The following is a 72,089-nucleotide window of genomic DNA, read 5'->3' as shown; positions in this document are numbered from 1 at the left end:
CTAAACACGTTTAGTCCAATTTCTTATCAAAGCATACCATAATTGACCACATTGCAAACATACCAACACTTACCATTTTGGTTATAAACTATGCATCAACTTGACCATATTAACATCCAAACCATAAGGTACCAAAAGTACCATATATTCAAAACAATGTTTACATGCCAAAATCATCAACTAGCCATTAAACATAAATTCACCTATACATGCCATTATAACCTTGACCAAAACATTAAAATCTACTGATATAATCGCTGGATAGTGTGATAGGTCTTCGGTGAGCTTCCAAACTGATCGAGCTTTCGATAATCTTAAAAAAATGGGGAAAGGAAACAACGTAAGCATATAATGCTTAGTAAGTTCGTATAACATGAACATAACTTACCATTTCAATGCATAAATTTTAAAATTAAACATGAACCAATCCAACATAAGCTTAGTACAAGCCTAAGCATCATCAACAACACAAGTTAGTGATTAAACACAAAACTGAAAAAAATCATCACCTCGTAAGATATATTTCATGGACATAGCACATCTAAATTCATACTTTCTATAAACATGATATACATACTTTGATCATCCTCAATTCATATCTTTCCATAAGTTCATAACTTAGCCATTGGAACACTTATTGTTCCTTCCCTTTTCATTCATGTTGAAACATTTAGAATAATATCAGATGTGCGGGAAGATTACACAAAGTGTGCTAAACATATGGTTAAAACCATTCCTTTTCCTTTTCCTTTACATCGATGCTCACTCGAGCCATAAATGGGTTTGTTCATACAAGCTAAAGGTCGGAATGTAGCTACACGATGCCGCTCATATAAGCTGATGAGTGACCATAACAAATGTTGGAACTCAGCAATCGATCAGACATTCATGACCATCACCCGAAATATGGTAACCCTAATGACATGTCATTTGTATCCTATATATTCCTAAGGTTCAAACAAGACTCAATAGTCTTCTAAATGTCGTTGGATTTCTGTCGTAACATGACATGATAAATAGCATAATAACATATAAATCAAATAACATTAACACATTATTTAAACATATGAACTTACTTTGATTTTAAAGATGTTGAAATAGAATCAACTAACCTGAGGCTTTATCTTTCCCTCGATATAGATTCGTACGAGGCTTAACTTGATCTAAATATAAAAATTTAATCCATTAAATATTCATTTTATTCCAAAATTCATACTTTTTGCAAAATTACACTTTTGCCCCTAATATTTAAACTTTTTATAATTTAGTTCTTAAGCTAATAAATGGAAATTTATGCAATTTCATCCACATACCATGATAGCCGATTTACTTAGGGACTCATACAACCTCATATAACTCAAATATTCATAATTTTATCATGATATTTTAATACTTTTACAAATAAGTCCCTAAATGATAATTTCATCAAAAATCACTTTACAAAAGTTTATTTAACAACAAGGACTCATAATCTTTCATCAAACTTCATAAATCATGAAAGATCATTCATGGAAAAACCCTAAACCTTTAACAATTTTGCAAATTAGTCCTTAGGCTAGTTAGATTAAGCTATAACGACTTCAAAAACATAGAAATCATTAAAAATAGGATGAAAACACACTTACATGCAAGAGAGATATAAACAAATGGTCAAGCTGCAAAAATGGAGGGTTTTATTCTTCCTAATTTCGATGGAGAAGATGAACACCAAATTCATGCCTTAATTTTCTTTAATTTGTTTTATGTTAAATTATTAATTTACAAAATTAACCTTGGTTATAAACTTTAAAATTACTTAATACTATGTCCATAATTGTCCACTGACTAATTAAATGGTTTAATTACCATTTAAGTCACTCACATTAAAATCCCATAGCAATTTAACACCTTTAGCTAATAGAGCTGTACTTATGCACCTTTTTCAGTTTAGTCATTTTTACTTAATTAAGAAAGCAAACACCAAAATTTCTTAACGAAATTTTTATGTGACCTTACTAATATACAGTAGACATTAAAATAATAATAAAACAAATTTTTACTCATCAAATTTGTGGTCCCAAAACCACTATTTTGATTTAACTGAAAACGAGCTGTTAAACAGTGCCCTAACTTTTCAAAACCTGCATCCAAAAGAGAACCTCTCTTAAACGAAATAGTCATACCTTTTTCCCTCCTATGACCAAGTAGCATCAGCTCCAAATGAGTTGACTTGACTCTGTAATGGACGAGGGATATTCGGTTTCTCTGATCACTATAGAACCTTCTAGATTCTAAAGATTGTCGGTCTTTTTACCTTTTAACAAAATGAAAGCCCAACAAGATACCTTAATGTCGTTCGACTCAATGTTGATTTTGCAAGCTTTCAAGTCTAAAATACTCAAGGAGATGATATTCTTTCGTAAATCATGTACATACCTGACATTTAAGAATCTCCTAATCGTCCCATCATGCACCCTAATTTTAATAGTACTAATATCAATTACCTTACTGGATGAGTCATTTTCCATGTGCATAACTCCACATTCAACTGAATTGTATATGGAGAACCATTCTCTGATGGGACACATATGGAAGAACATCCTGAATCTAGAATCCACTTGGACATAAGCTCGGGGCTATCGCGCGTTGACACTACGAAGAAATAATCAACGCTTTCATCGGCCAAATTAGCACCAACTACATCTTTCTCATTGCTCTCAGCAACCATTTTATTACAATAGTAACATGACCTAACTTCTTACAATAGTGACACTTTTTGTCTTGCTTCTTTGATGCTACTAAAACGGAAGCTTGCTTATCTGTCCTGCTATCCAAACCAAACTCATTATCGAGTTTTTCTTTTCTTAACAAATGACTCTTCACATCCTCGAATGAGAGATTATCTATCATTTAAATCATGATTTCCCAGACAGACTTGTATGAATGGGGTAAAGAGCACAGCAATAGCATAACCTAATCATCATTGTCAATCTAAACCTCAATGATATTTAAATCATTTAAAAGAGTAATGAATTGAATGATGTGATCTCTAACAATCTCACCTTCATTCATGCAAAACGTAATTAGACGTTGTTTCAACACTAAAGAGTTATCAAGAGACATAGTCGTATAAAGAGTTTCTAACCTTTTCCACAAGGCAGATGAGGTCTTCTCCATAAATACCTCCTGCAATACCCTATTCGGGAGGCACAATTAGATTGCAAACAAGACATTTTCATCAAGTTCTTCTCATTATGATTGATCTAGATTTTCAGGCTTTTTTCTAGTAACGACCTTTTCCAAGCTGGTTTGAACTAGAATTCCCATCATCCAAACTTATCACAAGTTGAAATTTGCAACAGCATAGAACTTCTCAATGTCAAACCTTGTTGCTACCATATCTGAATAGGTTGATCTACGAAAATCGAACTAGCTCTGATACTTTTTGTTTGGGATCGACCTGATTAAGTAATAAAAAGTAAAAATAGCGAAAGAAATTGAGAAATTGAACACACAAATTTAATGTGGAAAAACCCCTCCAAAGAGGATAAAAAACCACGAGAAAACATAATTTTACTATAATGGCAAAAGAACGAAGAGTACAAAAGATGGAGATAAAAACTAAACCCCAATAATAAAGAACCATCAAAACCTAAACTCAAAATTCTTTAAAAGTGTTATGAGTTCTAATCTCTAATGGGTGTATTTTCTAAGGTTTTAAAAGAGCCTATTTATAGTCTAAATTCATAGGTCAAATAATACTTGTAACAGGCTAATTCTGCCCGACCCATTAAACAAAAAAAAACAAAACCAAAATAAATAAAAGTCCAAAAAATTGGCCAGTCTATTTACAAGCCTAATAACCCAATGCCTGACAGGCCTAAAACCTTAACTACTTTCAGAAAGCTAGAAACCCTAGGGTTTCTAGTGTCACACCCCACGTCAGCATGCCGCACTCTACATTAGCACCGTCAACTACCTCTGCCACCGTCACCGTCTACCTCTACCTACAAAAAAGAATGAAATGGAAAAAACAAACACGCAAAAACAACGCAAAAAGTAGTACGAAACAGTAAAAAATAGAAAATAATAATATTGCTATAAAAGCCAAAAAACAAATTGTATTTTGGGGGGATTTTTTTTGAAGAAATAGAAATCGAACAAAAAACCAGAAAAAAGAAATCGAAAAACAGAATACAAAATAAAACAAATGTGGCTCTTTTATATTTTATATCTATTATTCTTCTTTTATTTTTATAAAAAATATAAAAGACAAAAAAGAAAAGGTAAAAAAGTCACTAAACCATTGCATGCTCTACCGTTGCGAGGGGACGAGGACGCCATCTCCGATGAAGGACGATTTGCTTGGTGTGAGACCACTGAATCACTTTCAATTCATCGGAGGCCACGTCAGAGAAGGAGGCTGGAACCAAAGGGTTCCTTTGTGTTTTTTTAATTTTTAGCCGGATTTTAGAAGGCTCTGGCTTAAGATCTGAGATCCCCGTGAAATAGAGATAAAGAAGACCCTTTTTTACAATTTCGACCACCGGAGGATGCAGCCACCGTCACCGATGATCGGTGGCCATCGCGAATTCGCGGAAGCCCCGATGGTCGGTCCCTAAGGTCAATTTTAGTGAAAAGGGAAGGGTTTTAAGGTTTTTATTAAAAACTATTTCGGAAATGAGTTTTTTGGAAATTTTTTCTATATATATAGGGGTGCTAAACGACATTATTTTAGGCTAGTCAGAAATGCCCCAAAACGATGTCTTTTTAGGGCCGGCTCGAGACCCAACTCGGTCCGCCTTAGGACCTGCGTGTTTTTGATACTTGGGTCTATTTACGCCTTTGGTCCCTTCACTTTTTAGGTAATTTACAATGTAATCCTTTTTACCTTTTAATTTTGCCACTTAATTTTATTTTATTTCATTTTGGTCTTTAGGCCTTTTTTGGGAAATAGGCACCCAAAACGGCATCGTTTTGGGGCCGACCTGAAATTCGTCCCGAACATCCCTAGGATCCGCGTGTTTTCGGATAGAGGGGATAATTTCTATTTCGGCCCCTTCGTTTTTTTTGTTCTTTTTAATCTAATCCTATTTCATATTTATTTTTTATATTTTTATCCTTTTATTTTGTCCTTGTGCAATTTATTCCCTAGGCTTACTATTGACCCTCCAGGGGAGGGACACGTATGTTGGGGTTGGGGAAATTATTCACTGATTTGCTATACTTTTCGTTTCATTTCAATCTAGTCATTTACGTTCTAATTTTGTATTGTTATATTTATACCTTAGGTTTCATCATGTTTTCAATTTAGTCCCCTTTAGTCACTGACAATGACGTCGAATGTGACATAGGTGTGCTTGTTGGGATAATTTCACTCTAAGTCCCTGTATTTTATATTTTATTTTTAATTTAATCCTTCATTTTGCGATTCTTTACAATTTAATCTTTAAATTTCATCATAATTTTAATTTAGTCTTTCATTCATTTAACTTAAACTTTTTACAAATTTTATTTATTTATTTATTCATTTATTTAATACTTGTTTATTTTTTTACATATTTAAAAATAAGATTGTTTTTTTTGTACATTTTTGCTCATTTATTATTATTGTTATTGTTATTATTTTATTTTTATCTTATTTTTACTATTTTGTCATTTCTTTTATCATTCTCACATTATTTATGTTTACATTCGTAATTAAGCATCTAGCATTTTTATTTTAAGTTAATTTATTTATTTTATTATTAATGCCATGAATTAATATTCTTATTATTGCTATAATTACATTATTATTATAGTATTTATACATTTATTTGTTATTTATCATTCTAATATAGATGTTCTAGCCACATGGCCGTCTTATATTATTTCGCTATCACTATATTATGCATTATGTTTAAATATATTTGACCGTTTTCGTACTATGCCCAAATAGGTTAAACGCACATCAATTTAAATGTTACATTCATTTTTGCATGATGCATAAGAAAGGAAATTTTTAAATCGAGGTAATGTTCATTATTTTTGGAATTAGAACAGTCGTGTTCCTAACTTATGGGATATGGCTTCTTTTTAAAACCGAAATAATCAAATATCCATTTCAAAAATATAAAAACGAGATTCAAGTAATGACCAAATGGAATTTATTATTGATTTTGAGGATTTAAGGCATTGTGTCCTAACTTATGGGTATGATCCTTCCTTCTCGATTAACTTGAAATGAGCCATTTTCATGAAAATTAATTCAGTAATGCCCTAATACAAAAAGGAATCGTGTTTTAAACTCCCTTCAAATTTTTAATTCTCGACACTAAGACATCAAGTAATCAACTAGTTACTAATTTTTGGCATCAAGAGGGTGCTAATCTTTCCTTGTGTGTAACCGACTCCCGAACTCATTTCCTAAATTTTGTAGACAAAAAATCATTGTTTTAGTAAATGAAACCTTTTATTAAAATGATCAAATTACATGGTGATTCGATCACACCTCATAAAAAGGATTGGTGGAGACTCTATTTTTATTTTTTAAAAAATAAAAAGTTGATTTTAAAAAAAGAGGTTTCGATAGCTTGGCGACTCCACTAGGAAAGTGATAAGAGAGTCAAGCCACGAGTTGATACTTTTGGTATTTTTGTTGAAAATTGATAATTTGGTTTAAATTTACGATCCCTTTATTGCATTTCACCCTTCATGTTTTGTCTTTGATCTCTCGGGTTATATAGCGATCTAATATATCTGTTTTACTAATTTGAAAGTTTCTTTTTGTGTGTTTTTTGCATATTGCATTGCACAATCATTTGATTTTTCCTTTCTTAAGTGGAAGTGAGAAGTTATTCATTCATGAGGTCTTCTCCTCCATATAGGATAGTGGATCACTTTTGAGATTAATCTGTACCTATGTCATTGTGAGACTTCATCACCGTATAGCCATAGGGAAATGTCTTCCCCTGAATCGAACTCAGTCCGTATGAGCCTATAATGGATGAGAATCGAGGAATCTATTGGTTTAGGTACCGTTACTTTAGAACCGAACTGTATATAATAAGCCCTAAGAACCTATCCTAGATAGAAGTATATCGAACCTCTAGTGGTCACCCGAATAGGTACTCTATTTATTATTTCTTGCTTTATATGAATTATACTAACTTGTTTCATTTTGTTTTAGCTGTGATTGCATTGCATTTTCATCATAGAAAAGGGCATTGATTCACGTTCAGTTTCTAAATAGAGAGCTTGTCATGGAAAAGAGATTTTTTGATAAAGTGGAAGAAAATGTGGTTGTCTGGGTATGGTCCGAGAAAACACAATAAGAGAAGGGTGACAACCTAACGGAGGGATATATGTCAGAATTGTGGGATTTCACTCACATCAGTGTGACTCAGAATAATCTCTATGAGTTGAAATAAATATGGAACCAATGGGATGACGAAACCAAGCAGTTATTCTATCAAGACTATGGTGATTTGTCTTATCTACTCAATGATAAAGTAGATAAGCATTTATTCTAAGCTATTTCCCAATATTGGAATCCTGCCTATAGTTGCTTTATTTTTGGGAAGGTAGATTTGGTGCCCACCATAGAAGAGTACACAACTCTGCTCCGTTGCTTGGGGATCCAAGCTGACAAAGCTTATTATAGAGCTGCCAACGTCCTGACTTTCTTGAAGAGGCTAATAAGCATAATGAGAATGAGGGAGCAATGGGTCATGGCTTAGATTAAACAAAAGGGAGATATTAAATACTTCCCTTGGAAACGTTTGCGGGATTTGATCTTGGCACATCCGGATATTAAAAAAAGAGTCAACTTCTTCACCTTGAGTATTTACGTGTTGGTCATCTTTCCCAAAGTGCTAGGGCACATATATGATGTTGTTTCAGATCTACTCGACTGGCTTAACAAAAGGTTCAGGCTCGTCCCGACAATTTTGGTCAAAACTTTTAGATATTTGAATGCATACCAGAAAGTGGGTGAAGGAAGATTTATCAGGTGTGCATAACTCTTGCTAGCTTGGTTTCGCGACCAATTTTGGAAGGTAGAAAAGGTCTCTTATTGAGTATTCTCTGAGAGCTACTCTCCATTGAAAGAATTCATGGCTACGCCAAGACGAGACAACATTTCTGAAGAAAAATGGATGACAATTCTCCAGAGTTTCCAATATAAAGATGTCGAATGGAGGGCCCCTGGGATAATCCCTGATGAGATTTTATACCAATGTAGAGACTTTGACTGGGCCCCTCTACTAGAGATATGGGGAGCTATTGGGTATTCCCCTTTACTTGTATTGAGACAGTATAGGTCAAGGCAATTTATACCAATAATGCAAGGGTTGGCTCAGTGTGAGTTTGCGTATAAAGGTGATAATTACAAGAAGAAGGTTCGTGAAATATCGAATGCTTGGAACCAAATCCACAGAATGAAAAGATTTGCTGCAAATCCCATGACATCCCCTGAGTATGATTGGTGGGCGGGTAAAAGAGTCAATGACAATGTCGTTATTTCAGGTTAGAAAAACACTCGGCCAATAGAAGAACACTTACAAGTGATCTCGTCTGAGCTAAATATTGTAAAGCAAGACTTTAAAAAGAAGAGTCCGGAGCTAGAAAAAAGATAAAACAGTTGGAAGAGGAAAAGATGTAATTAGGATAAAATTTTGACGTCCAGAAGTTAGAGGCCGAGAAAATGAAAAAAGGAAAGAACAAGGCTAAAGTAGACTTAGACAGTTTAAAAATAGATTATAAAAGTTACAGTTGTCGATGAGGACTGTCGGATTGGGTAAAACATCAGAACAATGGAGGCAGGAAATAAAAAAAAGATTAGAGTCGATTAGTAGGAAAAGGAATTCTAAGATACTCGAGTTCGAGAAGATGCTCTAAAAAGGGATTAATTAATAAAAACTCCTGAACAAAATCATATTCACATTTAATGATTTTCTCATGAAACTCGAGTTTTGTGCTACAAGCATCAATAATATCAAATAATTTATATCAGCTGAATACAAATTCACTAGACGTAAATAAATAACTTTATTTGGTGTTTGCATCCACCAAAAATTAATCAATTTTCATACCAAAAAACCAAGTGTCTTGTGAACGTTCTTGTTACAAGTCAATTCTATATATTATGACTCATTTTTTTCGTTATTATGCTAACATGTACTCCCCTTGACTTTACATCTTCCAGGTGTTTGGACTTTAAGTCCGAGATACATTTCATAAGTTATAATAGAAGTGTCTCTTTATTTTGATGAGTTGTTCCCATATCAATGCTTTCAAATATATTTTCATTCAAGATTATCACTTTTCCATAATATTGAAGTGTTCTACGTATGTTATCATTGTCAACAACAATTTCCTTTTGTCAGCTCCATCATATTTAGTTATGACATAACTAATTGAGATATCTTATTATATTCATAATTTTTGGTACCTGAACCTCTTCTGGGGTGTTAAGTATAATTCCTATTTCAGTTAAATTTGAGAAATAATCTTCTAATTAAACTCTGTTTATTTGTTTCAATCAAACTCTGATTAATCTAGATTATTTTGTTATTATTTGACCTATGAATTTAGCCTATAAATAGGCTCTTTTATAACCTTAGAAAATACACCCGTTAGAGATTAGAACTCATAACACATTTTGAGAATTTTGTGTTTACATTTTGAGGGTTCTTTATTTTTGATTTTTCAGGGTTTAATTTTTATTTCCATATTTTGTACTCTTCATTCTTTTGCCATTATAGTAAAATTATCTTTGCCTATGATTTTGTATCCTCTTTAGAGGGGTTTTTCCACGTTAAATTTGTGTGTTCAATTTCTTAATTCTTTTGTTATTTTTACTTGTTCGTTGCTTAATCGGGTTGATCCTCAACAAGTGATATCAGAGCTAGTTTAATTTTCATAGATCAGCCCGTTCAGAGATGGCAGCAACAAGGTTTGAAATTGAGAAGTTCGATGGTGAGACAAATTTCAATCTGTTGCGAGTTCAGATGATCACAATTCTAGTTCAAACCAGCTTGAAAAAGGTTGTTACTAGGAAAAAGCCAGAGAATCTAAATCAAACAGAATTGGAAGAGCTTGATGGGAAGGCCTTGTCTACAATCTAGTTGTGCCTCGCGAATATGGTATTGCAGGAGGTATTGATGGAGAATACCTCATCCACCTTCTGGAAAAGGTTAGAAACTCTTTATGCGACTAAGTCTCTAGCTACCCGTTTAGTTTTGAAACAACGTTTATTTATGATTCGCATGAACGAAGGCGAGCTTCTTAGAGATCACATAGTCAATTCATTACTCTTTTAAATGATTTAAAGAACGTTGAGGTTCAAATTGACGATGAAGATCAGGCTATGTTATTATTGTGCTTTTCACCCCCTTCATACAATTCTTTTAGGGAGACCTTGATCTATGGCAGAGACAAACTCAAAAATGAGTTTGGTTTGGATAGCAAGGTAGATAGACAAGTTTCCATTTTGGTAGCATCAAAGAAATGAGACAAAAGGTGTCGCTATTGTAAAAAGTTAGGTCACGTCAAAGCAGATTGTTATAAACTGTGAAAAAAAAGAACTACTGAGAGTAACGAGAAAGATGTAGTTGGTGCAAATTTGGCTGATGAAAGCGGTGATGATTTCTTGTTAGTGTCAACGAGCGATAACTCCAAGCTTACATCTGAGTGGATCCTAGATTCAAGATGTTCTTTCCACATATAGTTCGGTTGAAGGTGGAGTTGTGTGCATAGGAAACTATTCATCTAGTAAGGTAATTGGTATTGGTACTGTTAAAATTAGGATGTACGATGGGATGATTAGGACACTCACAGATGTCAGGTATGTACTTGATTTATGAAATAATCTCATCTCCTTGATTATTTTAGACTTGAAAGGATACAGAATCAATTTCGAGTTGAGCAGCATTAAAGTATCTCATGGAGCTCTCATTTTGTTAAAAGGTAAAAGAACCGTCAGTCTTCATATTCTGGAAGGTTCTACAGTGACCGGTGAAATCAGACATCCCTCGTCCGTTACGGAGTCAAAGTCAACTCATTTGGAGCGGTGGCAACTTGGTCATAGGAGGGAAAAAGGAATGACTATTTCGTTGAAGAGAGGTTCTCTTTTGGATGCAAGTTTTGAAAATTTGGCGCACTGTGTTCGTGAAAATCAAACCCGAGTTAATTTTGATTTGTCAGTGTACAAGTTGAAGGCTAGAAGACTTCCAGTTTCTAAGCACAGACTCAACTTAGTTAATTCCCTGTATAGTTCAAGATAGGCCTGTGGTAGGCTTTGGCAAAGATGGCGTTGAGGAAATATGAGTCAAGGTGGAGATTTGTTAAGTATAACTCCTATTTTAGTCAAATTTGAGAAATGATCTTCTAGTTAAACTCTGTTTATTTTTTTCAATCAAGCTCTGATTAGTCTAGATTATTTTATTATTATTTGACCTATGAATTTAGCCTATAAATAGACTCTTTTACAACCTTAGAAAACATACCCATTAGAGATTAGAACTCATAACACATTTTGAGGATTTTGTGTTTACGTTTTGAGGGTTCTTTATTTTCGGGTTTAGTTTTTATCTCCATCTTTTGTACTCTTCGTTATTTTGCCATTATAGTAAAATTATCTTTGCCCATGGTTTTTTTATCCTCTTTAGAGGGGTATTTCCATGTTAAATTTGTGTATTCAATTTCTCAATATCTTTCGCTATTTTTACTTGTTCGTTGCTTAATCGGGTTGATCCCCAAAATGGGTTTTATCAAAAGTTATGTCCTGGGTCTCTTCATAAGTACCCACCTCCTTCAACATGTGACCATCTTCACTTCTTTCTCTTTTCTTTTAAGAATTTTTCATTTTATGGAATCAAGTGGTTTACCATGCTTCTAGCATGCCTAAGACTTATTTTTATCACATTATCCTTTTAGGACATATAATTATTTGGAGCATTTTAGCTGGTATATGTATCAACTAGTATATACAATTTTTAAATGTCATCACTAAACATACCTGGCAAATAATTTTACACTTCAAACTTTGTGAATATAATATTAGTGAGGATCACAAAAAGTGATGACATAATTATTTAACCAACTTGTCTCTCCTTAATACTAAGAAAATTTCCATCAGACAATACTTTTTTAAAATTATAAATATATCTCCTTTCAACTTTTAACATCTAATGAAAATTCTATTTCTTTTCTCAACTTGATGATTCATTGTAGTGCATTATGGTGGATCATAAAATAGAATATTTCACATCCAAATATTCTTAGATGAAACCTTTCGGCTTATAAATGAAGTCAATTCTCATTAGACAAATATTTCTTACATGTTGGCTTGATGCAAATAAAATTACATGCTTATTACAAAGCTATTATTATATTAATGGTTAAGCAATTAAATGGAGGCATAGTTTTGCTAACCATTAAGTATAACATATATAGCCATAGACAACTTAATATTATCCCAGCTAAAGCTACAAAAAATCAAGTTTGGGATATAATGCACGAGCGTTGTTAGTACAAATTACATACTATAAAAGTTGTGCACAATCAAATTATTTCAAGAAATAATATCGCAAACTTCGGGTTGCACACATATGGTACATGAGCTCATATATCATTTGATTATCATCTAAAAATGCAAACGACCTCTAACTTTAGCTAGTGTTAGATCAATTATGTTGTCCAAATAACTACTATTGATGACAATTATTAAAATATAACTTCTAATTCTTCAATAAAATCTTATAAATTTTCATCAAATTATTTTGCATGAACATTGACTTGGGATGGTCTAACTGGTCATACCAACACTATGAATTTCTTTTCACTATCTCATATGCCAATCGTATACGTGTAATGTATTTCTTCGGAGAGTATATATAATACAAATACATAAGGGTAAACCTTAATGAATGCTTAATTTATTTTAAATGATATGCACTTTTGCACTTCTTTACAACATGAATGATAAAAATTTATGATATTCAAAAACTTTATTACTCATATAAAAATAAAATGAATAGGTATAAATAAAACATATATTAAACATGACAACTAATAAATTCATATTACTAATAAATCACTATGGTTAAATAATATTTTTATATATATACTATAACACAATAAAATGCAAAATATTATAAGCTCATATTAAAATAACTTTACAGTTATAAAGGTTTAAACATAAACATTTTCTAACCTCCATCTTAATCATGAAACTATCTAGACAGGGTGAATATCCCAAAATTCATGATAAGTATGTACTTTTACTCCTATTTTGCAATAACCATATATTTTAATCAAAATTAAAATTAAACCAATCAATTATATTAAAAACAAACTAATAAAAAAATTATCTCCACATAAAAATCTCAATAACTAAATGCGTAAATAGTTTTATAAATTCATAGAGTTATGGATAGAGAATTATATAAATTAAACTTCTTAATAGAAATCAAATCAAATTTCAAAACAAGTTGATTAGACTTACCTAGGTTACCATGGATGAGAAGTAGTGATTGTAAGCATCCTTTGTAATGAAAAGAAAAAGATCATCCCCAAGAAAATATCAAGTAGCCATTGATTCTAATGATCTTAAACCAAACAATTAAATTTTAATGCGTGGATCCCAACAAAATTTTGGCACAAACTAAGAACATATTAATCATCCTTGTATGCATGGCCTGTTGGAAAATATGGACATCATATATATAATAAGGACAATTACATGTTATTATTTACTATCGTAATAGGTTAGCCCAAACTTAAAAGTGATCTAATTTTGTTAAATTTTATTGGGCTTTAATTATTAAATAAAGTATGAGTCGAATATGTGTAGATACTCTAGTAACTAATTTTTAATTGGGGCTAATGTGCCAAAGTTATATATATTAGGGTTATGGTCCCCAAATTACACGACAATATAACTTTTCTAATATCTCATCTTTAGAAAAGAGAGCCAACTTCTCTAGATTACCTGTGTGCTAATTTGGAATATCAAAACCCCAAGATCCGTAGATTTCAAGAAATCGATGAATTCAGGTACGCTTCCGTATCTAGTTTTGTTCTTGATTTATTTTTAATGATTTGACATGATAGATCTTAGTTTATAGTTCTAATTTTATATTAGATATTATTTACGGTTCTAACAAGTGGTATCAGAGCCTCATCATGTCGAATCGTTGGGAATTAATTAAATTTCTATTCTTTTTTAAATGACTGGTTCATGAAATTTCATGGGTTTGATATTTTGATTATATAAATGTTGATATTTGAGATTCATGTTAATATGTTTAAGCATTGATTATTTATAAATTGAAGTTTTATGATTAAGGTAAATTATTAACTTCTTAATAAGGATTTTGTTTTTTTTTTCTTATTTTTATATTTCTAATTTGTATGATCGAAACATCAGAATTAATGTGTTAAAAAAATTGCTTTTGGTTGTCATCATTGATTTATATTGATTTATATGGTATCTCAAATTTTTGTTTAGGCGTTGATGATGCATAAAAGAGTTTTTTTTTTTTGTTTTTAACGAAAAAATAAATTCAAGGCAAGGTTTTGGTTAAGATTTCATCATGAAAACCACGACTAAAGATTAAAATTAGAAGATTTGGATCAATGAATTTTTTTTAATATTTAAAATTGAGTATAGGTTACAGAGAAAACACAAATGAAATCCAAGTCTCATATATATATATATTATTTGCTTTAGTCTCTCGTTCGATGGTGAAATCAAAGTATAGTGTTTTGAATTATTTTTATTTTTTTCAATTTTTTTTCGTTTGTGTTATATATTCTTTGTAATTAAAGAAGGAAGAATCAAATCTGGTTTTGAAGTGCATTGAATGCAGGCTATTTTTTTAGTAGATTATAATATATTTTTAAAAAATTACAGGTATGTGAATTTTGAGTATTTATACAGTTTCGGTTATTATTTGTTGACTTTCTAAATTTATTTATGCTTCAGTCTTCATTTATTGTTAATCGATAATAAGGAATTAAGTGAGTTAATTATTTTTTAATTTTGTAACTTCCAAAATCTGTGCAGTCTTAATTTCATGAAAGTTTGTAATTTTGGTTCAACTATTACCTTTCAATTGTGACAATATGTGTTGAATAATTAGAATCATTTTTTTTTCATTTTGATTATCTATGGTAATATCTTTGAAATCTATGTTTCGGGTGTTAAGATTTAAACTGTCAGAATCTGTTGCTTGGAATTGGCTCAGTTTAGCACATGCCTAGTTTCTAAGTTAAATGAGTTTTGCTCAAGCAACTATATGTGATCTTGCTAAAATCTTTGTTGTATTGAGTTTGTGTTGTCTTTTTGTAGTGTACCAATGCTACATTTGACTAGGCCTAAGTTGCTTATTGTTTAAAAGCCTTGACATTTTATAGCAAGTTAAGAGAATTGTCCAGCAAATACTTAGAGGAGCTCGACGGGTTCCAGTCATGTTTGGCTCACAAAAAATTTTGTTGAAATTAACCACCTCAATTATTTTAAGTTCCGCGGCTGCCAATTACCTCAAAGGTTATAAATTTTTTGTTCGTTGGCTGCATAAATATATGTTTAAATTGGTTTTTATTGAATCTATGAAATATTTATGGTTATAAGTTTTGTGTGTAATTATATTAAGATTGTTGATAATTATTTTTTTTATGGTTTCAATTATGATTTTATGTTAAATTGGTTTGATGGACATTCATTGAAGTTGTTATTTGTTTGGTAAGGATATATATTCAAATTTTAGGTGCTTTGAAGTAAACTCATGTTAATAATATATGTTTAAAGAATTTGGTTTTAAGGTTGGTTCAATAAAATTTTGTTTTGAATTTTATTGATAAAATAATAATAATAATATTAGTCAAAATTTAAGGTTTATTTATTTATTTATTTTTGATCGTGTGATTTAGACAACCTTACGTTGGGTTATTTCAGAAACTGTAGTGCAATCAGAAATTTTAGTTCTGACTTTTGACTATTATGAACATTTTACATTGAGTATTGGTATAATTATATATATATTAAAATAACTTAATTGAAGCAATAAGTTGCCAAAGTGATATTTTTGTATAAATTATTTTGTTTTAAAATGTAAAAGGTTGTGCGCATGTAACTTAAGTTATGTTAATATTGATCGGCCCAAATGAAGGTTAATAATATTACATGTGCAACTATGATAATAAACATGTGGCAGTTATTCAGTTTTACACGTGAGTAATAAATTGGCCCAAAGGAAGATTTATGGTTCGACATGTTCTTATTGTCAATGTTTGATTATTACACCAATATATCACTTACAAGTTAATATTTTGTCCAAATATGAAATATTAATGGAGTGCTTGATATTTAAGATGAGTTTTTACCTTTATTCAAATTATTTTGGTTTAAATTTGAAGTCTTATGTGAGGTTGTATATTATTTATTCAACTATTATTAAATTTGCCAACATCATTGTATGTTGTTTTGGGATAAATATATATACATATATATACTATTATCTTTTAATTAGATTGAAAGATGAAATGAAGAGATAATTTGAAACAAATAAATTCAGATTTTAGTTTTGGGATTTAATTAAGGATGCCCAATATTCTAAATAGATTAGTTGAAACAAAATGCTGCCAAAGTGACCTCTTTTATGTAGATTAGTTTATTTAAAATAATAAGATGATTATATGTTTTTTGTTATTCATGCGTTTATTAATTGACCCAAAGGTAAGTTAATATTTGGCAGAATTTCAACGACATCTGTGGTGATAAATGTGTAACAATTATAAGTAATTTATGTTAGCAATAAGTGTAACACCCCTAACCCGTATCCGTCATCGGAAAGGGGTTACGAGGCATTACAGAACATAACACGGTTCAATACATACATTTATCGACAATTATCACATTATAATTAATTTCATAAAATACTCTCATAACATACTTAAAACGAGCATACCGCTATTAAACACTCTAAAACTACAGCTAAATAAACATAATTAATTTAACACCACACAAGGCATTCAGTCATACATCTGCAACATTTAAACATCAATGACCATGACACATATAATACCATTTCAACATCACATTTTGATACCATTTATCTCATTCAAATAAACAACCAAAACTAATTTTATATATGCTCAGTTCGTAACATAATCATGCAACCATTTTTAAATACATTTAGCCTAAACAGAACATACCAAATTCGCATGTTAATCTCACCAAATTAGCAACTACCAATACTAAACACAAATGCCAAATCAAATCATACCAAAACCTCAACTATATCTTATACTAATTATACCAATTTCATTTTTCGCAATATCTATCATATAAACAACAAGACATCTCTAATAATTTGGCCAAATGCATATAGCATCACAAAACATATATATATTCATGCCATATACCAAAATCACATACTAGCATTAACATCTAACTGAATAATTAACCACATGACTATACCAACTTTGCCGAATCTCAAGATAGATTATAAACATCACCTACCATTTGTCAATTCACAAAATATGCTCATTTACTTAGCCAAATTAACTTCCAACAACTACACCATTTACAAACCAACTTGCATGGCTAAAACCATAACCCAAAAACATACCACATGATTACTAGCCTATATATGTCATATACTATAATTACAAGCTTCAAAAATACCAAAATGACAATCGATAGTGTGACAATGATTCTTGACGATCCCCGAGCTCGAGCTAGCTTCGATTATCTTAAAGAAAATAGGAAAAGAACACACACAAAGTAAGCTTTCAAAAACTTAGAAAGTCATAAGCAAATAAATTGTCATAAAAACATACATAGTCTATTTCAATTAAGCCGAATATAACTAGTCTCAAACACATATAGAAACATTTTTCTCATGTATTTCACTTTGTCTTATTAAACAACATCACTTACCTTTTTCCATAACACCCCAAAATTTTAATTTTGGGTATTGTGAATGTGTGACACAAAATATTTGTTTGCTTTAGTGGTTATGTGTTCTGGGTGTGTATGGGAGGTCCCAAGTTCAAGTCAGGACTTGGGCAAATTTTGGTATTTTTATGAATAAGCCCTATCTTTGGTTAGTAGGCTCTTAAGTAAAAGCTGGCAAATAATTAATAGAATGGGCCTACTGATTTGGTGGATAAGTGGAGGGTTGGTGTGAAGGATGTCCTATGTTTGAATCTTGGCGTGGACATTATTTTTGCTCGTGCGTCTAGGAGAGTTTGAGATGGACTAAAAATCTAAGTAGTGGATTGAGTGGGGAGTTTGATGGAGAGAAATAAGGTATTGGGAAGGTTATCAAATATTCTATTCATCTTTTTTTTTTCTTTTTTTTTACTTTACCCAAAATCCCTCCACCCTTTTGCCATTATTCTCTTCATTGCTGCTGAATTTCTGCTCTCTTTCACCCTTTATATTCTTGATTTTTCTTTTCCCACTTTGCCTTGTGTTGCTCCACGTTTGTCTGGGATCATTTGGTAAGTTTAAGATAAGTGATTTGTCTCCATTTGTTAACTTTCTTCTAAAATGTTTTGTTTATGCCAATTAGGGGAGGATTCAAGGGCTCATAATCAGCAATCAGAATCTTAGTTTGTGTTGGAGTTACTGTTCATCGATTCAAGGTAAGGTTTAGTCGTTTATAGGTTAAAACCTCGATACGAATTCAATTTGAGATCACGTTATGTGAGATTAAATTAGTGTTATTTGTTCAATTATAGATTTTGGAGTGCTCGGGGACTGTTTTGGCATCAAACAAAACCAGGTGTGTTCCTGAAACACAGAAAATGGGATTCAACAAAAAGCCAAAATTGCTTGCTGTTTGGACAGCAGCAGTAGGCTAAATTTGAAAAATCACCATAAATTGTGGAAATCGAATTAGAGAATGAAAAAAATATGGAATTAAAGATTATTGAGTCTAGTTTCTCATAGAAGAAACGGTGTAAGTAATGGAATTGTAAATTGTGATATATGATAAGTTTTGTGGGACAATGTCAGAATAAATTTTGGTCCCCTTGTTCTGACTTTGGAAAATCATCAAAAATTGGAGAAAAATAATTAAGGGTTAAAATTTACATTTTTAAATTATTAATGTGTCTATTTTCAATAGAAATAAATGGTAAAATTATCCAAATTTTTTACTAAGAGATAATTAATTTTTTGCAAAGAAAGGTCGAAGTTGTTAGACAGCAGAACAGGGGTAAGATTGAAGATTTTACTGTACTTATTGGCTAAACCAAAAATTTTAAAAATTTTATGGTAGAAAGGTATTTGAGCCTAGTTTCAAAGACGTCAAACGGACCATAATTTGGAATTCTGTAGCTCAAGATATAAATAATTTAGTAATATTGACTCAAGTAGACAACTTTGAAGGAACATATAAATAAATAGTGAAAACATATATGAATATTTAGTTACATTAAAAATGGACCACGCGGCCAAGGCTAATTTGGCCTGAGTGGGTCACACGAGCATGTGGGCCCATAGGGCCAGACCACGTGGGCGTGTGAGCCCATTTTCACTGAATTGATTGCTAAGGTTGCACGAGTTGCACAAGTCGACTGTGAACCTACTATAGGGTCGGTAAGTATCACTTAGACCCCTAATTGTACGAACTAACTGTTTGATTTATATATGTGTAGAGCATGATGATAGTATGCTTGTATACTGAACTAGTTATATGTATTGATGTCCTGAGATAACATGTTATGACTTGTATGTTGCATTGCATGGGGTTGGGTTAATTATATTTGGAGGAAGTGTACTGAGAGGCTCTTAAGCCTAACATAGTGGCAGCTCAGCTGTAAATTACTATTTTGTGACACATTCGGTACTACCTGATTTGATCCCCACATGAAGTGTAGGGTTGGACGGAGATGGTGTGTAGAGGCTAGTTGGGTAGGACTTTCTTACTGAATAATGCATGACCGCTACTGATACTATGATGGGCTAAGGCCCTACTGCATATTTGATATTGTACTAAGATGGGCTAAGGCCTAAACTGTTACTGATACTAAAAAAGGGCTTAGGCCCAGAACTGCTTTAACTGTGCACTGTGATTTGCTATTGTATTTTTTCTGTGGGATTACACACTAAGTTTTCGAAAACTCACCCCTTTTGTTTAAATGTGCATAGGTAATCCCCAGATCTAGACAGATCAGTGCGGCGAAGGACTCAGCGGTGACCACGATTTCGGACTTTCATGGTTTTTAACCCATATTTACGATAATTGATTTTATTTCTATTCTATTTTTACTATCTAAGTTTTGGGGTTGTAATTGGACTATCGGACTTTGGTTTTGGGTTTTAATTATCTTTACCTTATCGATTACAACTGCTAATATTAGGAAACCTCGATTTTCAAAAGAAACAAATGCTTTTCCTAAACGCACGATTGTTTAATCTGTTTTAAAAGCTTCTGCAAACGAATAACGTTTTGAAACTATCAATTAAATGAGAAACACAATTTTGAAACTAATAAGATATTAATATAAGGAATTCAATAGAAATGGTTTTAACGTGACAACGTGGTTTTCAAACACCCTATCATGTGACATCGCTAGATCCAGCCATAACGTCTGGGCCAGGTTTGGGGTGTTACATTTAGTGGTGCAGAGCCATGTTGCAAAACTCGGCTGTGGATTATGAGTTTTATAAAAATTGGGCTTTCAAAAAATTGATTAATTTCCGAATGATTTGAAATGTTTTTACTGAGTAAGTTGTACATCGAGTCTCCGGCGCTGATCCTGTAAGTATTCTGAACTGTGATTTGTTTTAAACTGAAATTGTTATGGATAGTATATTTTGAAACTACTATAGGTAGTAAACTATACTGAAAACACTTTAGTTAGTGTATACTAAAAATTGTAGAGAAATTGGAAACTATAGTGAGACTGCGATTTACGAAAACAAACTCTGAATAACCATTATTGTTTTACATAAAAAATTTGTTAATAAACATTGAAACTATAACTGATTCATAAAACTTATAATACCAGATAAATCTGATTAGATATGAGCACACGAGGCATCCGCGAAGGGGGTACTAGAGGCCAAGGTAAAGGCCGTAGAAAGGCTTGAGCTGAGTGCTCGTCATCGGGCAGCCTGCCAAATTTGGATTTGAGTGAGATGCCAGTGTCACCCGCTACTGAGACTGGGTCTCAAAATTGCATGGCTGGGGACGATGCATTGTCTTAGGCTATGCTAAAGTGTAACACTCCAAGCCCGGCCTAGAAGTTAGGCCGAAATCTGGCATGCCACATTGAAGTGTCTTTCGAAAACCATGTTTTCATTGAAAACCCTTCTTAATTAAAAACTTGAGTAAAATCCTAGTTGCGTTAGTTTATTCCCAAAATTTCTTTTCAGTTACGGAAGCTAAGCTTAAAAGTAACCAGTTTACGAAAACGTGATGTTTGAAGATTAAGTTGTGAAAGCGTAGTGTTTTGAAAACAGTTATTAACTTGGAAAACCACGATATACTTTTAAGACAGATAGAAAACGTAATAAACAGACGATCCCAATTCAAAATCCAGAAATTAAAGGAGGCCTTATTACATAAAAATCATCCCAAAGAAAAATTTAAAAGAAAACTGGTCTAGAATAGAAATACTAGCGATTGTGTGGCTACCTCCGAGTCCCTCACAGCACCGATCCTCCTAATACTGGGGATTACCTAATAAGAATATGGAGTTAACCCGTGCTCCGAACACTCTTATGCCCAAACGCCAACCAAGGTATGCTTACTCTCTTCATAGATCGCTCTATTTAAAGCCAGCTTCTCGCCTACTCTCATGCTAGCTTCCCGATATGGGATCCCTCCATCAATCCTCCAAAACCGTCCCAATTTAGCAAAATAGTCACATTTTGCATGTAAGGGGTTTCAAACTCAGGCTCCCCTGTAATTTAATCCACACCACTAGCCACCTTACAAACTAGCTTCTTGTGTAACAAAACAAGCACAACTAAGTATAAGCCTATGAGACAAAGTCTAAGTTCATTTAAAAGAAAATCAAAATGAATTGTAAGTGCTAAGGCTTGAACCCATGCTCCCTTGTAACCTTAATGACACCTTGCCACTAGACCACTCACTTCCTTGTGTCATATTTTAACCAAACAAATTTATAAGGCCTTCCAGCTAACGCCAGCTCCCCTTTAAGGAAAAACTAAAATTTTTGCTAGAGCTCTGGTTTGAACCCAGGACTTCTCCAACACTCCCAGCTCTTCCCAAATCACTTAGCCACTAGACTAAACATGCAATTAGTGAAATTTCCTCGCACAACTAAACTCTAATTGCTCCGATACTCGAAGCCCATTTCTCCTAGGCCCAAAATTCAGGGCGTTACATAAGGATTTTGGATAGGGTCGCTGGGCCCAATACTGGATTCAGGGGCCGAGGGTCAGTTACAGAACGACTCCGGTCCAATGGAGCAGAGCTCTTTAGGGGTGTCACCCCTAATGTAGCTGAGTATTGGATTAAGGCCACGGAGAGGATCATGGATGATCTAGATTGCACCCCTAAGCAAAAATTAAAGGGTGCAGTCTCACTGCTGCGGGACGAGGCTTATTAGTGGAGGCTGACCGTTAAGGAGGGCACCCAGCCCGAACGTCTGACCTGAAAGTTCTTTAAGACTGTCTTCCAGGGGAAATATGTTAGAGCTAGTTATGTGGATGCACGTAGGAGGGAGTTTTTGAATCTTACACAGATGGATCGATCAGTGGTCGAGAATGAAGCTGAGTTTCTGAGACTGAGCCACTATGTACAAGGTATGGTGGCATCTGAGTATGAGCGATGTGTCCGCTTTGAGGATGGCCTCAAGGATAATTTGAGTGTTCTGATAGCCCCGTAGAGGGAGTGAGATCTTTCTGCCCTGGTCGAGAAGGTGAAAATCACCAAGGAGGATATAGAGGTAGTCATGATTGGAGAACATCGGAACTACTTACCCAATGTGATCTCTGCACTGGTGCCGAAGAAGTTGGTTCGTAAGGGATGTGAGGCATTCTTGGCCTATGTAAGTGTTTCAGATTATAGGGACTCTATAGTTAAGGATATCAGAACGGTAAAGGATGTTCCAGACGTCTTTCCTAAAGAGCTACTAGGTTTACCTCTGAATCATGAAGTGGAGTTTGGGATAGAGCTCCTTTTTGGTATAGATCCAGTGTCTGTCGCCCCATACTGAATGGCACCGAAGGAGCTTACGAAGATTAAGGCTCAGATTTAGGAGTTATTAGATTGTGGGTTCATCCTCCCTAGTCTGTCTCCGTGGGGAGCACTGGTACTATTTGTAAAGAAGAAGGATGAATCCATGCAGATGTGCATCAACTACCAACAACTGAACAAGATGACCATTAAGAACAAGTAGCCCCTACCAAAGATAGATTATCTGTTTGACTAGTTTCGAGGAGCTTCGATTTTCTCCAAGGTTGACCTCTGATCTGGATATCATCAATTAAGGGTTAAGGAGGTTGGTGTTCATAAGATGGCATTTAAGGCTCGTTATGGTCACTACGAGTTCCTAATGATACCATTCAGATTGACTAATGCACTGGCAGCTTTCATAGATTTAATGAATTGAGTGTTCCAGCCTTATCTGGATCAGTTTGTGGTGGTATTCGTCGATGATATACTGGTTTACTCGAGGACTGAGGATGAGCATGATGAGCACCTTTGAGTCATTCTTTAGACTTTGAGGGAAAAACAACTCTATGCTAAGTTTAGTAAGTGCGAGTTTTGGCTGCATGAGGAGACATTTATTGCTCATGTAGTTTCAGATGAGGGGATTCAATTTTACCCTCGAAAGATTAAGGCTGTGTTGGAATGGAAGTAGCCTAGGAACGTGTCTGAGATCTGCAGTTTTCTGGGACTAGCGGGATATTATCAACGATTTGTAGAGGGTTTTTCATTGATTGCAGCCCCCTTGACTAAGCTGCTACGTAAGGGTGTGCCATTTAACTAGACTGATGCACATCAAGAGAGCTTTGAGAAACTTAAGACTGTACTGACTGAGGCCCCTGTTCTGGTACAGCTGAAGCCTGGAAAGGAGTTTAATGTTTATAGTGATACATCACATGTCGGTTTGGGATGTGTGTTGATACAGGATGGTAAGGTGGTAGCCTATGCGTCTCGTCAGCTTAAGACCCATGAGGCGAATTATCCAACGCATGACTTAGAGTTGACTGCTGTGATATTCGCACTGAAAATCTAGAGGCATTATTTGTATGGTGAGAAGTGTATCATTTACACTGATCATAAGAGTTTCAAGTATCTCCTCACTCAGAAGGAACTTAATATTAGGCAGCGCAGATGGATTGAGCTACTTAAAGACTATGACTACACCATTGTGTACCACCCTGGTAAGGCCAATGTGGTGGCTGATGCACTGAGCCATAGGGCTATGACTAATTTGTGGGTGATATTCACTCGCCTAAGTTTATTTGATGATGGTAGTTTATTAGCCGAGCTTCAGGTTAAGCCGTCATGGATTGAGTAGATTAAGGGTAAGCGGTTGGAGGATAAGTCTTGGGTCTTCGATTCCGGCAGATTGAGGGTGATAGTACTACAGATTTTGGACGGAACAGTTATGAGGTACTTTATTTTCGTGGGAGAATCTGTGTTCCGAATGATACTGATTTGAGATAGGCCATACTGAGAGAGACGTATAGTAGCCCTTATGCTATGCATCCTGGTAGAAATAAGATGTACTGAGACCTTCGTGAGTTATATTGGTGGCCAGGGTTGAAAGGTGAGGTTACTGATTTTGTGGGTAGATGTCTGACTTGCCAGCAAGTTAAGGCTGAGCATCAGTTACCTTCGGGTTTGCTGCAGCCGGTTAAGATTCCTCTTTGGAAATGGGAGCGCATAACTATGGATTTCGTTAATGGGTTGCCTCTAACACCCACTAAGAAGGATTTAATATGGGTCATCGTGGATCGATTGACCAAGTCTGCCTACTTCATACTGGTTCGTACTGATTATTCTCTGTAGAAGCAAGCGAAGCTTTATATTTCTGAGATAGTGAGACTGCATGGAGTATCGATTTCGATCACCTCTGATAGGGATCTTTGTTTCGCATCTTAGTTTTGGAGAAAGTTACATGAGGCTCTAGGTTAAAGGTTGGACTTCAGTACTGCATTCCATCTTCAGACCGATGGTCAGTCCGAGAAGGTGCTTCAGATACTAGAGGACATGTCGAGGCGCTATCGCTCTGATCCTACTCATATTGTCCCTGTTGAAGAGATCGAGGTTAGGCCAGATTTGACCTTTGAGGAAGAGCCAGTTTAGATTCTAGATCACGACATTAGGTTCTGAGAAAGAAATCCATTCCACTGGAAAAGGTTCTATGTCATGACATTTGTATCCTATACTACTCCTAAAGTTCGTATACGACTTTCAGACATCGTAGCTCTATCAATTGTGGCTCGTTTTCATCTTTTCAACATTTGATGCAATACAATGATAGTCAAACATAATTAACACAATTTAAACGCATTTATTTGCATATGAACTTACCTCGGATACGAAACGAACGGATCGGATTGACTACTCGTCAACTTTTGATTTCCCCCAATCTAAATTTGATTTCTTTCTTTCTTGATCAATTAAGCATTCAAAGTTGCCAAACCCTAGCTTCCAAAAATGGTTTTTCTTTCTTCGATTTTCGGTTGAAAAAGAACGGAAGAAGATGACAATTTGTTTGGTTTTATTTATTGTAACTTTAATTACTTAATTACCTAATTAACCTTTAAAATTAAACCAAATTTTAAAATTACCAAGCCAATATCTTCCACTAACTCATTTATGGAAGAATTAACGCATAAGGACTTTCACTTTAAAACCCTATAGCTATGTAATACCTTTAGCTATTAGAACTCAACTTTTACACTTTACACTAATTAGTTTTTTTTACCGAATTAAGCATCCAAACAGTAAAATTTCTTTACGAAACTTTCACCTAATAATTCTATCATGCTGTAAACTTTAATATAATAATAAAATTAATATTTTAACTTCAAATTTGTGGTCCCGAAACTACTGTTCCAATTTGACCCAAAAGCGGCTTGTTACAATAAGTTAGTCCAAAGATTAATTTATTGTTTGACATAATTTATTGTTAATGTTTGATTACTACAACAAGAGTACCGTTTACTGTTAATATTATTGTCCAAGACTTAATAATAATATTGTGTTTGGTATCTTGAGATGGGATTAGTCATTATCTTGAATTTATTGTTTACTTATGAATATTGATGTGAGCTTGTTTTTATTTATTTTTTGTTCTATATTCAGCTAGTTCATCTTCTATTGCCACAATATCTGCTAATATAAATTTTATACCCATGTTTAATGAGACTAATTTTAAGGAATGGAAAAGACATTTATAATGCTTGGTTGTATGGACATAGACCTTATAACACCGTTAACCTGTATCCATCGCCATAACTGACTTACGAAGCATTACCGGAGTTTACAGATCAAACAGACAGAAATTTCAAACATTGCATATCATATAATATTCAGGTCAAAAACCAGTCAAAACTCATATATATTGTCCCTTATTCGAGCCCTTGAAGCCAAAAATAAGTGTTTGAAATAAGTCGGGACTAATTTGGAAACTCAGAGAATTTTTTGAAATACATTAAAAATTTTCAAAGCTACAGGGGTCACACGGCCGTGTGGCCAAGCCGTATGACTCACACGGCCAAGAGACACGCCCGTGACTTAGGCCGTGTGGGCATTTGAAATAGGGACACACGGTCGTGTCCCAGCCCGTGTCTATGCCTATGTAACTCTCTGACTTGGGTCACACGGCCAAGCCACACGCCCGTGTGCCAAGTCGTGTACCCTTTCGAAATGGCCTCGCACGCCCGTGTGTTAGCCATGTGGACCTAAAATGTGCCTTAAACAACAATTTACAATTTCCTACATGCTCGGGCATTAAACAACTCAAAAACCATTCGTATAACCAGTTCAAAACACGATCAAATACATTCAAAACATGCCAATACAATCATCCTAGGTGCCTAACCTATGTGCCCTCATTGGTACCACATTTATATCATCAAAACATCATTCAAATCCAAATTATAAACATACCAATTTCAATCCATTTTTCCTAGTTCATAAGCACTTAAACACCAATTTAAATTCACATGCACATACCTAGATTTGATTCAACTTATCATGCCATAATATGGCTTCAAACACAAACACATGTTTATATATATATACCAAACCAATATTAAACTTATAACCTCATTTACAATCAATCCAAAAAATAACTATTATTTAGACAACCTAGGTACATGCCGAAACAAAAGATAGACATCACCATATTTGAGTTCGGGATCGTTGTTGGATGCTGAATCAGCGATTAAAATTAAGTACCTAACCTGGGCACAAAAAACAAAACCGTAAGCTGAGTTAAACTTAGTTGATTTCTATAATCCGAATATTAAAGACAAGATAATATAATATGCACATATTAATTATAAGCACAATTGAATATTTAAAACCACATTTATTCATACAATGGCATTAGTCATTCAATACTCAAATCATAAATACATCATTTTATACCATATTCAATTCCCATCACTTGCTATATAATAGCTTTTCACAATTTGATCCACATATCATTTAAACAATAAAATTATCCATTCAATATCCAATTCATGAATACATAATTCATGTATCTCATTTTCATGTTTCAATTCACTATCCCATTTTCAATTCACATACAATATCATTCAATATCAATCACAGTACTGTTTTATTTAATTACCCTTATTAACACAACTCAGACTTGGACGGATACACATATCTAACCAACACACCAGTTTGCACCCAGTGCCTCATCGGATAAATACAAAGTAGTATCTGCACCTAGCGCTATATACATTTGACACCTAGTGTCTCATCGGTTAAACCAAAGTAAATTGGCACCTAGTGCATCACCGACTCGAAGCCGAAGAAATCCCTGAACCCTTCCTATCTTATGACATTTCATCTATATCTGACTCAGTCCAATACAGTTAATAGGGTTTAATTTCACATTTCAGACATAACTAATATCCAATTTTCATATTAACACATATATTCATTTCAATTCAATAATCAATACATTCAATATGTATCTACCAATTCAATCCATTTCAATCAATAATCAAAATGTCAATTACTCACCTCAACACTTACCACATGCACTAAATTGAATTATAACAATTAACAACTAAGTTCAGGTAATAGAAATACAAACTAGGAATTTCGAGCTATTTGACGTCGATTTTATCTTTCCCCTTTTTAGTCGAGGATTCCGGTATGACGTTAGCTACGAAATTAAAACAATTAAAATTCACCAATATAATACAATTCAATTTCATATTGAATATTTTAAATTTTAACTCAATATTTGCCTAAATTTCAATTTAGTCCCTAAACTGGGACTAATTTCTATTCTTCACAATTAATCGTATACTTTTACTCAAATTTCACTTTAAACTAAAATTAACTCCCTATTTTCACTTAAATCCATAAATTTTAAAATTTCTACAATTTAGTCCCTATTATTCAAAATTTACAATTTATTCTACAATTTAATCCTTTTTCACTTCTAGCTTAAAAATCTATCAATTTAATCCCTAATACTAAAAGTATTCAACATTAACAGCATTTAAAAACTCAATCAATGCTAAAATTTCAACATGGGTCGAGTAATACTTAACATTGGGATTCTAAAAACAGAAAAAGTACAAGAAAATGACTAAATTGACTAACCAATTGAACTTGGAAACTTTTGAAACCCTTAGACGTGGGTTCTCTTTGTTTTTCTTCTTTCTCTTTTTCTTTCTTTATTTTCATTTTAATTTGTTTAGCTTTTGTCTTTCTTTATTTCTTTTATTACTTATTTTGTTTTATTATATAATATATATTTACTTAAATATTAAGTAAACATATTATAATATATATTTTTAATTTAGTTATTATCATATATATAATAAATTTACACCTAGGTTACCTAATGTCGTCCTACTAAAGAAGCAATGGTATAATTGCTTCTTTAGGCCCTTTAATTATTGTTTAATCTATAATCCAGCTTTCACCCTATATGTAATTTAGTATTTTAAGAGGTGGGATCGTTCAAATCGCGTGAGTCTAATTATCATGAAGCACAACATTCCAAAAGCCTTTAGGGGCACAGGATCTGAAGAGATCATCAGGGATGGATTTAGTTACGATATATGTAACGGAAGTCCTATGTTAACATAATTAATGGACGAGATTTTTCGGAACACCTTTTGGATATGATAGTAAAGTTTTGAGCTCATAAGGTTATATAATGACATGTAATTATAAAGTAGTTAGTATATATATGTGGTCCAAGTGGGAGATTGTTGGAAAATATGGACATCATATATATAATAAGGATAATTACATGTTATTATTTACTATCATAATAGGTTAGCCCAAAATTAAAAGTGATCTAATTTGGTTAAAATTTATTGGGCTTTAATTATTAAATAAAGTATGGGTCGAATATGTGTAGATACTCTAGTAGCTAATTTCTAATTGATGATGGGTTGATTAGAAATTAGGGCTAATGTGTCAAAGTTATATATATTAGGGTTATGGTCACCAAATTACACGATAAGATAACTTTTCTAATATCCCATTTTTAGAAAAGAGAGAGCCAACTTCTCTAGATTACTTGTGTGCTAATTTGGAAGATCAAAACCCCAAGATCCATAGATTTCAAGAAATGGATGAATTCAGGTACGCTTCTGCATCTAGTTTTGCTCTTGATTTATTTTTGATGATTTGACATAATAGATCCTGGTTTACAGTTCTAATTTTATATTAGATATTATTTACGATTCTAACATGGTCAGCTTTAGCATCATATTGAAAATTTTCATCTTTTTTCAAAAAATTATACTCCATTTCATTATTTTGGGATAACAAAATTTGTCTCAATACTGTTTTCCTTTTTTTTAGTGGATGCTTTGATAAAGTTTTACTAAATGCTTAAACATACGATACGTGACCTATGCATTTTCATACCACATTTTGGGATAACAAAATTTGTCTCAATATTGTTTCCCTTTTGTTTTAGTGGATGCTTTGATAAAGTTTTACTAAATGCTTAAACATACGACAGGTACGTGACCAATGCATTTTCATACCACATTGGTAGCATGATTTTTCAATAACCTTCGAATATTTTATCCATAATTTTCTTGTTTTTCTTTATTATTCTTTTTCTAATGGTTAGAAGTACCACTATTATAACCACAATGATAAGAATTATTAGTACATCTCTAACCACATCCTCAATAACAACGACAACCACGATATCTATATTTTGATTTTTCATAATTGTTATATATTGCTACATTCACTTAAGGGAATAGAGTCTTTTTCACTAGAAGGCATGAGATCTTTTCAAAATACTTTTTAAAGCCTTTCTCACAATATTGATATTGTAGGAGCACATAAGATATTTCAATTATACAAGCTTTAGAGAGTATTATCGTTTTCTAATGGTCAAATCAATTTTTCAAAATTATTACACAATTCAAGAGTCAAGAGGATCTTTTACAATTAGATATTCCAATTTTAATCCTTCATGTAGATGATAACCATTGAACTTGCACAATGGTAACTTCCTAATAATTATTTCTGTCAAGTTATATATTCTTAGCTAACAACTAAAACAAGAAAGCACTATTATTCATGTCTATTCAAACTTAAGTATAGAAATATGATCCTCTAAATCTATTAAAACTCAAGGAATAAAAATAATGCTATTAAAATCTTATGATAGCTAAGGTCAACCTTACAATTTAATCAACATAACAATAAAATACCCCAGAAATGTTTTATGGAACATTATCTATAGACATCGCATTATCTTATTTACTATAATCAAGGTTTCCATAGAAACAAATAGCCATCAGCTATGTCATATGCATTTGGATATATATTCGGTACAAGTATATATAACTTTTTCTAAGTTTTGCATAAGACATAACCAAACATTGAACAGTAGCCTCTAGTGTCAAACAATAATCTAATAATCTAATAGGCAACGTAGTATATTTGGTAAAGGTCACCAAATAAAAATAAATATTTTGAAAATTATTACTATTTTTTTAATCATATCAATGACATATGTTATGAAAGATATACATATTTAAGTAAAAATATTCAAGTTGTTGATACTTCAATCTTATTAAAATCTTAGATCATAAACAAGCATACCGTGAAATATATAAAACATAAATTCATACTTAAATACGAAAAAAAAAACTAGCAACATTTTTAACTTTTTTTTCATTAAGAATATTGAAATCTCAAAATCTTTCAAGGACACATAGAACATCACATACCTTAAGAGTGTTGCTTCAACAAGGACGTTGTATGTCTAGATTATTTGCTCTCCAATAAAATATTGAATACTATCGAGTAAGCTCGTGCTTATAACGTGTTATAAAATAATAATAATGCAAAGAACACAAGAATAATAGATGTGAATAAACAGAGATTTCTATTGCGTTTCTCTTTTCTTTTTTTTATTATCATTACAAGTAGTATACTCCTATATATATATATATATATATGGAGATTAGACTCCTCATTTTCTGATACATGAATACGAAAGAAGTTACAAGAAGATGAAAGGTGAAGAGTTGAGGAACATAAAAAGTGAAAGGTTGATTATAATGAACATCCACTTGATGGCATACATATAAAAAAATACTTTATTTGCATATTTTTACTTAATTGAGTGACAACAAATATTTTCTATTTTAAATTAAAATTCTTAATTTTGTTAAATTAAATATTGGCTTTTTAAAAAAATATTTCTGTGATTCAAATAAACCGTTTTAAATTCTTAATCAATTATCTTTTGTTAAATTAATTAATTAATTATCAAATAATTTATTACTTTCCTTATCTTCTCATAGTTGTTATTAAACTATGCTTCCATTAATTAATATTTTTATTAAATTGAATATTAAAATTTTTTTATTACACTTAACTTCTTTATCCAATAAAATATTTTTCATAATAATTATAAACATTCATTTAAATATTTTAGTTCTTATTAAGTTCTTAACTCCCATTACAGGCGAACTAACTAAATATATATTAATTTAAATAAAAAATTGATGGAAAAATTTGTCAATATTTAATGTAATAAAATAGACAAAAGTAGTCAATATTTAATGTAATAAAAATTACCAATTAAAGAAGTTTACTTTAATAAACACTTAAATAAGCAATTGATTTTAGAAATTACCAAAAGGTTATATATGTTATTCACAAATTTAGTCAATATTTAAATTAACAAAAATTAAATTATTTACTTTTAAATAAAAATTAGTCCATATTCAATTTAATAAAAATAGTCAGCTAAAGAATTATGATTTTAATAAAAAATATAATATAATAGTTAATTAAAAATTATCAACAACCATTACAACAAAGCAGGTCAACAGTGACGCGCCAAGAACTCTAAGGAGACGTGAAATGGTGTTGTCATAGAGTTTGGCGACGTGAGTGGCGACACATCTACATGTATCACCACTGGGTATGTCTTCTTAGGGTTGTCGATGCAAAAACTCACACGTCTCCATAGCTCAATTAATGGAGATGCATCCATTGTGTTTCTACCTCTAGTTAGTGGAGAAGCATGTGCGCGATGCTATAGCTCAATCTATGGAGACACGAGGCATGCATCTCCATAAGCGTGTCAGTAGAGACGCATCTATTGTGTCTCTACCTGTAGTTTGTGGAGACGTATGTGCGTGACACTATAGCATTGTCAAATGAGAGACATTATTCGTGTCTCTACTTCTAGTCAATAGAGACACAGATGTGCGTCTCTATAATTCAGTCTGTAGAGACGTGTCATTTGCAAAGAGACATGGTTTGCATTTCTATTGCCTCTAATACAATGTTTGGTGGGGCTCGAGTCCATATTACTAATAAATTTTTAATAAGGCAAATAAATTACTAAAAAAACTATAAGAACCAAATAACTAAACTAAGTTGATATATCAAGTTTCCAAATGTAGCTTGCTTACAAGTCGAGCACCAAAATCTAACATTACATGTTCACAAAATGTCAATCATAACAACAAAAGGAACAAAAAGAAAGTAGGCAATTGTTTTTTTTTTAGCTCCATTCCAACTCAAGCATATCCAAAAGCACTAGGAAGTTTATGTTGTCTTCACCAACATATAGTAGTCGTCAAGTGTCACATCTTATCTCCACGATCTATTCCAATATCATCCGAGCATTACATCAAAGGATCATCAAATGGGAGAAAATATGTGATCAAATAGAAATAATCACAATCCAATGTGTCTAGTTCACTTATACATACATAAAGTTTCTCAGCATGCTCATTTATGAATATGCAATCATCCTTGCAGTGTTGATAGTGAAAGTGTTCAAGTCAAGAAAGTCATTTATACTTCTCTTCCTCCTCCTAGCAAATTATTACCAAAAAAATAATGTATAAATAGAAGTTTATCATATAGAGAATTTCTGATTAAGAAGTAAGAAAGATTTACACATATTACGTTTCGTTCAGCAAAAGTCACTGGCCTTGTAGTATGAACAAATTTCAGATGGGCACTTGATGATGCTCCAATCTTCAACAATCTCTGTCAACATTCAAAGTAGGAAATAATATATATATATATATGTATGCATTATGCTTAAGTACACAAATATGCATTCAATGTACAAACATGTCACTAACCAGGTAGTGAACATTTCAACAAAATTCAGTAGATCAACATTCAGTCTATACTTAATCTATGTCATTTAATCTCTCTCACATTCAAACTATACTTGCAAATCATTCCAAATATTCAACCAGACATTTAATCATTGTCTCCAGCCTATACTTACCAGTCATTCTCATTTAATATACAAATAGGTGGTGAACATCTCAACGAATAATCTTAATCATTTAATTAATTACATCATGTCGCCAACCCCTCTACTTTTCAACTAACCATTTTGTTGATCTTCGTAAACACCTTTCGGAACTTATTGTTTGATAATTTTAGATTTAAAACATACCAAATTTTGAAGAGAAAGTAAAATCAGAAATCTCATATGGAAAGTGCCACTCATTCCACCAATGACAGTGTTGCATTTGCACAAACATACAATTTTCATCATTTTTCTTTCTTAAGATAAATAGATAATATTGAAATTAAGTTGTTATTAGTAAAATAAAGTAAAAAATAAAAAATTACTTAAAAATTAGAGAAATTTCACATATAGTGAAAAATGCATACATACAACATGGCAACAGATTCAAACTGCCCATCTACTTCTTCTCTTCATAAAAAAATTCCCTTAAAATCATAACCAGCTCTAAAAAATATTTGGAATATGGTTTTAATTTTAAAACCAAAAAATGGCATCAGAATATCAATAAGCGAATATCTGAATCTATATGGTTTAATCAAAGTGTATGATAAGATAAATATTCATCCCTTGCCATCCAATAAACTCTAAAAATAAAAATACTAACAATTTAAAAAAATAAACAAAAAATGGGAAAATTTGTAGGTAAGTCCATTTGAAACCAAGGCAAAGAAATAGAATGCAATAGGCGAGTAAGCTTACCCCCCTTTTATCTGCATCTGTTGTATATCTTTCATTAGTAAAATCATTTGATATTTTTGCTGAGAAGAGAAGAGGATAAATATATGCAATGCAAAAAAAAAAGAGATAAAAAACCCTAAAAAGAATTTGAGTTTTTAATTTGATTTGATATACGAAAATTATATTGAATCGGGAATTGAAAGAAGGGAAAGTTAATGAGAATAGAGGAGGGAAAAATTCTTTGAAGGTGGCAACTTGATGAATAGAAGATGTAACGGCCCAACTTTCTTAATTTTTGTTTGTTTAAGTATGCTAAATAATTTCATTTGGTAGGGTGATTAAGTGCTTTGAATGTTTGTTTTAGGTCTTGAGTTTGATTCCCTTATTTTGGAATTTTTCCATTAATTTTGGTATTATGTAAAACTTGAGTCTTAGGGCTTATCTTTTTGTTTTTGTGAGTTGTTGTTAAGGATGAGCTTATTGGTTCAATCGTAAGGTTTCAGCTTACCCCTAGGTCTTGTGTTTGAATCTTGTTGTGCACAAATATGGAAAACTTTTTATTTCTTGCTATGTGTTAGAAGTTGTGGTCAATTTGAATTTTACAGAAATCTGATGGGTTAGGATATTTTGAGAATATCTTGTTTATTTTTATTTTATTTTATTTTTATCAATTTCCCTTAGTTTTTCTCCTTCACAAAACCGTCCACCTCCTCTCACTTGTTAGGTTTCTTTTGTTTTTCCCCTTCTTTCTTTTCTTTCCTCTTAAGTTTTCATTCTTTCATTCTCTTTGTTTTACTTTTATTTTGTAGCTATTAAGTCATTGTGGGGCTATCTTTTTTACTCTCCATTTCCGATCATAGTCCAAGAATAGTGTAAGTAACGTCGTTTTATTTTTTGCTATTAAGTTTTAACTCATTCGTTGAGCAAGATTTGAGATGTTAGTGTTTATTTCTTGTTCTTCACTGTGTTAAGCGTTTCTCGTGGTTTTTTATTAGAAGGGTGCGAGAATCAGAATCCTCTGGTGGAGTAGTCTTTGTTATGATGCTATTATCTTGTGAAGTAAGTGCTCGTATGTTTATTTTAGGGACTATTTTCTTTTAAAAAGGGTGTAATCTACTGGAATTAGGTTAATTTGTGTTTGTTAATCATTACGATTTGGTGTTGTATGTAGGATTTGGAGTGCGTTGTTGTGTGGTTTATCAGAACTATCATCAGGTGTGTGAATCTAACCCAAAAACTCAATTAGAACTCAAAAAAACCTGAAAAATAGTGGTTGTTTCAAAATTGCACTGCATCACACGGCTGTGTGGTTAGGCGTGTGACAGGCTATGTACACCACATGAGTGTTTGGTGGGTCATGTAGGGCACACAGGTTGAACAGGTAGGCCGTATGAGCCACACGAGCTTGAGAGCCCTTTTTGGTCAATTTGAAGGCCCAATTTGGGGCCGATTAGAAGACTCTTGAATTGGATCCATGGTTATTTTAGAGGCTTATAAAAGTATAAATTCGATATGTTATGTTTTAGTATGCTTAGGAAGCATGATTAATAGGATTAATTCTATGTGAATAATATGATATGATCTGTGAAAATATGTTTAGGTATGCATGCCATACATTTTATGTAGTGTGATTAGATGTTAGTTTCTTCATGCATATGCATTGGGTGGGTTCTGATATGTGATGGAGGAAGTGTATTCTGGCAGTTTTACTGCAATTTTGGCAATTAAACCGCAATATTTGTTTGGCAGCTCAGCTGCACATTTTTTAGTGGTATACCATCACGTATTGGTGTGATTGGATGGATGGACTCTTCTAGTCCTATTTTGTGTAGTTGGTTGGACAGATTTGGTGTGTAACGAATGGGGGTAGGATTTGTTCTGATATGATATATGTTTCTAAAAATATGAAATCCTATTATGATATCTGCATATGTGTATGTTCTAAGTAAATTTGTGTATATGGATCAAGTCACACATTGGGCTTCCAACTCACTGGTCTATTTGATTCATTTTAGGTGATCCTCAAACTTAGGATTTGGCAGCAATTCTGGAGTTCGGTTCTAACATTTTAATTTTAACTATGTTTTGGATTTTATTTGGGCTTTACAGACTATTGGACATTTTAAAATTTTTTTGGGACATTATTTTTGTATTTGTTTTTATTTGCAAACATAATATTTTTAAATGGTATTTTAAAAAAAGACGACATAACTATTGAAACATTATGATTTTCAAAATTAAAAACTCTATAAAGTATTTTTTTGCTGTAAATGTTTTTAAATCAAGTAAAAATGTTGTTTTGCAATGTTGGATAATTTAAGCAAATGGGTTTCTTTAAAAATAATCGACAAGACAAGTTTTCTTCAAAACATGCTCTCACACGAATTTCTGGACACTTATGTTTTTCATTAAATTAAATAAATTTAATTACTTTTGATTTAAACTTAAGTATTCACAAAAATAAACAGACAATATTTTATGTCTCGGTGTAACCTTCATAAATATCTAGACCGAGTTTGGGGTGTTACATTCGATAGTATTAAAGACAGGTTGCAAAACTCGGGTTATGCATTTTGGATTCAAATTTTTTTAAAAAAAATAAAAAATATAGTTTTGCATTATTTGGAATTTTTATTAAATTTGACCTTTTGATTTTCAAAAAGTGAAACCAAAACTCCAATGCCGATCCAAGTAAGAAACGTTAAAACTTTAGCTATACTTTAGATGCTTTTATATTTGCTACTTTGGTACAATTGTTAGCCTCTAAAGATTGTGGTAGATTCAAGCATTCTCTAAACTCTGATAAGCACTTCTGATAAAGCTTTAGATTTAAGATTTTTAAAACCTAAATTAATTAACTGTAGATAAGATATTGAGTGCACGTAGATCTCGAGGAAGTGGTACATGTGGGCGCAGTGGTCACCGTTGGAGGGCTCAAGTTGAGCCATCTTCGATGGGCAATATGCCCAATTTAAACACAAGTGAGACTATTGGAACTCATACCACTGAGACTGAGTCTAGGGCTCAGACTATTGGGGATGACGCACTGTCCCAAGCTATGTTAAGGGTGTTAGAAAGGGTCGCTGGGATCCACACTAGATTTGGGAGCCGAGGTTCAGTAACTGAATGACTCTAATCTAATGAGGTAGAATTGTTTAGGGGTGTCACTGGGATCGCCTCGACTGTGACCGAGTATTAGTTGCAAGCCACAGAGAGAATTATGAACCATTTGGATTCCACCCCTAAGTAGAATCTAAAAGGTGCGATATCCTTGCTTCGTGATGAACATATCAGTAGTGGTTGACTATTGTGGAGGGCACCTAGCCTGAGCGTGTGACTTGGGCCTATTTACGGAGTGCCTTCTAAAATAAATATATGGGTAGAGTTATGTTGAGGCCTGTAGACGCAAGTTTATAGGGCTAACTCAGGGAGAGAGATCAATGCTCGAGTGTGAGGCTGAATTTCGGTGGCACAACAAGTATGCTCGAAGTTTGGTTTCGACTGATTATGATAAAAGTATCCAGTTTGAGGAAGAGCTGAGGTATGACATTAAGGTATTAGTAGCCCCTCAGCGGGAGTGAGTCTCCGAAACATTAGTGGAGAAGGCTAAAATCACTGAGGAGATTAAACGTGTGGAGCATGAGAAAAGAGATAAGGAAAAGAATCGGAATAAGAATAAGAGGGATTCAGGTCCTTCTAGTTTTTCTCAATGACCTATGAAACGAGCCAGGATTGAGAGGCCTCTACAAGTTGAGTTGACTGTAGATCTATCGTAATTCAGTGTAGCAGATTAAATTAGTTTTCGCACTTGAGGAGCTTGAATATAAGCATTTTCATTACGTTTTAGTTAAGTTTTTATAGTTTAGTTTAAATCAAATAAAAAGTGTATTTTGAGTCTTTTATTGACCTTAGGGGTCGAATGAGGCCTAAAGGTGAGCTAATGTACTTAGTGAGTGTGCAAGAGACCATCAGAAGGCGTACAAACTTAATATTGGTCGTTTTGTTGCAACACGGGAAGTTTGATGTCACAACATAGGGACCAGAATGCAAGAATCTTGAGATTCCCTTCAGTGTCGCGACACATCCTTAAAGCTACCCTAAACCTGAGCATATTGCCTTCGATGTCACGACATCCTAGTGCCTGTGTCGCGACATCGATCTTGTACGGGAAACACTTACAAGTCAAGGGTATTTTGGTCCAGACAATCAAAAGTGAAATACGATAGTGTCGACTGACCTAGGGTTAAGAACGACGACAACCCTAACTCTATAAATAGGCTCTTAAACACTTGTTAAAGGACAACTTTTGATATTCTAAGTTTTTCTTTATAATTTAGTTTTTAGTTTTTTTCTTGCTCTTAGGGTTTAGATTTATTTTCAGTTCTTTTCATTCATGTTCTTCAGAGAACTTAATTTGTAAACACAATCAAACTATTGTGGATTTCTACGCTTTCACCAATCAAATACAATCATGATTTTTTTAAACTTTATCCTTGATTTATTCTTTATGCATATCTTATTTATCAAATTTTATCGTGTTTATGGATTCCATGAGGAACTAATCCTTTTATGGGGGATTAGCGAGTGAAGGTATGAATAATTAACTTTTTTGTAGGGATTTCTTAACAAATCAGTTGTTTAGGAAATGAAGAATCTAAACCCTAGTCCTAACAACCGTAGGAAGTCATCAAGGTGGGAATTAACCTAATTTTGGTATGGCCTATTCATGAACACCTTAACCCTGAACCAGTCTGGACTGTGAGGTCAAAAGATAAGTAGTTCTTATCGACTCAATATTTTAGTGGATGAATCAAAAGATCCTGTTGAGGTATTAACTAGTTGATTGAACAAGAAAGCTTGAGACGATAGTTGATTATGACTACCGAAGCAAGCTAATCACTCATGTTTGGATTTGATTAAGTTTAGATTTTAGTTATTCGAAGTTCACTTTATTTATGCAATTCTTATTCTTTCGTTCATAAAAACCCAAAAATATCTTCTTTACATTTTATCGTAATATGATTTATCTAGATTACTAACTAATTGTATTTGTGTTTAGGATAATTTTAATCTAGTACTCGCCTCTCTTGGGTACTATCCTCAGAGTACTCACCTACTTCGTTGTAACTATATTACAATTTGACCCGTATACTGTAACAGGATTTGTGCAAGTGTACACATTCGTTTAAGTAATAATTAAGTAAAATGAGTTATCGTCTCCATAGGGACTATATAAGCTTAACTGATTAATTGCAAAATTATAATTAACAATTTGATGTAAAAACTCAATAATTTTGATGATGATGATTAAACTAAGTAAATTTAATTAGATGCAAAGATTGATTCCTATGCAATTCTAATCTAGATGCAATTTACCTAAATGTATGAATGAATAGCTTTAGCAACAAAATAATCAACAATAAATGGGTTAGGATAATTATATTAATCAACTCAATTTACTTTATCATGCTTAACAATGTTCAGAATTACTTCCACGGTAACTCGACCTTTCATGAGTTTGGAAACAAAATTAAGTCCTTACGGAGTCTTTTACTTAGTTAAATATGCATGTTACTGATCATATTAACTAAGGGTTTCTTAGCATTTATGTAAGGTCACAGGGACATTTACGTTTGTAACAGTTTAATTACACAAACTTAAAAACTATGCAAGGCAATAGAGCTAACTAAAGATATCATGAACCTCAACTTCGTCAGGTTTAAGTATCCCTTAGCTAATCTGAGTGCACCTGATCACGTATGAATGAAATTTATCATGATATTAATTGAAAACATGATCAACTGAGGCTTAAACATGTTAAACATGAATAAAATAGATCTTACTGAATTAATATAATCAGCCTAACAAATAGGATTTAAAATATCATTTTTATGTAAAAAATAATAAACTCAAAGCAAACATAATTAAAATATATAACAAGAGGAAACAGTAAACTCTCTTCAATTCAGTAACCTTTCAAATCTATTCTGACTGATTCAGTTCAGCAGCCTTTCGGATCTATTCTGACTGATAAGCTCCTCCGTTTTGCTCGATGCATCTTTTTCTAAGGAGTTCCTGAGGTGGCCGACCAAAGAATGCTTTTGACACAACTTTTGTGGCTAAAGGATGGAAAAGAGATTGGTGGCTATTCAAAGGAAGGAAAAGGGAAATAAAATATGGAGAAAATGTTAATGAGAGAAGAGGAATAAGTTGTGAGGGATGTTTTGAGAAGTGATTGGTGTATGGTATTTATAGGTGAAGGTTAGAGGTAGAGTTAGCTAAAAATACATTCAAAATTCCTTCTTTTTCTACCATACATGACCGGCAATATTTCAAGGAGAAGGGGATGACTTAGTCTCCTCAATTTGAATTCAAACCAAGGCTATTAATAGCCATAGGGTGGACGGTTTCAACAGCAAAGTAGTTGGGTTGATTTCTAATTATTTTCCAACTGTAAGGACTTTCAATTAAATATTCCAAAGCTTGTTTTTGGGCTGCCATCTACTTGTGCCAAAATTGGGCTCCAGTTCCCCTTTGTTGGACAGTTTCTCAGTCCAATAACTTAGCAGACATGTCCATCTTTTAGTACATTTTTTACTAGATCAAATTATCAACCTCATGACCCAAATTGCATGGTCTTGCCATCCATATGAATTTATTTGTACATGTCCACGTTTATTCACATTAATCACATCTTCAATGGTCCTCTTACATATTGAAAAATCACATATTAATAAATTAACACGAAATAATATAAAATGTGTACAAAAATCATGTAATTAAGCACAATTTCACATACTTTATAAATTCATACCCAATATTATTAATTAAGTAAAATTCACTTATTTTAATAACAATTACTCAAGATTAACATATTTATTAAGTAAAAAATATGGTAAAAATATATAGAAAAACCTTATATAATTTTTATTTTACATATACTTGAGGACACCGCCTCAATTCCACATATTTAGTTATGGTATTCACACTCTAAATGTTAGTACGTTTGGAGGAAGTCAACCGTCAAGGTTGAATGAGTTCCAGTTTGTGAGTATTGTAATAGACGCCATTTGGGTGAGTGTTGGAGAAGGATTAGGGCATACTTCGAATGTGGGCCTACTGAGCATAGAATCAGTGAGTGTCCTTGTATGGTTAAGCCAGTACGAGCTCTGGTTTAGGATCAGATTCAGCCTTAGAGGCCTATTCAGTAATCCACTAGGGGTCGTGGTCAGTTTAGGCGAGGTAATGAAGGTAATGAAGGTGCAATTTAGACTGAGGCGAGACAACTAGCTTTATTTTACGTGGCGAGGCGTCGTGAGGCTAGAGATATGGCCAATGTGATAGCCAGTATGTTTACTATGTATTCGCATCCTTATTTTGCTTTGATTGACTATGGTTCCACGCATTCTTATATTGCTAGTAGTGTATTGGGTAATCTGGGGATTTTGGTTAAGGATGCTAGTAGTGTGGTTTCTGTGATTAGTCCGTTATGGCAATTAGTTTGAGTTAGTAAAGTATTTAGGAGGTGTCTGCTTGAGGTTCAGGGATTTGTATTTCCAACTGATTTGATGAGGTTGTCATTTGAAGAGTTTAATTTGATATTGAGTACGGATTGGTTAGTGGAGCATCGGGTTGGATTAGATTGTAATTCTAAGAGGGTAACTCTTAAGGTTGGAGATGGTGAGGAAGTGGTGATGGTCGACGAGCGTCGAGATTACCTCTTTAATGTAATCTCTGCTATGGTAGCCGAAAAGTTGGTCTAAAAGGGGTGTGATGCATATTTGGCTTATGTGCATAACACCAGTAATGTGGTATCAGCTGTGGAAGGGATTCGAACTGTAAGGGATTTTTCAAACATCTTTCTGAGAAATTGTTGGGGTTAACACCGAATAGGGAGGTTGAGTTCAGAATTGAGGTTTTTCCTAGAATAGCTTCAATGTCCATCGCTCATTACCTTATGGCACCAAAGGAGCTAAAAGAGATAAAGTTTCAACTTCAGGAACTTCTAGATAAGGGTTTATTTGACCTAGTGTGTCTCGTGGGGAACACCGATTCTTTTTGTCAAAAAGAAGGACGGTTCAATGAGGATGTGTGAGGATTATCGCCAGTTAAACAAATTGACAGTAAAGAATAAGTACCCACTTTCGAGGATTGATGATCTGTTTGATCAGTTTCGTGGGGCATCAGTGTTCTCGAAGATTGGTCTTAATTCTAGATATCATCAATTGAAAGTAAATGAGGCTAATGTGCATAAGACTGCCTTTAGGACTCGTTATGGCATTACGAGTTCCTTGTCATGCCATTCAGTTTGACTAATGCTTTGACTGCTTTCATGGATCTCAAGAACCAAGTTTTTCAGTCGTATCTGGATAAGTTCGTCGTAGTATTTATCAATGATATCTTGGTATATTCTAAGATCGATGATGAGCATGATGAACACCTTAGAGTGGTTTTTCAGACTCTTCGTGAGAAGGAGCTCTACGCTAAGTTAAGTAACTATGAATTTTGTTTAAGTGAGATCATGTTTCTGGGGCATATGGTTTCTACTGAGGGTACCCTAAAAAGATAAAGGCTATTCTGGATTGAAAGTAGCCTAGAAATGTGACCGAGCTTCAGAGTTTTCTTGGTTTGATGGGATATTATTGGAGGTTAGTCGAGGGTTCTCACTTATAGTAGCTCCCTTGACTAAGTTATTGTGTAAGAACACTCTGTTTGTGTGGGTCAATGAGTCGCAATCGAACTTTGAGGGGCTCAAATCTGTTTTGACACAGGCATCCATTCTAATTCAGGCTAAACCTAGGAAAGAGTTTATTGTGTATAGTGGTACACCCCATACTAGTTTGGGTTGTGTTCTAATGAAAGAAGGAAAGGTAGTGGCTTATGCATCGAGACAGCTAAAATAGCATGAGGGTACTTATTCGACGTATGATCTCAAGCTTACTACGGTTGTCTTTGCTCTTTAGATTTGGAGGTATTATCTGTACGGTGAGAGGTGTAGCATTTATACTGATCACAAGAGCCTCAAGTACCTCTTCACTCAAAAGGAGTTGAATCTTAGGTAGCATCATTGGATTGAGTTACTTAAGGACTATGATTGCCCGATAAACTATAATCTTGGCAAGGCTAATGTGGTGGTCGATGCTCTTATTCAAAGATCTATATTTGAGTTAATAGCGATGTTTGCTCGTCTAATTTTGTTTGATGATGGTAGGATTCTGGTCGAGTTGCAAGTTAATCCAACTTGGTTGAATGAGATTAAAAATAAGCAGCTTCTGAATGAGTCTCTGATCATTCAGGTTTAGCAAATTAATAAGGGTAAGATTTTGAATTTTGGGCTTAATAGCAATGATATTCTATGTTTTTGAGGTCAGATTTATGTGCCGAGTGATATAGATTTGAGACAATCCATTCTGCAAGAAGCACATAGTAGCCCCTATGCTATGCATCCCAGTGGTAATAAGATGTACCGTGACCTTCGAGAGTTATATTGGTGGCCTGGGTTGAAACATGAGGTAACCGAATTTGTGTCTCATTGTCTAATGTGCCAAAAGATTAAGGCTGAGCACCAACTTCCTTCTGGTTTGCTTCAACTCGTTAAGATCCCATTGCAAAAGTGGGAACGAGTAACTATGGACTTCCTTAGTTGGTTACATTTGACACCTATTAAGAAGGATTATGTTTGAGTTATTATGGATCGCTCAACTAAGTCTCCTCACTTTATTCTAATCAGAACCAATTATTCTTTGCAGAAGTTTGCGAAGCTTACATTTTAGATATAGTTAGGCTTCATAGGGTTCCAATATCGATTATTTTAGATTAAGATTCTCGATTTACTTCTCAATTTTGGAAGAAATTACATGAGGCTCTAGGTACTCGATTGGACTTCAGTACAACGTTTCATCCTCAAACTGATGGTCAGTCTGAGAGGGTAATTTAGATTTTAGAGAATATGCTTTAGAGTTGTGCTATTGACTTTCAGGATAGTTGAAAAGAGTTTCTATAGCTAGCTGAATTCGCTTATAATAATAGTTTTCAGTCTAGCATTCATATGGCTCCTTATGAAGCCTTATATGATCGTAAGTGTCGCACTCCACTTTGTTGGACCGAATTGGGTGAAAGGAAGGTGTTGGGTCCTGAGTTAGTTATCAAGACTAAGGATAAGGTTTATTTGATTTGAGATTGACTTAAAGTCGCTTCTGATAGACGGAAGTCTTATGCGGATCTTAAGAGGAAGGATATTGAGTTCAGGGTGAGGGATCGTGTATTCCTTAAGGTTTCTCCGTGGAAAAAGGTTCCTAAATTTGGTCGTAAGAGCAAGTTAAGCCCTAGGTTTATCAAGCCGTATCAGGTTTTGAGGCATGTTGGGCCAATTGCTTATCAGTTAAAGCTGCTTTTGGAGTTGGAACATATTCATGACGTCTTTCACATGTCCATGTTGTCATTCTCATGTTATTCCTGTGGAGGAGATTGAGTTGAGGCCAAATTTTTCCTTTGAGGAGGAGTTGGTACAGATTATGGATTATAAAGTTAAGGTCTTAAGGAGAAAGACCATTCCATTAGTTAAGGTTCTATGGCGGAATCATGATTCAGAATAGCCACTTGGGAGCCTAAGGACTCGATCCCTCAACAGTATCCCTATATTTTTTAGTCAGGTAAATTTAGACGCTAAAATTTCTTTAAAGAGGGGAGAGTTGTAATGCCCCAACATTCTTAAGTTTGGATTGTTTAAATATGTCAAATAATTTGATTTGGTATGTTGGTCAAGTGCTTTGAATGTTTACTTTAGGTCATGAGTTTGATTCCCTTATTTTGAAAATTTTCCATTAATTTTGGTATTATGTAAGACTTGAGTCTTAGGGCTTATCTTTTGTTTTTGTGAGTTACTTTCAAGGATGATCCTACTGGTTTAATGGTAAGGCTTTAGCTTACCCTTAGGTCTTCTATTCAAATCTTGTTCTGCACAAATATGGAAAACTTTTTTTTCTTGTTATGTGTTAGAAGTTGTGGTCAATTTGAATTCTAAAGAAATCTAGTGGGTTAGAATATTTTGAGAATATCTTGTTTATTTTTATTTTTATCAATTCCCCCTAGTTTTTCTCCTCCCTAAAACCGTCCACTCTCATCTCACTTGTCACGTTTCTTTTGTTTTTCCCCTTCTTTCTTTCTTTCCTATTGAGTTTTCATTATTTCCTTCTTTTTGTTTTACTTTTGTTTGCAGCCATTAAGTCATTATAGGACTATCTTTTTTACTGTCTATTTTTTTACTGTAATCCAAGAATAGTATAAGTAATGTCGTTTATTTTTCGTTCGTTAAGAAAGGTTTGAGATGTTTAACTCGTTCCTTGAGCAAGTTTGAGATGTTAGTGTTTATTTCTCGTTCTTCTTTATGTTAAGCATTTCTCTTGGCTTTTGATTAGGCGAAGGGTGCGAGAATCAGAATCTTCTGATGGAGTAGTCACTGTTTCGATGCTGTTATTCTGTGAAGTAAGTGCTCTTGTGTTGATTTTAAGGATTTTTTCTTTTACAAATAGGTGCAATCTAGTGGAATTTTGGGCTAATTCGTGTTTGTTAATCATTGCGATTTGGTGCTATATGCAGGATTCAGAATACATTGTTATGTAGTTTATCAGAACTATCATCAGGTGTGTGAGTCTAACCCAAAAACTTGATTGGAACTCAAAAAAATTGGAAAACAACAGTTGTTTCAAAACTACACTGCGTCACACGACCGTGTGGTTGGTTGTGTTCACCACACGAGCATGTGGTCAGTCATATATACCATACGAGCGTGTGGTTGGTCATGTGCATCACACGAGCGTATGGTCGATCTTATGCACCACACGGGTGTGTGGTCGCCTATGTGGGGCACAAGGGCATGTGTGATTACACGGGCTAAATAGGTAAGTTGTGTGGGCCACATGGGCTAGCTTGTTGGACTGTGTGGGATACACGGACATGTGAGCCCTTTTTGGTCAATTTGAAGGCCTAATTTAGGGCCAATTAGGAGACTCTAAAATCGGATTCGTGGTTATTTTATAAGCTTATAAAAGCATAAATTCGATATGTTATGTGTTAGTATGCTTAGAAAGTATGATTAGTAAGATTAATTCTGTGTGACCAATATGATATGATATGATCTGTGAAAAGATGTTTAGGTATGAATGTCATACATTTTATGTGATATGATTATATGTTAGTTTGTTCATGCATGTTCATCGAGGTGGGTTCTGATATGTGATGGAGGAAGTGTATTTTGGTACTTTTACAGTAATTTTGGCAGTTAAACCGCAATATCTGTCTGGCAGCTCAACCACACCCTTTCTAGTGGTATAACACCACGTATAGATGTGATTGGATGGATAGACTATTGTAGTCTTAGTTGGTGTAATTGGTTGGACGAAGTTGATGTGTAGAGAATGGGGGTAGGTTTTGTTCTAATATGATGTATGTTTCTGAAAATATGAAATCCTGTTATGATATTTGCATATGTGTATGTTATAAGTAAAATTATGTTTATGGATCAAGTCACACACTGGGCATCCAGCTCACTTTTTATTTGATTCGTTTCAGGTGATCCTTAAACTTAAGATTTGGCAGAGATTCCAAAGCTCGATTCTGACATTTTGATTTGAAGTGTGTTTTGGATTTGATTTGGGCTTTACGGACTTTCGGACATTTTAAAATGTTTTTGAGACATTTATTTTTGTATTTTTTTTATTTCCAAGCATAATATTTTTAAATGTTATTTTTAACAAAGACAACATAACTGTTGAAACACTAAGAATTTCAAAATTGAGAACTCCAAAGTATTTTTCCGTTGCAAATGTTTTAAGATCAAGTAAAAATGTTGTTTTGCAATTATTTGGTTGTTTAAGCAATGGGTTTGTTTAAAAATAATCGAAAAGACAAGTTTTTTTTCAAAACGCACTCTCACACGAATTTTTAGACACTTATGTTTTTTGTCAAATTAAATAAATTTAATTACTTTCGATTTAAACTTAAGTTTTCACAAAAATAAACAGACAATATTTTATGTATCAATGTAACCTTCATAATTCGATCGTAACGTCTAGGTCGGGTTTGGGGTGTTATAGGAGAGAAGGGTTAGTGGGTTTTTATAAAAGAATTTATTGGAAAGAGACTTACAGAGATGATGAGTAATGTCTCTACAATCAACAACTTAGGAGACACGAGAAAGCGTCTCCATAGGTAATCCAGAGATATGCAGCCTAGTGTCTCCATTAGTTAGTTCCACATGGGTTGCGCCTTCCCACACAGGCTGGACATACAGCAGTGTGAGCCATATGGGCTGGACAGACGACCATGCACCAGCCCATGTCGATTTCACAACCTGCTTCCCAAACACGTGGAAAAATGCAATTTTTAGGTTTTCTGAGTATTCTAAAGTCTATAAATACTAAATAGAAGAAGAAATATAGAAGGATCAAAGAATATTAAAGAAAACAACTCAAAGAACACCATTAGAGCCAACTCTAAAGCAGATTTCCATCAAGATCGAAAACCTCCTTCTAATTTCTTTTGAAGTTTTTATGAGTTTCTTTTTTTCTTGTAGTTTTTTTTGACTTTGAGATGTTTTTATTCAGAATTATGAACTGATTCTCTAGATACCTAGGGAAGATGAAAACCATGATGAATTTTATTATTTAATTTTTGTTTACGCGATAAATACTTTTATTCTTGTTCTCAGTTATGTGTGTTGATTTCTTGTTTTAATATTTTTGGAATATTAATTCATGTTTAATGTGCTTAAGTCAGAGGAGCAAAAGTTCCTATTTAAGAGTAGATCTAGCACAATTGAGTGGAGTTGTATGCAATCCTAGAAATAAGACGACATAAATCCACCGGATTAGAGTCAAATCTAATAAGGGAATCCATAAATCAAGTTAATGCGATAATAGGGTTTTAATTATAAAGAAATTTTAATTAATCAACCTAGAGTCAGTTGCTCTTACTCTCAAAAGAGATATTAGCATAATTTAGGGATTTCTATAGATCAAGTTACCAAGTGAATAAATCATTTAATTCAGATTCATAATAATAGATGAAGTCTAGGTGGATTCTTTCCTGAGTATTGTCTCTCTCATTGGTTATTATTCAATTATTTTCCTGATTTTTTCTCTATTGAGTTCTCAGTTAAATTAGTTTAGTAATTTTAGTTTAAAACTTATCACTCCAAATTGTCGGCTAAATAATAGAAAAACGGTAATTACTAATACTTTTAGTCCTTGTGGATATGATATCTGTACTCACCATAGCTATACTATTTATACTTTCCTTTATCGTATTTTTATTTAGTCACATGAGACACATCTGGTGTATTTAAGTATTTTTCTCTTAATAGAATATTGAGGGAACCTCCCTTTGCTTGACACGTCCAACAAGAGGTTTGAGGGAAAAAGAACTTATTTACACCAATATAAGTTAATCTTGATAAGGGACAAATGTTGTGCAAGTCTTGATAAGGGACCAAATGAATATCAGCAGTGAATTTATGTTGGAGTATGAATCAAGCTAAACAACAAAGAATCGATTCAAACAATAATAAATCGATTTAAAACAACAAAAAATCAATTTAAAGAAGCAAAGAATCGATTTAAAACAACAATCATGGATCTATTTAAAACAACAATCATGAATCGCTTCAAAAAAGTAAAGAATCAATTTAAAACAACAAACAATTGATTCAAAGAAGAAAAGAATCGATTTAAAACAACAAATTCAATAACAAACTTATTCATTATTTGCATACGTACAAATGAAATACTTATATCACAAATTCATTCATGCAATGGATATTTGGGATAATATACATAAAAGTAAACAAAAAGGCCCATTAAACATGATATAAGAGAATTTGAAATCATACGAATTGATAAATTTTCAAGGTAGTAAATATGGACATATTGTTGTCTCTACTCCAAGATCGTGAATTCATAAGGAAGCAAAAATTAAGGAGAATGAAATATTGGCGTTGGAAGAAAGAAAGCAAGATTCAAGAGACCTACAAAAAAACCAAGAACAGAACATCTCGGTGTTTAAGTTGTGCAAAACAATTTAGAGACCTATGGAGATGATGACTGACGTCTCTACAATCAACAGCTTAGTAGATGCGAGAAAGCGCCTCCATAGGTAATCTAGAGAGATGTAGCCTAGTGTCTCCATTGGTTAGTTCTAAGGAGACGTGACAAAAGCGTCTCCTTAAGTTAGGCCTAAAAAAGACACGCCACTGTGATATCTCTTCAGTACCTACCTAAGGAGACACTACTTATGTGCATCCCTACATATTGATGTGAGTCAATTTAAGAAGATGCAATCCCGAAGTGTCTCAAGTCATCTTCACCTTTGACATGTTTTATTGTAGTGAACATATATGTTTGTGAAAGATATGGTACAAGTAATCAATTTTCATGAAGAGAAAGATTTCTAAAAGTTGTAAACCTAACATTGTTGGATTCTCTAACATGAGGGAGGCAAGAAATTGAATGGTTTTTGGCTTTATTTCTTATATTGAAAGAGATAAAATGAGACTTGAAACCAACATGAACATAGTGATATCAAAATTCAAAAGATAGTAATACACCATTTTTGGAAGCGAAGTCAAGAAAACTTATAAGAAGACTTTAACATGATCTAATATGGTTGGAAACATCCTTAAGAAGATGGTAGAGACAACATGACTAGCAAATTTACACTCATGAAATGTGATAGATATATTAAAGATAATCTAATATTGGGGTCAAAGAAGTTGGACATTGGTTCTGTTGATTGTGAAGTTATACATAGACTACAAAAATGTTTAATTGGCAATACAATAAAATTTTCTAAAGTTAACAGTGATAAGTTCAAAATGGATAGAAGGCATCAATATAAAGTGAATCTTAGGCAAGTGATTTCTTCTTTAGTTTTGACTGGATGGGATGGAAGAAATATTTCTTAAGTAAAGATAAGTTGGGTTATCAAGTTGGTTTTAAGAGGTTAAACATGAACACATTTCCACTATATGAAATTTAGGTTTACCAAACAATTTTGATGGAAGCCCCTTTTCACAATGATCACTTTTCAAAATATTATTGATCCATAAGAGAGTTTCAATGAAAAGAACTCATGGAAGGTTACAATTACTTTAAAATGGCTATGAAGGTTTTAACTAATTAATCAATTTCAATTCTTGATTAGAGTTTTAGGATGCAGAGATGTCTTCGTTGTTGAGTATTTTTATATAAAATTGATTTTAACTAATCCATTTCTTCAATTCCATCGAACACTAAATCAAGTGTCTATTGATTAGACAAAGAAGTTGGAAAAGGTTAAACAAGAAGTTCATGTTAGAGGTGGAGATAATGAAAGAGAAAATGGGGCATATTTGGTAGCTAACCTTAGGAATTTTAAATGTCGAATATAATAATTAAAGAATGAGCATGTAGAGTGTGAAAAGGTATACATTAATAAAGGTGTAGATGTTAATATTCGTATGAAGGCAGCTTTTAAGAAACAATAATAAGTGAAATGATTAATAAAGATGAGAAGATTTTAGTCCACCAATACTAGATGGTAGTACTTCATGGACTTCTTTAATTAATGCAACCCAAATTATTTAAAACCCAATGCAACATATGAGGTAATGAGTGAACCCTTAGAGAATAAAAATAGAAATAATTGTTCCAAAATTAATGAAAAAGGTAGGGATAGGTGAACTTAAAGACTAATTGAAGAAGATAAGGATCTATAGTTAAAATTAAAGAAACTTAAGAGTCTTGAATAGATCGATGATGCATTTTGGCTAAAAGTGAATGTAAAAAGAATGTAAAGGAAAAAGAAGAGCAAATGAAGGAAAAAGTTATGATCACCGATTACCAGAAGTGGAAATGCAAGAATGAATCATATGAGAATTTCATGCAAATGAAAAAAAAGGAGGCGCGGATGAGTGGTTATAGAGGTGTTCATGGGTTGGGCCTAGTCAGGCCCAACAAAAAATTTAGGCTTGTTTGTTGTGCTTGTGCTCGGTCTGAAAATAGACTTAAAATTTTGTTTAAACTCTACCCGAATAAAAATGTTAAATTTCAGGCCCAGTTTGGCCCGTATTAAATGTTTTATATTATTTTTATATACTTTTTAAATATATATAATACATAAAAAATACTAAAAACTTTAAAATAAATGTTTTCCAACAAATTAAAAATAAATTTTAAAAAATATGTATACTTAAATAACACTAAAATAGATACAACTTAACAAGCAAATGCCTCTAAAAGAATAACAAAATTAACAATAAAACAAGTGTTATACAATATTCAAACAATAACAACAAAATAGCAGTAATATAATAGTAAAATAGTAGCAAAATAAAGAGAAAACAACAAGATAATAACATTAAAACAACAAAAAGTAGCAATTTTTTGTCCTTTTGTGAATTCGGGCAGGACTCAGGCCAAAAATATCTTTTTTTTTTTACCCAAACTCATTTTTCGAGTCTATATTTTTATCCAAACCCTCTCAATTTTCGGGTGAGCCTTCGGGTTGAGCTGGGTACCCGACCCATGAGCAAGTCTAATTGGTTAATATATCAACATTGGATCATGATAATTATAATAAAATAAACACGTAATCCTTGAATCAATGACAAGCAAGAATCATGAAGAACCCCGGCTTCCCTGTATATATAGAAAACCTGGAATTTAAGCCCTCACCTTAACCATCTGCTTTATCCAATCTCTTCCCCGTTATATCATATGCTTTCATATTTGAGTAATTAAGTACTTTGATACAGATAGATTTAATTTTGAAGTTTTTCAAATATTTGGAAGTTTCATCCTTGAAGGGTCATAGTCGTGTATTCATGTTCGAATTTATGTTGAATAAAAATATGGACTACGCGAATAAATGAACAGTAGAGCAACCTAGCTCATAAGATTCTTTCTGTACTTTTCATTTTTCTTGAAGCATCCGTAACTAGTGTTAGGCACCATTTTAGATACGGACGATCACCAATCTAGGTAATAAGTCAACTGTGGTGCCATGAGGACTATCTATTTTAAAAATATCACTGCCAATTTTGCTCCAACATCTCAGTTTTCTTTAAGCACCCATATCTAGTATTCGTGTTAGATTTCCAGATACGGGTATGAGAATATGATCCTCCAAATACATTAAAAGCCATTCATCATACCTGTACTCAACACACGCTCTAGTCCAAAAACCATACATCAACACCACTGCAAAAATGAGAAACTAGCTGATAACGATTCATGATAGTATAAGCTGCCCCAAGTTGCATAGGCAAGCAACTGGGAATGGAAATTATAAAAAAAGTGGGAGAAAACACACAGACAAGCAATCTGTATTCAGTGGATTCCTAGAAAACAAAATTATTTGAGCTAATTACACTGTTTCATTTGGATCTAAAAGTACAGACAATAAGTCATGATCATCATCATAATAGTTCCTATTGTTCAACATCAAATTACATTCATCGATTCGAGACATCTAGCTCTCTAAACAACTATTCGTGTATGAAAAGCACACCATATCCAGCATGTATATGCACTTGCAGATCGTATGTGCAGGTTATTAGATCTGCAGATAAGAGTTAACAACTAATTGATTCTCTAGGCAGAAATCTAGCAAATTCACTGAAACAACCAAAAAAACATACAGACAAGGCAGAGGCTAACATCTTTAGCTTGCGTATAGAACGAACAAAAACAGAATTTTTGGAGAAAGACAATATAGTCGCCATAAATTGCATATCAAGAGAGAAAATCCCATGAAATCTTACCTCTTTTGTTGTAGTCTCCTTCCATTTTCATATTCAATATCAATCCGATGCGTCTCCAGCCGGCCGACGTATTATAAGTTCCTCGCGCTCTGATCTTCCATTGATTGGAACCAAGCTCTCAACATAAGCAATAATCTGCATCGTTTCCTGATAAGCATGGATACCAAGACTTTTAAGCTCTCGTGTGGAGGGGTCAAACAACACAAGTTCATGATCCGAGCTCTCGAGAAACAACTCACCATTTTTCCAAAACCCCAAAGGCCTCTCAACTCTAGGAAGAGATTCAATACTGAATTGTTTAGTCCATGATCCATTCATAACCCATAAATCAAAAGATTTGTCAGTCCCTTCCCTTGGGTAAACAATAGCACCAAGCAGTCCATTGAATTCCAAAAGTTCCAAATAGTATTCAGCTAAAGACCCACCAAATTCAGGCAATGGTAAAGCAGAAAACTTTTCATTGACCATATCAAATGAGAGAATAAGGTACTCAGAGTCCCCAATTGCCTGCCAATAATAAAACCCGTTTACGTAATTATTAAACAAAGGAGATCCATAAGGTTGAACCCCGGGAACTGAAATCTCCTTCCATGAATCGCTTTTAAGTGAATATAACTCAACTTGGTGGTTCCAATCACCCATTAACCCTTCATCTTCATTCTCTTCAAAATAATTAGTAACAAATCTTACCACTTTGTAGTCACCACTTTGAGAATCAAACCCAATACCAACGCAACCAAAACTAGTGGAATCTACTGAAGGAGGGCGTTGGACTGTGGATTGAGGGAGAGTTTTAAACTCTCTAGTTGATGGGTTCCAAAGGGCAACCTTATCAGCATCATGTAAACACAACAATCCATTACAAGGACCTGAAACCACAGGGGCATACCAACAATCCTCGAAAAAGGGTAAGTGAATGTTGTGTTGTACCGAAAAGTTTTGGCCTTTCTCAGTTGAAAGTTGAGAGAAATAGTAGATGTCATCACGGGTGTTACCCAGACAACGTTTGAGGAGGAGATTAAGGTTGTTGTTGTGGAGGTTGTTTTGCTGATGTTTGGTAATGAAATGAGGGGTTTGAAAAGATGAACACCAAGGCTTACAAACGCACCTGAAACGTGTCAAGGACTTAACTGGAAGCTTTGACAGAATCTCCAACATCACCATTTCTGGTACCTCAACTCTAGTTTCGGGCATCTTCCCTCTCTATCTTATCTATTTCCTCTGTCTTTTGATGAATGATTTCATTTGGGGTAAGAGAATGTGAACTAAGAAAAAAGAAGACAAAACTGTAACAAGTAACATTACACGTTTTCTTATTTGGTATACAACAATAACAAAACAACGTTGAAGATGTGAAACAAAGTGAAGGTTAAATTATGCTATTATAGTCCCTGTAATTTATGAAAGTTATGGATTCAGTCATTAAAATTTAATTTGATCAATTTTAATTTTTGTATTCTTTAAATTGATCAAGTCTACTCCTTTTACTTTTTAAATTTTAAAGTTTTAGTCTTGACCCCAAAAAGTAGCAATTAAATTTGTTTAGTTAAATTCAATTACTAGTCATTTAGAGTTGTAAATTTAGTTCATATTCTCAAATATAATCATTCTAAGTCTTTATACTATTAAAATTTTGAAATTTCAATCTTTATGCAAAATACAATCGTTAATCCATTAATTATATTTTTAGTGAATAATATGTGGAAATAACTAGCTTACATAACATTACGCATATGATAATATGTTTGTCGCATCATATTTTGAAAATAGCATAACTTAATGAATTTAACAATTATCATTTGATGAGTTTTGAAATTTTAAAATTTGAACAGTAGAAGGGTTAAAATGACCAAATTAAAGTATATAGACTAAATCCACAACCTTTGTAAAGTACAGGGACTAATAACTAAATTTAACTTAAAGTTGAACTACGGCCAATGTGTTTGATGGGCCTGGCCGAGCCCTCTGGTAATTCTCAAAACCCAAGAGCTTATCCTGGGTAGGATTAGCACAATAATGGCCATATCCGTATAAAAATGCATATACTAAATTCGGAGTAAATTGAAAAGGTTAAAGTATTTTGTTAGTCCTATACTTATATATAATTTGAGATTTGGCGCATCTACTTTAAAAGTTAAAAATTCAATCCTCATACTTTTTTAATTTAAAAATCCTAATTTAATCATTATCGTTATTGTAGTTTCTGTCAAAATTTATTAATTTAACATGTTTATTTAAAATCAATCATATGTCATGTTATATAATGACAACCTAATCAAAATTCTAAGTTGACAAATTTTAACAGAAAATACTTAAAATTTTAATGATTGGACTGTGATTTTTTAAATAAAAAATATGAGGACTTAATTTTTAATTTTTTAAGTACATGGATTAAATCTCAAATTTTGACAAAATTCAGAGACTAACATCATATTTTAACCAATTAAAAATATCTAATATACTAGGAATATAACCCCCAGTCTTTTATTTTTTACTAAACAAAAAAAATCAAGAATAGGGATAGCATACATTACATAGTAATCCTGGAAGAGCAAACAACTAAATCAAAATTGGTCAAAAAATAGTTGAAAATACAAAAACAACACTAAACTTGATAGCATTGATAAATAGAAAATAGAAGCATGACAAAAAGTATAAATCTGATACAAACATATCAACCTCCCATATGAAACAATCCATAATTCATGAAAAACTCTCATCATCTCATAAAAATCCCTTCCAATCACTATACTCCACAATTCATGATAATCTCTTAACAAAATTAATTATTGAAAGGATACGGGAGACAGTAGATAATATTACAAATTTACAACATAAAACTAGTAGAAAGGAAAAAAAATTTTACAAAGAAAGAGAGGTTGGTGGATAAAAGTAGATATGAAGAGATGTTGGTGGATCAGAAGTGGATAGAGAGAGGTTTTCTAAACTTTTTTTCGATGTCCCCTTAGGCTTCCTTCATTTCCCTTTTATAAGAGAAATTTTTGAACTCTATTTAACTTTCTTTGAATCTCACACAGTTTTTCTGATAAGGATAATGTCTTATTATTGACTTGGCATGGTTGCTTCCACGTTGCTTCCTTTTTTGTCTACATATGGATGTCGTTTTCCCAAGTTGCTCTATTGAATGTCATTTTCCCACGTAGCTTCCTTTTTTATTTTTACTTGGATGTTGTTTTCCCAAGTTGCTTCCTTAATTGGTTTTTTCCACTTGGCTTTTATCTTGTCTGGATATTAACTAGATTCATTTCCTCCATTTCATCTAGTTGTAATGAATCTATTGACAATCTTGGTAAGTTCCAATTTTCCCACGTATTCTTGATTTCTCCTATTATGTGTGATGGAAAATCATCAATCTCCATGTCAGCTATCTTTTTTAATAGTTGCATGGATTCTTCGTCTCTATCATCCTGAGTGTTTCTAGGATCATATGTCAATATTCTTTTTCCATCAGTCCATAGACTATAAGTTTTTTGTTGAAGTAAATATTGGGCTTTGGTCATTAAATCTATTCCTGTTTGGATCAAATAATAATTGGGATTATTATAATACTTGTCAATATTTTTTTATCAAGTGTCTTTTTTCTTAACTACTGAAAGTTTGGGACCTTCAAACATTTTTTTAATGATCCAAATTAGATATGGCTGATAAAATTTTTCTTTTTCAGCTATACCAATAAGACTACTGATTTCAAGATGAAAATAATAATAAAAATCATCTTCATATATCATACGTAATAATATAAATTTAATAAATGTAGAAAAATCTTTTAATAAATGGAAAGAAAAATTTTTGAGTCTGTTTTAGACCAGATAAAAGGTTTATCCTTTTTTAATTTTTCATATAACCTACCTATTTTTTCAGATAAGTTAGGAATAATTAATAATTCCTAAAAATTGTTGAAGTTACTTTTTATCTTTAATTTTTTCAAGGAATTCTTTTATTTTTATTATAATATGATCTTGTAGTTTAAGACCATCTGCAGATAATTTTAATCCTAAGAATTCTATTTATGGTTTTTTCTAGCTCTATTTTCTTAGGACTTAGTAGTTTTATGAATTCTTGAGAAATGATATTTAAATGTTTTCTATGTAATTCTAATGTGTCTGAAAATATTAAAATATCATCTATATAAACTACACAAATTTTTTTATGTTTATTAAATATAGAATCCATCTATCTTTGAAAGATTTGTGGTGCATTACATAATCCAAATGGCATTACTTTCCATTGATATTGTCCATTAGGTGCGCTAAAAGCTGTCAAAGGCTTGGACTCTTCTATTAGCATGATTTGTCAGAATCTTGATGTACAGTCAAATTTACTAAAATATTGTACTTGTTTAGCTTGATTAATTAAAACATCCTTTCTTGGAATAAAATATCCATCAAAAATAATATTTTGATTTAATCTTTTATAATTAATAATCATTCTAGCTTTTCCTCTTTTTATTTCGGCATGATTTCTAACTATAAAGGCTAGACTAGAATGTGGACTATTACTTGTTTCTATTAATCATTTTTCTAATAATTCTTTAATTTGTATATCAAATTCATCTACATCTTGTTTAGTATAGACCATTGGTTTAACTCTAATAATTTTATTGGGATTTTCTAATTTAATTTCACAATATCTAGGGCTATTTTGCCGTAATTTTAATGGTTCTTCACTAAAATTATTTTCTAATATTTTAAACAACAAATGACTTATTTCAAGTTGTTTAATTTGTTCTTTTCTTGGTGGTGTAAAGTTTTTATCACAAACAAATTTATGATTTTCTACTAATGGCATTTCTACAGAAATTTTTTCTACATATAACATAATTATTTTTTTATCAATAGAAAATGGTAAATGTTGATATATAAAATTATTACCTAATAATATATCTCCATGCATTGCTGGAAAGTGTAACACCCCATACCCTGCCTAAACGTTATGGTCGAATCTAGAGATGTTACAAAAAAGGGGTTTGTGAAAACTGTGTTATTACAATAAAACTTTGTATAGTGTTCGTTAAATCATCCAAGTTTTATAACTATAACTGATAACGTTATTTAATTAATTCATTTGCCAAAATATAACTTACAGCGGAAGTCTAGAAATCGTTATATTTTGAAAATCTAGCTCATAAATTTACAAAAACCTTTGTTTTAGTAAAAACCGTGTTTTTAGTCAACCATCGCAAATAAAGAGTCAAAACAAAAATCCAAACCCAAAATAAAAACCAAACAATCAGGAGAGTCCATAAATTATAAAACTCCCAGAAATGATCCTTAATTAAATAAAAACCATTATTTAAAATCAGTTCACAAACTTGTGGTCAACGTGAGACTCCGCTACACCGATCCGCCTAAGTCTGTGGATTACCTGAACAGAGCAGACCAACGGATGTGAGTTTTCATAAACTCAGGGTGCGTTTGGTTCGCTGTATTGGATTAGAGGTGTAATAGCAAATCAACTGTTTGATTGAATGTAATGGAATAGAGGCGTAATAGTAATATTGTGTTTGGTTGAATGGAATAGAGGTGTAATAGCATAATGGAAAAAATAAAATGACTAGAATACCCTTAGCATAAATTTGTTTTGGTAAATGATTATTGTTATTGTTATTTAAATTTTAATAAGATTATTATTATCAGTAATAAATATTTTAATCATATTTAAACATAATTATTATTAAATATATTTTAATTAAAATATATAATTTAATAAAATTCTTATAATTAGCAGAAATTTGTTTTGGTAAATTATTATTGTTATTGTTATTTAAATTTTAATAAGATTATTAATATCAATAATAAATAATTTAATCATATTTAAACATAATTATTATTAAATATATTATAATTAAAATATATAATTTAATAAAATTCTTAATAATTAATATTCTTATATGAATTTACTCAAATCATAATATATGATACTGTAAAATATAAATTAACTTATTTATTATTAAATATATTATAATTAAAATATATAATTTAATAAAATTCTTAATAATTAATATTCTTATATGAATTTACTCAAATAATAATATATGATACTGTAAATGAAAATTTGAAATAATTAATATTAAATATATTTTAATTAAAATATATGATTTAAAATAATTTAAAATAATTATAACTAATAAATTATATTTTATGAATTTTTATAATTTAAAATTATAATTATTACATATAATTTAATAATTAATATTAAATTTCATAAAATTCTTGATAATAAATTTTCTTATATGAATTTATACAATTTAAAATAATTAATATTAAATATAATTTAATAGTGATATATAATTTCATAAAATTCTTAATAATAAAATGTTCTTATATGAATTTACTAAAATCAATATATAACTTGAGAATTATATTCTGCATAAACATAATTAACTTATATTAAGAAAAAGTTAGATGAAAATGAAATTGTATATCATAATCCATATGTTATATAGTTTTACAACATCGAAAAGTTTAAACATTGATATTTAATGGTGAGAAAGAAATCTTCTGACCCATTCCAATCGGGCAATAGAAGGTAAACTAAAGAAAACGATCATTTGAGCTGGATGATCGGGAATTTTACTCAAAGCATCATACCGCTGATCGTCGGTTAAACCTTCAATTGACCATAAGGCTGAATATAAATTTGAAGCTTTCTCTTCCATCTTTTGATGTTCTTCTGACTTCTGCTGAACTACCACATTGGAGGCAATACTCCTACTGATTTGATCGCCAACGGCCTGGATTTTTTCCCCCAACAAAGTGGCAGCCTCCTCAAATGAAGATATTTTGGTTGGCCAAATTTTTTTTTTTTTAAATCCTAATTATTATCAATTTGTATTACTAAATAATTAGAAGGTTCAAATGTGAAAAGATTTTCTAAGCAACATTATTTTTTTTATAAGAATGAGGATTCATATTAATAATCTTCTTTCTCTTGTTTTAAAACTTTTATAACATTTTAAATTTAAATTTCTTTATTAAAATATTAAATTTCTTGATTTTTAATAAAATATTAAAGTCCTTATTTTAATTATTGATTAGTCCTTATAGCAATAAAATATTAAAGTCCTTATTTTAATTATTGATGTAATTTTTAAAATCAAATGACTCAACTAAAAATTTACTAACAATCGAGTGATTATTTATATAATTTACCAAAAAATATTATAGAATACAACTTATTTCAAAATATATATTTTATCAAGGAATGTTTAATTTTTTTTTCGAATTTTATTTTCCGAGTTACAAGATCCCATTAGCTATAAATAAAGTTACATTTTATCGATTATATTAGAATTTTAACTTCCACTCTCAAAATAACTTTTATTATTATTATTTATGATTCATAAATTTGTTAAGAAATGTATAAATAATTTAATCAACAATTATAACTTAAATATGAAAGCTCTACTTTCAAATAAATTTATCAAAGAAGACACTAATTGCAACATGTATTGAAAAATGAAAAGTTGTTTGAGTAAAGATATCATTGTACTTTGTCAAGATTTTAAGATCGAGCAAAATCTGATTCCATCTGAAAAAGATAAAAAAAAAATTAGATTTTCATCAAATCAAGTTATTCAAAAATTTCAAGTTTAACTCAAATAAACTGTTTGAGCTTTGATTTCAAGTCAAATTAAAATTTTACAATTCAAATAATTCGAATAACAAATTGGAATAAATGCTCTTTTCGTCCCTGTCAGTATTGAAAATGTATAAAATAGTCACTCTCTTAGGAAAAATGTAACACCCTTAACCCTTATTAATAACTTTTTAAAACTAGTCATAACCCACAACCAAATAACTAAAACTAGTCATAACCCACAACCAAATAACTAAGATCAAAATAACATATACAATATTGAACTTTTCAAAGAACCAAAAATTATACCTTTTATTTATTTACTAGCTTGTGCCCATACACATATAAATGTGTGCCACTAACCATTTCTCAAATCCATAATCCAAGTAAATATGTGTTTTCATGATATTCACCAAAACATATACTTATATATATGTGTCATTAGTAATTCATGCTTTAACCGATTTTACCATTTTATCTATTTAAGACAGAATACATGCTTATGAAATATAAACACCAATCCAAATCACATAGTCCCATACATCTTCTAAACAAGTATGTTCAAATATTCCTCTTTATTAAATACTATATTCCCAAAACTTACAAATTCATAAATTGCATTTCACCTAAAACCATGCATTATATCACTCAAAAGGAATCAAGTACAAAACCAAATATACATACTTACCAACCAGCATTCTTCCTCTAACAAAAAATAGTTACATTTCCATATAGACACAGATTTGCCAACTTCACATGATACTAAATTTTAACAAGAGAAACGGCCATTCTTTAAACCAATCATCCATCATTTTGATTATATTATAACAAAAGACCACTTATCACACACACCCACACAAAATTCCAAACACATGCTTTCAGTTGTTTCACGCTCTTAGGAGAATACCCTAAACACAATGTTCGAATCTTGTCATCCGTAGAAAAATCAAAATCAACAATTAACACAAATAATCAGAAGACTGCAAGTTTGAACATTATTTTGAGCATTACATACCATAACTTCATTCATTCTATTCAATTTCAAGCAAAGCAAGTACATGAACAATTTGACCTGAACAATAAGTAAGACACTGACATTGTAATTGCACAGCAATAAGTACACAAAGCGACTAATGGTCATCAATTATATACTTCAAGAGATTCATCAAACAACTGGAACAAATATTATACCAAAGAAGCAATAAATATATATATTTAATACAAAATACAAATAGAACAAATAATAATCAACATAAAGGTATTAAATGAAACACATACCAGAGGGAAATATGGTTCCTGCCAAAGAGCATAACTGTACAATTAGCTTTCGAGCAGAGACTGCAATAGGGCAATCAATCCAATAACCTTCACGGGAAAACTTATGTCTAAGCGCTGAATATAAGCTGAGCAGCCAACTAACATGGCCACTTGAGATTAAAACATCAAACCACCCAGGCCCAGGCTACATAAAATTGCACCAAAAACGAGAATCAACATGATTTGTGCAAGTAAATTACTCAAATACAGCATCTAAAAAACATTGAATCTCTTTGCAATAGGTTAGAACAAATATTGTACATTTGGTTGATCACAGTATTCTCCTATTTGGAAGTCTCCAAAGGATTACAGATGCCAAGGCATTCATATTATCTTCCATGAAGACGTAAAAATGGATGTTTCAAAATTAAGGTGCGTGCATGTGTGTGCAAGCAGAGCCAATATCAGATACCCCAAATAACATACCTGCACTAAGACACATTCAGACCTCTTAGATGAAGCATTGTCATGTCTAACTCCAGCTGAAAAAACATCGATACCGGCTTTCATGCTGGTTGGATCACTCCGAAACTCCCAATTCAGAATTTGAAGCATGAGCCGTAGTGCAGCAATACAAACTTTAACCTCAGGTATCACAGCATTAGGTTCCATTATTTTGTTTGTGACGCTTAAAGCAGTATCTCGTGCCCAACAGTAGAACATCTATTAATCAAAACACATGTAAGGGTTGGACAAGTAAAAATGTCAAGTTAAAAGGAACCTCTGCAGATACACTAGCCTATCCTTTGACGGAAACATCAATAAACCAGTAGTACTAACGCAAGGTACAGAGAAATTGAAGGAACCTTCAAATAGTTTAGCTCTAATGATGTCCGACACTGCTCGTGAAATTCCCTGGGAAGACCCATGACACTTGAAGTAGAAGGTGAAAATTCAGAAACCTAAAAGAAGAAAGTGGAGTGTAAAATCTAAACCAGTGTAAAATATAAAGCGCATAATAAAAGATAGAACAAAAGACCAATTAGAATCCTAAAAAGTCTCTGCATACCAAAGATTCTAAGAAATTCACTCCTATGAACTGCACATCCACTCCATGAGCTCCAAGAATGGACTGGTTAAATTGCTATTCAAGTTGTATATGTTTGGTGCAACAGTGGCTTAAGTTAATTAAGGTATTGATATGAGAAAAGGGGAAACCGATTAGATAAAAACAATAGAAAAGGTTGACCTCGAATTCTATCGGGTTAGGAAAACTAACCGATAACGCAAATCGACAGAGAGCAAATCGGCCGAAAAAGAAAAGAAAAGAAACGGGGGGAGCAAGCTTGAAGGAACAGAAGAGAAACAAAGGGGATCGGGGGAGGGTAAAACAGGGAGGGTTTGCTGAAGCCGTTCCTAATCTGGGCAAAAGGGGGAATAGAAATCGGTGGTTTTCACCGATTAGGGAAGTATTCGATTACACCCGTATTACCAATACATTGAACCAAACACGGGATAGAGAGGGATTAGGTAGGGCCCACCGATTAGGGGTGTATTGGCTTAGCCAATACACCAAACCAAACATGGTGTCAGTGTGTAACCCCAACAGAAATAGACATGTCATACATACAGAAATCACATATACATTCAAATTCAAATTCGAACATAAGTCCTTTATAGATACAAATAACAGAATCGATTATGCAGAATAGATATACGTAGTCCTACCCCCATCGTCTACACACCAACTCCGACCATTCCATCACACCATGTGGGGTTAAAACACCCACCCATCCCTACACACCATATAGTGTCGATACGACACATAACAAATAATATGCAGTCAAACTACCAGAAAATAAGTGAAAGGACGCTATACAAATCACTTCCTCCACATATACAATTCCCACCCCAAGTATATATACAGAAATCAGATACAAAAATATCATGCTTAACATGCTCATAATCAGATATAAAAAATATAATTAATAAAATAACTAGTCATGCATAACAGTGTCATACTTAGAACAAAATATCAGACTAGTAGTTCACATAATTTTAAGGTTTTGTTAGCCCTTACCGACCCTACGGTAAGCCCACAGTCGATTGGAACGACCCGTACGTCATTAGGGAGAATTTCAGAATTATGGGCCCACTTACCCGTGTGGCCAACACACCCAGATTGGCCTCGCCTGTGTGTACCACATGGCCTGGCCACCCGTGAGACATGCCCATGTAGCCCACACGGCCATACTCACACCATCACACGGTTGTGTCCAGTGCACGACCATGTTTTCGACAAACACATAGCCGTGTCTCGCACACGGCCAACCACACGGCCAGACACACGCCCATGTGGCGTCGACAGTGCCCTTTTTTGGCTTTCGTCGAATGTCGATTTTTCGTGTTTAGGGTATACACTTGGAATGATTTTGATGCAAAAACACTCCCGAGCCAACCAGCACCTAAAATCGATACCATAAACCTTTCAAAATCAGTCTAAACTCACAGTTAAATCGAACTAACGAAACTGATAACAGTGAAACTCGAGTATTCAACATTTACCCGATTTCTTGAAAGACTTCTACTACAATCCCGCGAGAGGAGAGTCCCGTTCTTCACGATTCACTGCTGTCAAAACACAAGTTCAATCCAATGGAAAAATCAACATTGTTCTAAACGAATTTTTAGAAATTTCTCTCTAACTCGAGCAAAAACATTCTATCGCCACTTACCAAAACACATAAGAACACCGAAGAAGCTCAATATCGAGATTGAACAATACAATTGTGACAAAAAACTAAGAGGAAGGAAAAGAATTGTCAATTGACAGAAAACGCAGAGAAAGGGGAAAACAATGCCAGATTTTTTTCTGGAAAGAGAAAAGAATTTTGAAAAAAATAAAATATATTTGATAAATCCCAACTCCCCACTAACCACTCAACCTCAACTACCTCAACTACCTCAAAATCCCAAGACCACCGAAACTCTATCATGTAACTGAACAAAAATAATGCACACGTTCGCATAAGGATTCAAACACAAGACCTCTAACACACTTACTCCCTTACCACTCGAACAAGCCCATTCTAATATAGATTAACAGACAATTTAATATAAGCCCACTAAAAAAGGGTAAGGTTAGGATTAGAAAAATAACAAAATTTACAAATATGAGAATTGAACCCAAGGCCTCACACACACACCCAGAACACTTAGTCACTAAAGCAAATACACAAATGTGTCAAATATTTACAGAAACAGAAATAAAGTACTCAAGGCGTTAGAGAAAGCATAATATTTTAGGTATCACAAGTATGTAGATTGGTATATTTCTAGCTTTATACTGAATTATGGTTTCATTACTATCTATTCCTATGGCTTTTATTGGATGTTTCATAGGTTCCCATTTTTCTAAAGGAATGACATTCTTTCTGCAACTACTAGTTGTAGCTCCAGTATCTAATAAAGCATGTAAAGAATATGTTTTATATTCTCTAAATTGAAATATAATTTCAATATATGTATAATATTTCCCGGATTAGAAATTTGAAAATGTAATTACATCACTTGTTCCAAGTTTCATTTGTTGGAGTATTATCGAAATTTGTATTTCTTCCATTCTAGTATTTCTAGAAGATAAAGAATTTCTATTTGGTTCTGTGAGAAAATAAGAATATGAATTGTTTTCATTCCCGATGTTGAAGATATAGAACTTCTACTTGGATTTTCCTCATCTTCCTCTATTTGAGCATTTGAGGGTAAAACCAAATTATCATTTGTATTTGTTATAGCTGTATTTTTAAAATATAATTTATCACCGGATGACATATATTCTATTGTACTTATAGGTTTATAAGTATTGGCACTACTTATCTTTTCTATCATCCAATCTCTTGGTATTGATAAATCTCTTAAATGTAATAATTTTGGTTGTATTTCAGTAGTGATTTTATTGGGTTCAAAGAAATCAATAATTTTGTTATTAATTTCTTTGATTTCTACTTTTGTTGTATTAGTATACTCATTAATAGAAGTCCAACTGATTGCTAGATCTTCTGCTAAATCATTAATTTTAGATTTTTTTATCTGAATTCTAAGACATAAACATTCTTCTATCAAAGGATCTGTAATAGATATAAAGTTATTTGATTTAACTTTAAATCCTATTACTCCTACATGTAAATTTGATTGAATTCCTCCAATAAGTGCTTTTATTGGATTTTCAAATCTTTTATGTAATAAAACTGCTATTATTGGTATATCATGACCTTTGCTAAACAAAGCTTTTATAGTTATTATTTTTATTCCTAAATGTATATATCTAACTCGGGGATATTTCTTTTTAATCCTCTTAATTTTATCTTTATCAAATAGTTGGATTTTTGTTAATCCACCTCTAGTATCTTTAGCTACTATATTACCACTTATTTTTTCTATATGTCTTTGACTCCATATCTTATATTTAGATATTTTATGAATTTCTCCTTTAGGAATATGATTTTTATTAATTTTTTCTATCATTTCATTAGAAAGGTCTTTTTCTTATCCGATTATATTTCCTAATTTTATATCTTGTTGTTCATTCTTTGGAATTTCTTTGATTATTAGAACTACTTCCTATATTAAACATAAATATATATTCTTCTTAAATTTGTATCAAAATTTGTTTCTGATATTAATTCGTATAATATTTCCTCAGGATTTATTTTCTCTTCTGAACATATTTCTAAGTTTTGTTCTTCAAGTGTTTTAATCATTATTCTTGCACTTTTTCATTTATTAGGACAATTTGATGCTATATGTCCTTCTTCATCACATATAAAACATTTACATATTTGTTTTTTAGGTTTTTTAGAAGTTTTTCTTCTAATAAATCTTTTCTTTTTATTATAACCAAATTTTTTCTTATTTTCTGGTTTCCATCTAACCAACTTATATCTTCTATTTTTCTTTTTATCTTTCTTATAAATATTAGGACGTACTGATTTATGTCCAAATTCCCATTCATTTTCTAAAACTTTTGTACAATGCTTATTACTTAATTTATACTTAACTTGTTTAGAAGCCTTATTTTGTAAACAATGCTTAGTTATTCTTTCTTTTGCAAAATTAATTCTATTTCCTATAGAATCTATACTTTCTGGTTCTACGCTAACTATTTTACTATGTTTTTCTAAATAAGAATCGTACTTTTTTATACAAATCTCATCCCATGGTGGTGGTAATTTATGAAAATATTGGTTTTTCCAAAAATTTATATTTTCATTTTTTAGTTTTTATATTCGTGAAGAAATTTTTTAGAAAATTCTTCTAGATATCTTATGTCACATAATTTTATTTTTGACAATACATAACTAGACAGACAATCCTGATTTTTTTTATCAGTATATCCACAAAATTTTATTTTTAGAATAAAAGTTAACCCTTTTAATAAGTCTTTGGGAGTTCCAATCTGGTTGATTAACTGTCCTTTCTGTTCTTTTCCTTTTTCTAACTCTTCTCATCTTCTTAGGAATTATAAAAATCTCCTTGAAATGTTCCAACAAAATAGTTTAAATTTTTTTTCTTTTGACCACATGTTATTGTTAACAACTATAGTCATAGATTGTGCCTAATCATCTATGGTTTTTTCATAGTCTGTTATAGGAATATTAGTTAGATCTAAATATATTCCTCCTTGAGCAACATTTCTTTTGTTTAGATCATCTATTCTATGTGGGACTGGTTGAGTAGATGATTCTCCTAAATTTTCAGATTTTATTTCATTTATAGCAACATTTTTAGTTTGATTACCAAAAATTCTAGTTGTATTTTCAACTTGTTCATAGCTTTTATTGAAAGATCTTAAATAATCATCTTTTTGAAGATCTGAATCTATTTTCCTTTTTCCATGAGGATCTGTTTGATTAGTATCCATTGGTTCTAGTATTTCTATATTTTCTTCCTCATCTGTTGAAGTATTTTCTTCATCAGAATTGTAACTTGTAACCTTTATGCCTTCTAAGTTTCTAGAATTATTAGCAGAATTATTAGAACTACTTTCTGTAGAGTCATAATTTAACATATAATGATAATTAAATAATGTAAATAAATCTTTATGATTTTCATAAATTGTTCTATTAGTTTTAGATATTTTATTCTTTCATTTTTATTAGATATCTTAGTAAATTTGTTCTTCCAATATTCTATAAGTTGCCTATAGGATTGGAAACCATATTTTTGTTGATGAGTATATCTTATTTTCTGTTTTTTTTTTCAGGTTTTTTTATGTGTTTTGTTTGTAGAAGACGATTCTTTAGAGAAAGTATCTTCTTCTTCTGACAAAGTTAATATTATATTACTATTTCCATAATATAAAGGTCCTAAATCTATTTCTTGGTCTATATTTTTATTAATTAGAACTTATTCTAATGTATTATTAACTTTAGATAAGATTTCTTTAGATTCGTTGTTCAAATCTGATTCTGTAACTTCTCCTAAATTATTTACTTGTTGTTCTATTTTACTTACTTTATTATATAACTTATGAAAATATATAGAAATAATATCTATTAAACTATTAAAACGCTTACTGAGAGCTGAAATATTGTTTTCATTTTTAGAATCAATATACATAGCATGATTGCAAATTTTGTCCTTATATAAACAATCAATTTCTTCCATGAAATTTATCTTAGGTACCTAAAACCTTCTGTTATCTTTATATGTTCTTACTTTTAAAAGTCAAAAGTCTCACCCAGACATAAATAGGCTATTGTAAAACATAAATATGTTTTATGTAGAGTGGTATATTTCTAGCTTTATATTGAATTATGGTTTCATTACCATCTATTCCTATGGCTTTTATTGGATGTTTCATAGGTTCCCTCTCTTCAATCTGAATTAGATTAACCACCAATTCAACAACTCACTTTCTTCTATACTTATTGTGTTCAATTATAAAATTATTTTGAAATAATTAAAATTGTAAAGTACATGTTTAATATTTCTATTGTTAATATTTTTGGGTTATTGATTTGAAATAAATTTCATTTTATAATTTAAAATTTTAGATTTTTTGACAAAGTATTGAACTCTTACTTTTACTATCTAAGATTTCATTAGCCTCTTTCTCTTTTTTTACAAGTAAAATAATAATTTAATATTTTTTTTTTGTTTCTAAGAGTATTTACTAATTTTATTTAATAATGGTATATTCAAGTATGTAATTTATTATTATGTGTTAAAAGCCTTTTTTATACTACTTAAAATATTGTAAAATTATTATTTTCTAAATTATTGTAAAATTATTTTTACAAATTATTGTAAAAAAAAGAAAGAAGAAAACAAAAAAAAAATCTTACAATTAAAATATGAGTGTCAAAATTCCAATAAAAATTATTTATTAATTAATGTTGAAATGCTGTAATACACTAAATTGTAACTTCAAATTTAATATAACATGTCTAATTTATTCAATTATTTTCAAACATGGGATATGGGAAAGTTTTATAACCACAAAGGTTGAAATCATTTTAACCCATCCCTTTTTTTTCTTTTGCTTTTTTATAACCAATGCTCTTTGATTAGTGGAATAAAAATTAAAGCAATATTTCAATAATCAATTTAAAAATTATTGAAAAATTTTAAATTAAAATAAGATCAGAGGTTAATAAATGAAATTGAAGGATAATTTCATTTCGTAACCATCATATATAACATTAATACATTTTAGGAGATTGAAAATTCATATAATTTTTTAAAGTCCTTATTAGTTATCTATTTGACACAAGTTTAAATTGTGTTACTATCATCCCCACCTCAATGTCAAATATATATTAATTGATCTAATTTGCATCTTATTTTCTCTCATTTGTTATGATGATATTATCTTGGGGAACGAGAATGAGAACTTGACCGAAAGAAAACATGAAACAAAGAACAAGAACTATAATATATAACTTCTGTTGTGGGTGTTCGCCATTACTGACCCGCTACTCGACTAGGACCGACCCAATCCTATTTACTTTAGTAGTGGCAGCCTATACAGTTTGCTTATATGAGTTCGCCAATGGTGGGTTTGCATCATCATGCAAGCGAACCCATACTTAGGGGGCACATGTTGACCCTCGAATAGGATATGTGTTGGTATGCATACTTAGTAGTCACATCTAGGAACCATGTCATATAAATAAGGAAATTGGCCGCCATGAAAGATAGACTCACAAAAGCACTCAAAAATTTGGTGTGGTGAGCGTGGAAAGACTTCTGACCATTAGAAAATCAGAAAACAAAGATGACTCACCCTAACGAGAACTTCCATAGCAACTTCCCATCAGATCAAGTTGGAGGTCTGACACCGACAATCAACCTCGAGAGATGGATCTTTTTGCTAACTAGTTTGCAGATCAACCAAAAAACTTAGGTAACTTAGGCCAATAAGGTGCCTTTAATTCTTTTGATCTCAATGTTCCTGCTGGTCAGGGGCCATCCTTTCCCTCTGATTAGGAAGTATCACTGCAATAATTATTTGGTTTACAGGAGCAGCTACGACTAATGAAAGAATAAATGATTCAGCAGAGTAACCAGGTTCAAGCAGCAACAGTTGCTTCACTAGGAGCTGCTAACATAGAATGAGAAATTAAGGAGAAAGATGCAATTTGACCATTCTGATCTTCAAGACATGTTGCGCTTATCTAGGAGGAGGCTGTTGGAACATATGCAAAGCCGTGGCAAAATGAGATGGATGTTTTGTGTAGGGATGTTTAGGCATTATATCCCAATGTACAAGACATAGATTGGTTGTTTTGCTCTAGCAACCCTTTGGCTCCGGAGGTCGCAGCTGTGCGGTTGCCATCAGAATTCAAAGTACCGAAGGAAATGTGTAACACCCCTTACCCGAGACCGTTGCCGGAGTCGAGTACGAGGCATTACTTAGCTTATCTTACTAATTCGGAGCATAAAAACTTGGTTTGAAAATTAATTTCGCTATTTACAGCAAGTCTGTCCAATCGCGCAGCAGTTACTAAATTAATTATAACTTGAGCTACGGGACTTGAAATATAATTCCATAAATTTTCCCTGAAACCAGACTCATATATCTTCCTACCATAAAATTTTCAGAAATTTTGGTTCAGCCAATTAGTACAGTTTATTAGTTAAAGTCTCCCCTGTTTCACCACCTGACTGTTCTGACCTCTTTCTACTAAAAATAATTTTTCTCACTGTAGGATTTTCATATAAAGTTATTACTTGTTTCTACAGAAAATAGACTCAATAAGGAATCTAGACATATAAACTAGAACTCTTAACCATTTTTGTACAATTTTTAATGATTTTCTAAACTCAAAACAGGGGAGTCGAAAAACAAATCTGACCCTGTCTCACTAAAATTCACATATCTTAAAATATAAAATTCATTTTTTTAAGCTGTTATTTTTCTATGAAAATAGACTCAACAAGCTTTAATTCCATATATCATTCAACCTCTAATTCATTTTATACCATCCTAGGTGAGTTTTCAAATTCACGTCACTGTTGCTACCTGAATTCTGTTTCTTTGCAAAATTTTACCCTTTAATGATTTCCATGCATAATTTATCACCTAGACTCTTACAACAACAAACACCTTCATACTTAACCATTTTAATAATCATTCATCATCAAATACTTACACCTCATTCTTTAGCAAAATCATAATTACAAACATGCAAAATAACTAAGTCCCTATACATGCCATAACTCAAACGTGTTTCATCATGAAATACCGAGCAGTTGTTCTTGATAGTGTAGACGATCTCCGACTTCTTTAGGATCCCTGAAGCAACTTTGCAATACT

General features: G+C 32.2%; 3 protein-coding genes across 6 annotated transcripts; 1 reads left to right on the top strand and 2 right to left on the bottom strand.

Annotated features, from left to right (window-relative positions):
- The first annotated feature begins 41,945 nt into the window (after window positions 1–41,945).
- LOC121222052 (uncharacterized) lies at window positions 41,946–46,239 on the top strand. The gene is made up of 10 exons (XM_041101938.1): window positions 41,946–42,092; window positions 42,162–42,359; window positions 42,884–43,156; window positions 43,407–43,487; window positions 43,581–43,642; window positions 43,829–43,913; window positions 43,989–44,230; window positions 44,821–45,051; window positions 46,035–46,101; window positions 46,216–46,239. The coding sequence occupies exons 1-10, from the start codon at window positions 41,946–41,948 to the stop codon at window positions 46,237–46,239; spliced, it is 1,410 nt and encodes a 469-aa protein (XP_040957872.1).
- A 5,755-nt stretch (window positions 46,240–51,994) lies between these two features.
- Window positions 51,995–54,754, bottom strand: LOC107914609 (F-box/kelch-repeat protein At3g06240). 4 transcript variants are annotated; one of them, XR_005919233.1, is made up of 3 exons: window positions 53,653–54,727; window positions 53,414–53,560; window positions 52,430–52,850 (listed from the first exon to the last, which is right to left on the bottom strand). XR_005919233.1 is itself a non-coding variant. In XM_016843561.2 (2 exons), the coding sequence occupies exon 1, from the start codon at window positions 54,605–54,607 to the stop codon at window positions 53,453–53,455; it is 1,155 nt and encodes a 384-aa protein (XP_016699050.2). In that variant the 5' UTR covers window positions 54,608–54,734; the 3' UTR covers window positions 51,995–52,850; window positions 53,414–53,452. The 4 variants fall into 4 exon arrangements, 2 of the variants coding, with proteins under 2 accessions (XP_016699050.2, XP_016699049.2); XR_001688934.2 differs by lacking the exon at window positions 52,430–52,850 and adding an exon at window positions 52,964–53,211 and having other exon boundaries at window positions 53,653–54,754; XM_016843561.2 differs by having other exon boundaries at window positions 51,995–52,850; window positions 53,414–54,734.
- Window positions 54,755–62,043: 7,289 nt separating this feature from the next.
- LOC107915388 (uncharacterized) lies at window positions 62,044–63,430 on the bottom strand. The gene is made up of 5 exons (XM_016844552.2): window positions 63,339–63,430; window positions 63,136–63,231; window positions 62,756–62,992; window positions 62,291–62,474; window positions 62,044–62,084 (listed from the first exon to the last, which is right to left on the bottom strand). The coding sequence occupies exons 2-5, from the start codon at window positions 63,196–63,198 to the stop codon at window positions 62,044–62,046; spliced, it is 525 nt and encodes a 174-aa protein (XP_016700041.1). The 5' UTR covers window positions 63,199–63,231; window positions 63,339–63,430.
- Window positions 63,431–72,089: the final 8,659 nt, after the last annotated feature.

This window comes from Gossypium hirsutum, chromosome D10, assembly GCF_007990345.1.
Source record: "Gossypium hirsutum isolate 1008001.06 chromosome D10, Gossypium_hirsutum_v2.1, whole genome shotgun sequence".
NCBI lineage: Eukaryota > Viridiplantae > Streptophyta > Magnoliopsida > Malvales > Malvaceae > Gossypium > Gossypium hirsutum.
This window is presented reverse-complemented; position numbering and strand designations above follow the sequence as displayed.

Bases quoted from the DNA above. Each gene is read 5' to 3' on its own strand.
- LOC121222052 (XM_041101938.1), top strand. From the start codon at position 41,946: ATGGCCAATGTGATAGCCAGTATGTTTACTATGTATTCGCATCCTTAT. The intron at 42,360-42,883 runs GTAGCCGAAAAG...GACTGCCTTTAG, and splicing joins TTAATGTAATCTCTGCTATG to GACTCGTTATGGCATTACGA. The intron at 43,157-43,406 runs GTTTCTACTGAG...ATTCTAATTCAG, and splicing joins TCATGTTTCTGGGGCATATG to GCTAAACCTAGGAAAGAGTT.
- LOC107914609 (XM_016843561.2), bottom strand. From the start codon at position 54,607: ATGCCCGAAACTAGAGTTGAGGTACCAGAAATGGTGATGTTGGAGATT.
- LOC107915388 (XM_016844552.2), bottom strand. From the start codon at position 63,198: ATGGGTCTTCCCAGGGAATTTCACGAGCAGTGTCGGACATCATTAGAG. The intron at 62,475-62,755 runs GTATGTTATTTG...AATTTTATGTAG, and splicing joins CTGAATGTGTCTTAGTGCAG to CCTGGGCCTGGGTGGTTTGA. The intron at 62,085-62,290 runs GTATGTGTTTCA...CTTATTGTTCAG, and splicing joins AGGAACCATATTTCCCTCTG to GTCAAATTGTTCATGTACTT.